The sequence below is a fragment of the Ranitomeya imitator genome, chromosome 1, assembly GCF_032444005.1.
Source record: "Ranitomeya imitator isolate aRanImi1 chromosome 1, aRanImi1.pri, whole genome shotgun sequence".
Taxonomy (NCBI): Eukaryota; Metazoa; Chordata; class Amphibia; order Anura; family Dendrobatidae; genus Ranitomeya; species Ranitomeya imitator.
The window spans coordinates 361,361,832-361,433,920 of record NC_091282.1 but is presented as its reverse complement, the minus strand read 5'-3'; the positions used below and the strand labels follow the sequence as shown (position 1 = coordinate 361,433,920).

Below are 72,089 nucleotides of genomic sequence, written 5' to 3'. Positions count from 1 at the left end.
ACCTCCTCACCTGTCCTTTTGCTGCGCAGGTCACGCTCCCTAGCCCCACAGCTAGCTCTCATAGGTCACAGCCCCCTCTTAGTCACCCACCACCCCAGCAGCGCAGGCCTCCAGCAAGTCATAACCTGACCCCCAACATCCCTCATGCAGACGTAACTGCAGTGCCTGCACGGTGGGCCGTGGGGTCAGGCCGTATAGCCATCAACACGATCGCAGAGCACACTTACTGGTCCAACTCGACCAACCAGTGCGCTCTCCAACCATTACAGTATGAATCAAACACGCGCATGGTCGCACACACTAAGACGCCAATAATAAAAGGTGTTCCACCAACACCCCCAGACACTCAAATTGATGCCCATTTTGATGCGCCCTCCCCAATCCACTCAAGCGCACCCCATGAGGCTTGTCTCGGCGCTTTAGCGCCAACGCCGTCATCACGCCACACATCCCCAGTTAAGGCTCGCAGCCAGCACATCCCCCCGTTATTCCAGATATGAATGCCCCAACACATTCTCCAACCCTGACAGTCGCTGGCTCATATGCCGAAGACCGTCCCCGAGGATCCATCAACAGGGCTGGAGCTACACCATCAGCGGTAACTGCTCAGGTACACGACGAGCCATCGCCGTCACGTGCCCCAGCCTCAGCTGCCGGCAGGGGATACCCACCCTCATGTCCCCGGGATACCGGCCAACATCAATGATGCGCCACCACATCGGAAGATGGAAGAGTCACTCTCGCCCCGGCACACGGCGGTCTACAACCACGTGCAGTGGCATTGGCTACTGGCCAGGGGACTACATCTCCACCTCCCTGGGCTTCCCGCCAACAAATTGTCGCTACGACGGGAGTCGGAGTCCCTCCACCAACGGGAGACACTCGGCCTGCGTCAGACAGCGGTAAGAGCTCTCGCCCCGGCACACGGCTGTCTACAACCACATGCGGCCACATTGGCTACTGGCCAGGGAACCACATCTCCATCTCCCTGGGCTTCCTGCCAACAAGTTGTCGCTACGAAGGGAATCGGAGACACTCCACCAACGGGAGACACTCGGCCTGCGTCAGACAGCGGTAAGAGCTCTCGCCCCGGCACACGGCTGTCTACAACCATGTGCGGCAGCATTGGCTACCGGCCAGGGAACCACATCTCCACCTCCCTGGGCTTCCCGCCAACAAGTTGTCGCTACGACAGGAGTCGGAGTCCCTCCACCAACGGGAGACACTCGGCCTGCATCAGACAGCGGTAAGAGCTCTGAATTCGGCGAGCACCACGCAATACACATCACAGGGGAAGGAGAATCAGCATCCACTATCAGGGCGCTGGTCCACCGGCTGACTTGCCCTGTTTTGATATCGGGAGCTGGGGTTCCTCCACCACCCGGGAGACACTCAGCCTGCGTTTGACAGCGGCGAGTGTTTTGATATCAGCAAGTCATCGTGCTCCACCACTGACTGACAGTCAGAGTGAATCTTCACCCGGGGCTACCAGCCAGTCCAACCAACAAGAGCCAGATTTCATCCCTCAACCGAAGGGTCTACAAATGAGCTACACAGGAGTCGTAGTTCCTCCATCGTCGGATGTCACTCCTCCTGTGACACACAATCGGTGTGCGTGGTATAATCAATAATGAATTAATGCGAACGAGGCAGTTACTTGAATCAATGCTGAAAAAGGCAGTTACTACAACAATGATGAATCAATGATAAATCAATGCCGAACAAGGCTTTCACTGCAAAGGAGAAGAACTACACTGGAGCAGGAGTTCCTCCATCAACGGGACTCACTCTGCCAGAATCAGATAGCGGTGAGTGTTTTCATACAAGGGTCCCTGAGGTGGACTTGGAGAACAGTGGAATATGGGTTCACAATGCGGACAATGAATACAGGTCCCTAGGGATGAGGTCAGAGGCCAGGAAAATGAGATTATTAATGGGCTTGACATATATCTAACCAGAAAATAGCAATCGTCAATTAAACTCCAGCTTTACATACGGTTTCTTCAACAAATACTAGAAATATCCAGTAGCCTAAAATCTAACGATTTCCTCTAAATGTTACATCAACAGATCCAACAATAGGCCGAACTAGGTGGAACGTGAGCCCCCCGCCCCCCCCCCCCCCCCCGTTTTGCCATTCAAAATTATTAAGAATCTCGCCTTTATGCATAATTAAAAATGGATGAATAAAATAAAATCACTTAAAATATCAACTAACCCCTTAAGGTGAATTGGCTGACGATGCACGTCCCCCCCAAAGACGAACTTTCCATGACATTTGGGTCTTTCAGCAAGGCGGTGAAATTATTAAACAAAGCTGGGCTCTGTGCCTCGCTGGAAAGCCTGACATAGTCGGCATTCCGCCTAGTACCCGTGCACCCCTAACGCTTCCACCTGTTAGATTGCAAGGTGGATCAGCACTATAAATTTGATATCTGCCTACTGAGTTCCATTTTGTGTCTCGGTGAAGTTGAAAAAGTCAACCCCCAACACATGCAGTCCTTACTGGGTTTGCTGACATTTGCCACGTAACGACGGTCGCCAGCGCCTCCTCTCACTGATTATCACTAGCAACAAAGAGCATCGCCCAGACGTGCCGTACAGACTTGCTAGTCTAAAAAACATTCCTACAACCCTACAATGGTTTCCTTCAAATCTACAATGCTCATACCTGCATCAAAGAGACGTCAAGCAGGGACCTCGTGTTAGGGGGAAGCAATCTACAAAAACCAACAGCACCAAGGCAGCTAGCCATAATTATGGACCACAGCTAGCTAGCAATCATATGTTCAGTGGAGCAATGGGGTACTCTGTCGAAAAACACAGACATTCAATTTTAATGAAAAATCTAGGAACTTAAAACACCTTAACCAATATGTCTTCTGCATCCCCACCTTTATTCGCTCTTTGACGCCAGCTAGCTCAACTATGCTTCAATAATAACAACCGGTGTCGAGCCATAGTAATGTCGAACGTAGACGATAATCTCGTTAACTCAAATTTTACCTTCCATATAGCAAAACCATTGGGTGTCCAGTTTCCAGTTTGTTTCATCCCTAGGGGACGCAGCGCAAATCACCGATGCCCTTAATCCGCGCTTCGGTTACAGCAGTTACCTGTCTGGTACATGGTTAGCCTTGAGAAGAGAGTTGCTCTCTAACTCAAGGTAGGCCAGTCGATAAGTGTGAGATACGAGGCGTGCATAGAATATTTGAATCAACTCAGGGAAAGAGGTGGATCGGGTACATCGGCGCAATGTTATTTATCGGGAATAGCCCCTTTTATTTCAATTTAACGGGCCGGGTGGACGTTATGAAATCCCCTTTTTATCAAACAAGCCCTAAAAGGCCGGAGAAGGTTTCAACCAGTCTGGAATGCCTTCGCACTATATCATTGAGACTATTGCATATCACAATCTCCTCACCAGTAGCACGTCGCAACATCGGTCGATCCCCATATCAGCAGCCCTCGCTATCGCTTCATTTTCAGCACACTGCGCATTAGTGATTTGTTGCAGCGGAATAATAATAAAAAAAAAATAAAAATAAAAAAAAGCATCTGGAGGTGGTTTAATCAACGAGGAATTAGTCATTTGCAGCAACGCTTCGTGCATTTGCGTTCTCAAACCCAAAATGTGATCCCGCCGGTAGAGGCACATAGGTCCCAATTAACTCATCAGATGGATCAATATGCCCGCAAAAAAAATATTCAAGTGCTACGCAGTAATAATAAATACAAGCAGATTTGTCTCTCACAGGGAGGTTCCCTCTTATCAGATATCAATTTCAAGCAAACTTATAAACAGTGCCAAAAAAAAAATCGCCAATCCAAAAGGAACACGACACATTCTTTCCTAATAAAAAGCAGCCGCCACTAAAACTATCTCAGACCGAAGTGCAGACAATGGGCCACCGTAAATCCTCATGTTTTGCCAGATATATGACCTGATTTGCTTGAGTAACACATCTTGTCTCTTACAGGCATCTCTAAACCCGCAGTTTGGGCATTAAGCCATTCTTATGTCTACTGGGGGAGCAAAAGAGCCGTACTCCGGAGGTGATGACCGGAGAAAGCGGAAAGGTGCTGAGCTCCGTATAGTGATGTCAGCAGACAATGTTTTATCTGCTTATTACCGGATATGGTATTGGCAAAAGCCACTGAGAATTCAAGAAGAAGGACGGGCAAAATTTACAAAAGGGAAAGATAGCATTGTTGTTCGACACAACGAGCTGGAAGGATATAATTCATCTCTGCTGAGACCGGATGGCATTCACCTCTCGGACATTGGTCTCTACATATTCATGTCAGGTTTGCAGGATGGAGTTGAACAGGCCCTAATGATGTTGGGTGGGGTCGGAGTCCTGTGTAGGTCATACACATGATCCTCCGTGGCGGTAGTGTAGAGGGGGTAAAGGTTTGTAACCGCTCATCAGCTTGCTCGCCTGGCGGTCACTGCTGGGGCCTTCCGCGATGAGTCCGTTATGACTTGTAATTGCCCTTCTTTGCTTATCAAATGAATAAACTGTGACCGACCTGTTCAACCCATTCAGGCTTGTCTGCGTTTCATTACGGGATTGGTGGGAAGGGGGGAAGGCACTATTTACGACACACATCTCTGCAGTCTACCTGTGTTTTGATACAGAGCTCCAAAGCCTCCTTTTGATTCCACTCTTATTCAACTGTTTCCTTTTCTTTCATGATGAACAATGAAAAACAGTATTGTGGTAAGCCGTATGTTAGGAGTCGAGTTTCCTCTGCTGCACAGGAGGAATCTCGATCCGTGTCTGCTGCGGTCTCCCATTCTGCATCGGCCGCAGTGGGGTCTGCTCAGCGGAGGCGTCGCTCCCAGCGTCTTGCTGGGACTGAGAGAGGGTTACTACTGCCTTTTCTGGCTCTCCTGTTGTACCCTGCACTGATCTGCGGCGAGCAGGCTTCTCTGGGACTAAGTCCTTATTTTCACACACTGAGCATGCCCAGGGCAAGATCTCCCGTTGGAGATTAAGGGTCACATGCTCAGGTACTGCAGCACATTCCATTGGTCCTCCAGGAAGGTCCTGAAAGGGCAAAACTTCGGTAGCAGCTTCCTGTGCTGCAACTATATTAACTGCGCATGACCGCACGGCCATGCGCTAGTATTGTCTTGTAAATATGTGTGTGTGTTGTGAGTGAAAGTCGCTCTTTAAATAACCCTCCCTATTGGATGACTGTTCGCGGAAGGTGTATGTTTGCTATCTAGCACCCGACTTATCGACTTATCCAACAGCACGTAACACACATTACAGCTACCAGTTGCTGTGTCCGCCAGTACGGCGCCGTGCGCTTGCTCTGCGCTTTCCTGACCCAAGCCTGGGTGGTTAGTGGCGTCCGTCAGTGCGGCACCGCACGCACTCTTGTGCCTTTATATTATTATTTATGTTCCTCTGACACCCCAGTTGCGGTGTCGAGCGCATGGGGCCTTCTGAACTCAAATCCTCAGTCTTGGGTTTGAGATTAGTGACTCCTTGCTTGCGCTCTATGTGTGGTACCGCGGTCCTGTGACGCAACAGGGTCGCTTCCTTCACACAGGGTGAAGTTAACCCATGTGTGTATTCTTATAGTACCGCCATATAGTCCGTCTTTACTAGCAGCAGGGTTTTTACCTGCACGGTGGACCTCGGACTGCGAACGCACCTAGTTTCATATCATCTTATACTTGGTGCGTTCCGACAGTCCTTAACACCGTATTAACCAGAAAAATCAATGTAAACACTTTTATGCCCAAAAATGTCAAAAAGGTATTTTAGGAGTAATACCTTTATTGGCTAATCAGAAAAATTTAATTTCAGAGCACAGAGGCTGCTTAATCAGGTTGGCTTACAAATAAATGATTGAAGCTGCACCGGCCCACCCACATGACTGAAAGTCCCGAGGCTGCAGGGAGGAATAAAGTTCATTTTTTCTGGTCCACGGAGATCTTTGTGGGGGCACTGAGCAGCTTCAGAAAGCTATTAACCGGCAGATTAGCCCAATATCTGCAGGATAATAGCATATTTTTACATGACAGGTTCCCTCTAAAGGCAAACTATCAACAAGTTGTTGCTATATAATTTGAGAGCAGCATAATGCAGAAACAGACTCTGATTCCAGTGATGTATCACTCACTTGGCTGCCTGCTGTTGTTTTGATAAAATCACTGTTTTATCGGCATGAGATTATGACTAGTGGACTGGTAAACCTGCTGCTTTGTACTTTTCCAAATTCATGAGTTCTGTATAACCCTAACTCTCTACTTTCTGCCTATGCACAGTGTATAGAGACAGCTGCCAATCAGTAGGGTGGGCAGCATTATACAGTGCTAAACCATCAAAATACAGGTACATCTGCAGCAGACAAAACAGTGATTATATCAAAACTGCAGCCAGCAGCCCTGTAATTGCTAAATCTCTGTATCTTGATCTTTGTCCCATTTTTCTTAATATTCTAGTGCTAACCAGGTGCCATGCTACACTCCATATTTCCTTTACTTGCCAGATGTGTCTGTCATAGCTGCAGCCAATCACTGTCAACAGTGCTACAACCAATCAGAGATCTCAGTGGGTCTGTCTGAGGTGATGGCACGAGACACTAGAAGTTGCTACCGTAAGCTCACGGATTGTGATGTGAGGTCATCTCTGCAGACAGTAACAGACACCGGGGGCGCTATAACTAAGAATCAGCAATGGACCCGAGGATGGAGACTAAAGTACAGATTATTTTATTATCAAACTGCAGCTAGTGAACAGAGGTTTTCTGAAACCTGAACATCTCTTGAAGATTCTAAGCTCCATTAATTGGTGTCTGCAGCCAGCATGTTAATGCACGGTAACGCAGATATTGATAACTCAGGGATGCTAGAGTCCCAGGCCCAGTCCCATCCAAATCCTGATCAGAAATGATCAATAGTGGGCAGGGTTGATGTAAGCTCCACTTTTTTGGCAACTGGAGGCATGCAAATATGACGGGACTGCTTTTTTTAAAAAAATGGACAAATCAAATGTGGCACAATTAGCAATTATAGTCAAACTAGATGGTGGCCCGATTCTAACGCATCGGGTAATCTAGAATATGCATGCCCACGTAGTATATTGCACAGCCCACGTAGTATATTGCCCAGCCACGTTGTATATTACCCAGCCACGTAGTATGTTGCCCAGCCACGTAGTATAGTGCCCAGCCACGTAGTATATTGCTCAGTCACGTAGTATATTGCCCAGCCATGTAGTATATTGCCCAGCCACGTAGAATATTGCCCAGCCACATAGTATATTGCCCCGCCACGTAGTATATTGCCCAGCCACATAGTATATTGCCCAGCCACATAGTATATTGCCCAGTGACGTAGTATACAGCACAGTGCCACGTAGTATATTGCACAGCGACATAGTATATTGCCTAGCTATGTAGTATATTGCCCACTGACGTAGTATATTGCCCAGTGACGTAGTATATTGCCCAGTCACGTAGTATGCAGCACAGAGCCACGTAGTATATTGCCCAGTTACGTAGTATATTGCCCAGCCACGTAGTATATTGCCCAGTCACATAGCATATTGCCCAGCTATGTAGTATATTGCCCCGCCACGTAGTATATTGCCCAGTCACATAGTATATTGCCCAGCTACGTAGTATATTGCCCAGTCACGTAGTGTAAAGCACAGAGCCACGTAGTATATTGCACAGCGATGTAGAATACTGCACAGACATGTAGTATATTGCCCAGATACGTAGTATATTGCCCAGTCACATAGTATATTGCCCAGTCACGTAGTATATTGCCCAGTCACGTAGTATATTGCCCAGTCATGTAGTATACAGCACAGAGCCACGTAGTATATTGCACAGCGATGTAGTATATTGCCCAGCCACGTAGTATATTGCCCAGTCACGTAGTATATTGCACAGCTACGTAGTATATTACCCAGTCACGTAGTATATTGCCCAGTCACGTAGTATAATGCCCAGCCACGTAGTATATTGCCCAGCCACGTAGTATATTGCCCAGCCACGTAGTATATTGCTCAGTCACGTAGTATATTGCCCAGCCACGTAGTATATTGCCCAGCCATGTAGTATATTGCCCAGTCACGTAGTATATTGCCCAGTCATGTATTATATTGCCCAGCTACGTAGTATATTGTCCAATCACATAGTATATTGCCCAGTCACGTAGTATATTGCCCAGCCACATAGTATATTGCCCAGCCACGTAGTATATTGCCCAGTCACATAGTATATTGCCCAGCCACGTAGTATATTGCACAGCCACGTAGTATATTGCCCAGCCACGTAGTATATTGCTCAGTCACGTAGTATATTGCCCAGCCACGTAGTATATTGCCCAGCCATGTAGTATATTGCCCAGTCACGTAGTATATTGCCCAGTCATGTATTATATTGCCCAGCTACGTAGTATATTGTCCAGTCACGTAGTATATTGCCCAGCCACATAGTATATTGCCCAGCCACGTAGTATATTGCCCAGCCACGTAGTATATTGCCCAGTCACGTAGTATATTGCCCAGCCACGTAGTATATTGCCCAGCCACGTAGAATATTGCCCAGCCACATAGTATATTGCCCAGTGACGTAGTATATTGCCCAGTCATGTATTATATTGCCCAGCTACGTAGTATATTGTCCAGTCACATAGTATATTGCCCAGTCACGTAGTATATTGCCCAGCCACATAGTATATTGCCCAGCCACGTAGTATATTGCCCAGCCACGTAGTATATTGCCCAGCCACGTAGTATATTGCCCAGCCACGTAGTATATTGCCCAGTCACGTAGTATATTGCCCAGCCACGTAGTATATTGCCCAGCCACGTAGTATATTGCCCAGCCACATAGTATATTGCCCAGTGACGTAGTATACAGCACAGTGCCACGTAGTATATTGCACAGAGACGTAGTATATTGCCTAGCTATGTAGTATATTGCCCAGTGACGTAGTATATTGCCCACTGACGTAGTATATTGCCCAGTCACTTAGTATACAGCACAGAGCCACGTAGTATATTGCCCAGTTACGTAGTATATTGCCCAGCCACGTAGTATATTGCCCAGTCACATAGTATATTGCCCAGCTATGTAGTATATTGCCCCGCCACGTAGTATATTGCCCAGTCACATAGTATATTGCCCAGTTACGTAGTATATTGCCCAGTCACGTAGTGTACAGCACAGAGCCACGTAGTATATTGCACAGCGATGTAGTATACAGCACAGACATGTAGTATATTGCCCAGATACGTAGTATATTGCCCCGCCACGTAGTATATTGCCCAGTCACATAGTATATTGCCCAGTCACGTAGTATATTGCCCAGCCACGTAGTATATTGCCCAGCCACGTAGTATATTGCCCAGCCACGTAGTATATTGCCCAGCCATGTAGTATATTGCTCAGTCACGTAGTATATTGCCCAGCCACGTAGTATATTGCCCAGCCATGTAGTATATTGCCCAGTCACGTAGTATATTGCCCAGTCATGTATTATATTGCCCAGCTACGTAGTATATTGTCCAGTCACGTAGTATATTGCCCAGCCACGTAGAATATTGCCCAGCCACATAGTATATTGCCCAGTGACGTAGTATATTGCCCAGTCATGTATTATATTGCCCAGCTACGTAGTATATTGTCCAGTCACATAGTATATTGCCCAGTCACGTAGTATATTGCCCAGCCACATAGTATATTGCCCAGCCACGTAGTATATTGCCCAGCCACGTAGTATATTGCCCAGTCACGTAGTATATTGCCCAGCCACGTAGTATATTGCCCAGCCACGTAGAATATTGCCCAGCCACATAGTATATTGCCCAGTGACGTAGTATATTGCCCAGTCATGTATTATATTGCCCAGCTACGTAGTATATTGTCCAGTCACATAGTATATTGCCCAGTCACGTAGTATATTGCCCAGCCACATAGTATATTGCCCAGCCACGTAGTATATTGCCCAGCCACGTAGTATATTGCCCAGCCACGTAGTATATTGCCCAGCCACGTAGTATATTGCCCAGTCACGTAGTATATTGCCCAGCCACGTAGTATATTGCCCAGCCACGTAGTATATTGCCCAGCCACATAGTATATTGCCCAGTGACGTAGTATACAGCACAGTGCCACGTAGTATATTGCACAGAGACGTAGTATATTGCCTAGCTATGTAGTATATTGCCCAGTGACGTAGTATATTGCCCACTGACGTAGTATATTGCCCAGTCACTTAGTATACAGCACAGAGCCACGTAGTATATTGCCCAGTTACGTAGTATATTGCCCAGCCACGTAGTATATTGCCCAGTCACATAGTATATTGCCCAGCTATGTAGTATATTGCCCCGCCACGTAGTATATTGCCCAGTCACATAGTATATTGCCCAGTTACGTAGTATATTGCCCAGTCACGTAGTGTACAGCACAGAGCCACGTAGTATATTGCACAGCGATGTAGTATACAGCACAGACATGTAGTATATTGCCCAGATACGTAGTATATTGCCCCGCCACGTAGTATATTGCCCAGTCACATAGTATATTGCCCAGTCACGTAGTATATTGCCCAGCCACGTAGTATATTGCCCAGTCACGTAGTATATTGCACAGCTATGTAGCATATTGCCCAGTCACGTAGTATATTGCCCAGTCACGTAGTATAATGCCCAGCCACGTAGTATATTGCCCAGCCACGTAGTATATTGCCCAGCCATGTAGTATATTGCTCAGTCACGTAGTATATTGCCCAGCCACGTAGTATATTGCCCAGCCATGTAGTATATTGCCCAGTCACGTAGTATATTGCCCAGTCATGTATTATATTGCCCAGCTACGTAGTATATTGTCCAGTCACGTAGTATATTGCACAGCTACGTAGTATATTGCCCAGTCACGTAGTATATTGCCCAGTCACGTAGTATAATGCCCAGCCACGTAGTATATTGCCCAGCCACGTAGTATATTGCCCAGCCACGTAGTATATTGCTCAGTCACGTAGTATATTGCCCAGCCACGTAGTATATTGCCCAGCCATGTAGTATATTGCCCAGCCACGTAGTATATTGCCCAGTCACGTAGTATATTGCCCAGCCACGTAGTATATTGCCCAGCCACGTAGAATATTGCCCAGCCACATAGTATATTGCCCAGTGACGTAGTATATTGCCCAGTCATGTATTATATTGCCCAGCTACGTAGTATATTGTCCAGTCACATAGTATATTGCCCAGTCACGTAGTATATTGCCCAGCCACATAGTATATTGCCCAGCCACGTAGTATATTGCCCAGCCACGTAGTATATTGCCCAGCCACGTAGTATATTGCCCAGCCACGTAGTATATTGCCCAGTCACGTAGTATATTGCCCAGCCACGTAGTATATTGCCCAGCCACGTAGTATATTGCCCAGCCACATAGTATATTGCCCAGTGACGTAGTATACAGCACAGTGCCACGTAGTATATTGCACAGAGACGTAGTATATTGCCTAGCTATGTAGTATATTGCCCAGTGACGTAGTATATTGCCCACTGACGTAGTATATTGCCCAGTCACTTAGTATACAGCACAGAGCCACGTAGTATATTGCCCAGTTACGTAGTATATTGCCCAGCCACGTAGTATATTGCCCAGTCACATAGTATATTGCCCAGCTATGTAGTATATTGCCCCGCCACGTAGTATATTGCCCAGTCACATAGTATATTGCCCAGTTACGTAGTATATTGCCCAGTCACGTAGTGTACAGCACAGAGCCACGTAGTATATTGCACAGCGATGTAGTATACAGCACAGACATGTAGTATATTGCCCAGATACGTAGTATATTGCCCCGCCACGTAGTATATTGCCCAGTCACATAGTATATTGCCCAGTCACGTAGTATATTGCCCAGCCACGTAGTATATTGCCCAGTCACGTAGTATATTGCACAGCTATGTAGCATATTGCCCAGTCACGTAGTATATTGCCCAGTCACGTAGTATAATGCCCAGCCACGTAGTATATTGCCCAGCCACGTAGTATATTGCCCAGCCATGTAGTATATTGCTCAGTCACGTAGTATATTGCCCAGCCACGTAGTATATTGCCCAGCCATGTAGTATATTGCCCAGTCACGTAGTATATTGCCCAGTCATGTATTATATTGCCCAGCTACGTAGTATATTGTCCAGTCACGTAGTATATTGCACAGCTACGTAGTATATTGCCCAGTCACGTAGTATATTGCCCAGTCACGTAGTATAATGCCCAGCCACGTAGTATATTGCCCAGCCACGTAGTATATTGCCCAGCCACGTAGTATATTGCTCAGTCACGTAGTATATTGCCCAGCCACGTAGTATATTGCCCAGCCATGTAGTATATTGCCCAGTCACGTAGTATATTGCCCAGTCATGTATTATATTGCCCAGCTATGTAGTATATTGTCCAGTCACGTAGTATATTGCCCAGTCACGTAGTATATTGCCCAGCCACATAGTATATTGCCCAGTCACGTAGTATATTGCCCAGCCACGTAGTATATTGCCCAGTCACGTAGTATATTGCCCAGCCACGTAGTATATTGCCCAGCCACGTAGAATATTGCCCAGCCACATAGTATATTGCCCAGCCACGTAGTATATTGCCCAGCCACGTAGTATATTGCCCAGCCACGTAGTATATTGCCCAGTGACGTAGTATACAGCACAGTGCCACGTAGTATATTGCACAGAGACGTAGTATATTGCCTAGCTATGTAGTATATTGCCCAGTGACGTAGTATATTGCCCACTGACGTAGTATATTGCCCAGTCACGTAGTATACAGCACAGAGCCACGTAGTATATTGCCCAGTTACGTAGTATATTGCCCAGCCACGTAGTATATTGTCCAGTCACATAGTATATTGCCCAGCTATGTAGTATATTGCCCCGCCACGTAGTATATTGCCCAGTCACATAGTATATTGCCCAGTTACGTAGTATATTGCCCAGTCACGTAGTGTACAGCACAGAGCCACGTAGTATATTGCACAGCGACGTAGTATACAGCACAGACATGTAGTATATTGCCCAGATACGCAGTATATTGCCTAGTCACATAGTATATTGCCCAGTCACGTAGTATATTGCCCAGTCACGTAGTATATTGCCCAGTCACGTAGTATACAGCACAAAGCCACGTAGTATATTGCACAGCGATGTAGTATATTGCCCAGCCACGTAGTATATTGCCCAGTCACATAGTATATTGCACAGCTACATAGTATATTGCCCAGTCACGTAGTATATTGCCCAGCTACATAGTATATTGCCCAGTCACGTAGTATACAGCACAGAGCCTCGTAGTATATTGCACAGCGCCATAGTATACAGCACAGAGCCACGTAGTATATTGGCCAGCTACGTAGTATAATGCCCATCCACGTATGTCACAGGTTAAAAAACAAACAAACATATACTCACCTTCCGAGGGCCATTTGTAGTTTGATCACATGACCATGACTTCATGGCAGGTCCTTGTCGCACAGGACCTGTGATGACGTCGCGGTCACATGACTGTGACGTCATGGCAGGTCGTTCTTGCGACGGGCCTGTGATGATGTCGCGGTCACATGACTATGATGTCATGGCAGGTCCTCCTCGTGCAGGCGCGCAGGGCCTGTGATGACGTCGCGGTCACATGACCGCGATGTCCTGGCAGGTCCTCCTCGCGCAGGCGCGCAGGACCTGTGATGACGTCGCGGTCACATGACTGTGACATCATGGCAGGTCCTTCTCCCATACCACCGGAACCTGCCGCTTGCATGGAGCGGTCACTGGACCGTAGCCAGGAGCGGGAAAGGCGGCGGAAGGTGAGTATATAATGATTTTTTATTTTTTTTATTATTTTTAACATTAGATGTTTTTACTATTGACGTTGCATAGGCAGCATCAATAGTAAAAACTTGGTCACACAGGGTTAATAGCGGCGGTCCGTTACCGCTGGCATTAACCCTGTGTGAGCGGTGACTGCAGGGAGTATGGAGCGGGTGTCGGGCGCTGACTGCAGGGGAAAGACTAATCGGACTGTGGCCATCGCTGACTAGATTGTGGCCCGATTCTAACGCATCGGGTATTCTAGAATATGCATGTCCCCGTATTATATGGACAATGATGATTCCAGAATTCGCGGCAGACTGTGCCCGTCACTGATTGGTCGAGGCAACGTTTATGACACCATCGTCGCCATGGCAACCATTATGACATCTACGTCGATACTGTGCCCGTCGCTGATTGGTCGAGGCGAATTTGCGGCAGACTGTGCCCGTCGCTGATTGGTCGAGGCAACCTTTATGACATCATCATCGCCATGCTGTGCCCGTCGCTGATTGGTCGAGGCCTGGCGGCCTCGACCAATCAGAGACACGGGATTTCCAGGACAGACAGACAGAAAAACCCTTAAACAATTATATATATAGATGACTGATAGCATTAACTTCATATTCTTAATTTTTACCATGAACACAATATATTCCAATAAAATGGATAGTGTAATCAATATACGCATAATTCTGATTTTAATGTCCCCATGGAATCACTTTACTTCCATCATTTATTCTGTGGTAGATATTGCTTGTAAAACAATTAGAGCATGTAGGGTCTTATCCTATGACACAAGCAAAATTAAAAAAACTGGGAATTGCTCACCTGGTTCAGTTGTGTGGCCACAGCAGTAGACCCTGGAGATCAGCTGCAGCAGACCCTCAACTGAATGCCATTAGATGGGTAAAATCTGTGCTTCTGATGATACCAGTGTCTTGAATCAATCAATGTGGTTTGTCCTGATGAAGAAGTGGTATACGTAGAAATGAGTTGACAAATAAATCGTTATCAAAAGTCTTTGATCCTGGGATCCATCTGTGAATACCTTTGATCCAAGATATCAGTATCGTCAGTAGGGCCAATTTAAACCCCGCAACTCCTCTTTCTCATCTTTTAGTCTGTGGCAGTGGGCAGTGTATTGCCAGCTCAGCTTTCTGGGCCCTTCCTAGACAGTACCCAAGTCATCTTAATGAAAAGATGACTTGCATACCTAGAGTATGTTCACAATGGTTATATAGGTCGTATACATAGTGGATGTGTTAAATTTCTTTATGTGTGTCATGCATCAATGTCTACTTGATACAGAGGACGTTTGCTTCTGAAATGTTATGGTTTCCTTATACATAGTAAGGAAATGTGAACATAGAAACAAAAAGGATTGGAACTAGTGATGAACGAACGTGGTCGCCACTATTCATTACTCGCCCGAGTATCGGGGTACTCGGGGTACCTGCTGAGCAGCGAGCATTTCCGGGATTATTTGGTGGCAATTGCAGTCTCCACCCAGCAGTTTTGGCGGACTTTAGAGACCCAATCACGGTGCAGGGATTGTCTGCCAGGCCATGAAACGCTGCAGCCATCTTTGTTGTGGTTGTGTAGTGATTGGCTGGGCCGTACAGCATCATCCCGAATATAAGAGACCTGGTGCCGCCCTGCTCGCCGTATTCAGATTCAGCGAGAGTAGGGAGAGCTGCAGCCGAGATAGGGTCAGAATCGTGGTTTTAGAGTTAGTGTAGGTCTGCAACTCTTACATCCACAACTCCTGAGAAACCAACAGTCATTTTTAGAGCTAATTTGTGGGTCCCGATATTGCAGCGCTAGGTAGGCAGGGCACAGCATATCCACATCAGTGCAAGGCCTGCAGGCACTGTATGTGCGTCCATTGGTCCCACTGCATCCTTCCCAAAGCTCTATAACTGCCTGCTGCTGCAGCTTATTTACTGTCTATATACCTTTTTTTTTTCAACAAATCCCCCCCCCCCAAAAAAAAAATACAGTCTGTTCTGTCAGACTGAGGCCTGTTAAAAAGTGATAGTTTATCCCTGAAGATGGCTGGACCATCATTGTAAATACATCATTGTAAATACACACCTGTACTTTGTATCTCCCCCCACATCATTGTAGATTGTAAGCTCTCACGAGCAGGGTCGTCTTATTTTGTCTTATTTTGCTTTATTACTGTATTGTTAACATTGTTACCTATGACTGTGGTGTTTGAAACTGTTAAACTGTAAAGCGCTGCGGAATATGTTGGTGCTATATAAATAAAGATTATTATTATTATTATTTTAAATTCACCGAAAAAGGCCTCATATATCTCTGTGCTCCAAGGTTAGTCTCTTAGGATTCCAACTTTCTACCTGCTGCCCAAGATCCACAAGAATGCCCTTGACCCACCCAGGCGTCCTATAGTGTCAGGGATTGGCAGTTAATGCGATCCAATATGTCAATTCATTGATTTCTACTTGAAACCTTTAGTGGAAACCCTTCCTTCTTATGTACGTGACACCACGAACGCTCTGGCTAGGGTCGATGGCATTCTTGTGGATCAGGATACATTACTTGTGACGGTCGATGTAGAGAGCTTATATACATGCATTGACCATCGGCATGGTATCGAGGCTGTCCGCCTCTTCCTGGGCGCGTCCGACCGGGTTGGCCCTTTTTGTGAATTTATCCTCGAGCTGCTGCACTATATCCTTACCCACAATTTTTTTGTTTTCAAAGATTTATTTTATTTACAGATGCGTGGCACAGCCATGGGCGTGGCCTGTGCGCCCTCGTATGCAAATCTCTTCCTGGGCTCATGGGAGAGATTCCTGTTTGGCGACGAGGGCCCGCAGGCCGCTTCGCATGTGCTGTGCTGGCATCGTTATATAGATGATGTTTTTTCTTGTGGGATGGGATGGTGCAGCAGCTCGAGGAATTTATGAGGACACTGAATCAGAATGCTCTTAATATTCGCTTAACATACACATTCGACACCAAGAGGGTCAATTTTTTGGATGTCACGTTTGAGGTCGACCAAAGTGGCCGCATCCAAACGTAAGCCAACTTCCGTTAATGCACTGATTCACGCGTCCTCCGCTCACAATCCGTCCACTATTAGGGCTGTCCCAGTCGGTCAGTTCCTGAGGATGAGGCAGATTTGCTCGTCCGACAGCAAATTTGAAAGCCAAGCTGCTGACCTTAAGTCACGGTTCTCTGCACGTGGATATTCCAACAGATGCATTAAGCAGGGGTATCAAAGTGCGAGAGTTACTCCACGTAGGGACTTACTACAGCCCTCCAAGCCTAGAAAAGGGATGCAATATAGTGTACCAATAAGGGTCATATCGACTTACAACCATGAATGGGAGGAAATGTGCCACATCTTGAAAAAGCATTGGCCTATTCTAAGTTCGGAGTCTTCTTTAGGAGAATCGTTAGGGACAGGTCCCTCTATGACAGCAAAGAGGTCAAAGAATTTAAAAGACCTCTTGGCTAGGAGCCATTATGTTCCATCCAGAGACAGTCCATTTGGAACTGGAGGGCCTATTGTCGGATCTGTACCTTGCGGCCACTGCCTGGCTTGCACGAATGTCCTGCGCTGTAACACGTTTAGCTCATCCGACGGTAAAACCAAATTTGATATTAGACACCGCATCTCGTGCGGGAGCACAAATGTCATCTATTATGCCACGTGTGGCTGTTCGAAAATCTTCGAAACATTGCATCATTTAGAGATCCACAATGAACTTCTGGAGTGAGTTTGCCGCACTGAAAGTAAAGGGGCCAAATAATATTGCACGCCCCACTTTCCAGTTTTTGAATTTCCACAAAAATTTAAAATAACCAAGAGTTGAGGTCAGGGGAAGATGGTGGCCACACCATGAGTTTATCTCCTTTTAGCCCATAGAAGCCAATGACTCAGAGGTATTCTTTGCAGCATGAAATAGTGCATTGTCATGCATGAAGATGATTTTCTCCAGAAGGCACGTTTCTGCTTTTTATACCATGGAAGAAAGTTGTCAGTCAGAAACTCTATATACTTTGCAGAGGTCATTTTCACACCTTCAGGAACCTTAAAGGGCCCTACCAGCTGTTTCCCCATGATTCCGGCCCAAAACATGACTCCTCCAACTCCTTGCTGATGTCGCAGTCTTGTTGGGACATGGTGGCCATCCACTAACCATGCACTACTCCATCCATCTGGACCATATAGGGTTGCTCGACACTCATCAGTAAACAAGCCTGTTTGAAAATTAGTCTTCATGTATGTCTGGGCCCACTGCAACCATTTCTGCTTGTGAACACTGTTTAGGGTTATCCGAATAGTAGGTTTATGCACCACAGCAAGCCTTTGAAGGATCCTATACCTTGAGGTTCGAGGGACTCCAAAGGCACCAGCAGCTTCTAATAACTGTTTGCTGCTTTGTAATAGTATTTTGGCAGCTACTCTCTTAATCCAAAGAATTTGTCAGGCAGAAACCTTCTTCATTATGCCTTTATCTGCATGAACTCTGTCTGTGCTCTGTTTCAGTCAAGAATCTCTTCCACAGTATGATGATCACTCTTAATTTTTCGTGAAATATCTAATGTTTTCATACCTTGTCCAAGGCATTGCACTATTTAACGCTTTTCAGCAGCAGAGATCATTTTTATTTCCTATATTGCTTGAAATATGTCAAACATGGTGGAGGTAATGTGATGGTCTGGGGTTGCTTTGGGAGATTTGTACAAGATGAAATGGATTTTGAATAAGGAAGGCTATCACTCTATTTTGCAATGCCATGCCATACCCTGTGGACAGCACTTGATTGGAGCCAATTTCATCCAACAACAGGACAGAGACCCAAAGCACACCTCCAAATTATGCAAGAACTATTTAGTGAAGAAGCAGGCAGCTGGTATTCTATCTGTAATGGAGTGGCCAGCGCAGTCACCAGATCTCAACCCCATTGAGCTGTTGTGGGAGCAGCTTGACCGTATGGTACGCAAAAAGTGCCCATCAAGCAAAACCAACTTGTAGGAAGGGCTTCTGGAAGCATGGAGTGAAATATCTCCAGATTGCCTCAGCGAATTAACTGCTAGAATGCCTAAGGTCTGCAAAGCTGCAATTGCTGCAAAGGGAGCATTCTTTGACAAAAGCAAAGTTTGAAGGAGAAATTATTATTTCAATGTCTGGACTAGATTTTCAATTCATTCGGCAACTCATTTGATTAATAAAAGTATGGAAAACACAAAATTGTCTTGGTGACCCTAAACTTTTGAACGGTAGTGTATATACTGTGTATATATATATATATATATATATATATATATATATATATACACTGTATATATAAAACACAATACATTTTCTGTCAAGAGGACATATTTATTTTATTAAGATGTTTTATTCATGTTTTTATTGCTTATGTAATTTTTCCATCAAGATATCATGAAAGTACTCTGGGGAACATTAGGTCCTACAGAAGCATCAGCAGTACCAATGCTTAAGTTCTCTATGTAGCTATGAAAAGAGAAGACATAACCTTTAATAAATTGCTTCTATCTTCTCCCCAGTGTCCTCAGGGTGTCCTGCCAGTTGTGAACTAGACTTTCTCCCACTAGATTGCAGGATTATGGAGCTTTAATTCCAAGTTTTAAATTTATGTGTCTTTGTTGTTATCCGGTTAAAAGAACTAGAAAAATGTGGCTCTTCTCTGCCTAAAACAATGTCACGACTCACTTCTATTTACAAGTTGGGTATGATATTGTTACTGAATTCTACCCACTTTAATAGAAATAAATTGAAATGCCAAACAAAACCCATGGACAAATTTGGCACTGTATCTAGAAAAAAGCTGCCATTTTTTTTTAGTTAAGTTAAACCTTTTAAATCCGTGGAGTTATTTTGACTAAGCAAATCCCTATCTGACAATGAGAAGCTCATGTATTGAGTTTAGCGTAAATTGCTGACAAAAATTGTATTTAGTTGAATTTAGCGGCTTGTTTGTACAACTATTTGTGATATTACGGCCACCAGGAGATACATGAAATGCCTGGATACTGAAGTGTCTTTTGGGCTGAGGTAGAACTGACAGAGAAACATTTCCTGTACTGAGCTATATTTTGCCAGACAATTGAAGTTTATTCAGTACAGGAAATTGAACTGTAATACGTTGTAGGAGCACAGATAAATATCAGACAATATGGGAATTAAAGAACAATTTGGTCATGCTGCTACTTTTATCTAGCATGTTAGTTACAAACTTTTATTTAATGGCCCAGTATTGTAATCAATTAAGATTAGGGTACAAGTTTCAGCTTTTAGACTGGTGCTGAAATTCAGAAATCTAGAACATTTTTATTTTACACTAAAATTAAAAACTTAAAAAAAGCTAATAATTACAAAAGCTACTAGCATAAGCAAATATGAGTATATGTATAAAATGGCATAGGCATGGTTTCTGTACACTGAAAATGTTAGAAATTTGACAGACTGCGTTAATTGGCATAGCTGCTGGACCCACTATTGTCCCAGAACAATGCAAGTTCGCTTCCACATTTCAAAGTGGTTATATGTAAAAATGGTCTGTTCTCTGAAACAAGTGAAGTATATGGCAAATGTCAAAGCTGAAGAAACATTTTACTTATCTCTATTAGTATAAAATATGGTTGGGTTCTTTCTTGTTCTGCAGCCATTAGAAAAGATATTGCTTGGTATAAGGGAATATTAAAAGTATATGCTGTACAAGTGTGTCTTTCCGTGTTACTCTTGTTATTATCAAGTTTCCTCTTTTGCTCTTCCCTTCCTGTTTTGTTTCACCGGCGACGAAGCTGCCAGCAGGAGATTCCTTTGTAACAATTCAGCTTCTCCTGAATCTCCCTTGCTCCTGGCTGCACTCCCAGATGTGTAAAGAGGGAAGGGACTGTGACCAAAACCCCAAAGAAATATCACATCATCCTAGAATAACGTAACGGTGTGCGAGATACCAAGCACAGAGGTAATGCCGCAAATGTTTTAATCCATTTAAGTCGTTTCGGTATATATGGAAAACCGATGGAAGTTTGGCTTATAGTTATAATTACAGTGTTATTTTTTGAAAAATATATATAATTCTTGTTTACTTTTCTTCCAACCTATATTTCTTCCACGTACAAGACTTCAAAAAAGGACTGAATATTTTAAGCAACCCCAAAGATGTTTTGACTAGTCTGGACACTGCCTACGCCATGCATAACGTGTTCCCAATATTCTTCCATCTATGGTTTTGCTTTCTATCAGAGCTCAATTTGTGTGAAGGTAAGTTGATGAATACACTTCACTGTAAATTTTATTTATCTATATAATGACTAAAAGTACACCAATGCAAACATTGTGATCCACACTTTGGTCCATATTTTGGGTATCATATAAGTCATTCACTAGTAGGTTTCTTATCTAGAGTGTTCTATATCTATATTGTAGATCTTGCATGATTCCACGCCAACTCTAAGGCTCTTACAGTATCATTGGGACTATGCAAAACAGCTAAGAAGGCCATAACTTTGAATTTGTTTATGGGCCCAAAGCCTACTAAGCACTACAATATCATAGTATTTATACTCTCAGTTTAGGTTTAATACATTGTAAAACATATTCAGGCTCATACTGTAGCAGACTTATCGCTGTAGTCATACAATGCAATAAATTTCAGCATTATGAATAGCGTGTTTTCCCTTTTTAAGTGATTAACCAATGCATCTTGCACCTTTGTAGGTCACAGTTTTCTTTTCGTCTTCTGTTTCTATGCAACAATTAACTGTGATTGTTTGAGCTATACCCACAGCACAAAATATTAGTTTTCTTATGCCAGGCCGTTCTGAGAAAAAGTTTCCAAAAATATATATTTTTTTTCAGCTATTCTTCACAGGCCAAGTATCATGATATCAGCCAGATACGCCACATACCTAACTGGGGAATCAGTGTTTCTAGAATGTCAAATCACCTTGGACTTTACAATACATGGATACAAGTTCTTCAAAAATAATGTAGAAGTTCGTGGCGGGACGGAAGCAAGCACTGTGAACAAATATAGGATAAGGACAGCAAAAAGAAGTGATAGTGGGTCCTACACCTGTCTCTATTGGATATCGGATGCCAGAGGAAGGCAAGAATCAGACATCAGCCTACCTGTGTCTCTGTCGATAATAGGTAAGAAGTTATGGTGTCATAGCTATGCTTTGCTACGACAACTCAGAAATAGTCATTTTTGTGGTTGGGCAAGAAAAAACTGTGGTGCTGGTTAGCTCACTTCTTCAGTAAGATGTCTGGAAAAATATTAAAACAAAAGAAATCTTGCATAAACCCCCCCCACCCCCCCCTTTAATTGATCCCATAATTGCTTAGGCAATATGAAGTCAAGTCGATCTCTAGGATCTCCATATAATAATGATCCTGTTGTTTTGCTGGGTGGTTATGTAGAGGGTGATACATCCTCAGGAGTCTAATTCCTGTATTTTGGGATTATTCTTTTATTAATACTTATTTTTTTATTATTTTCTACATACAGGTACATTAGAATAATTTTTTTTTCATGTTACAGCAGTAACCAATTTAAAAAAATATATATATACAAATGCAGAAAAAAAGCAAAACTAGAAACAATGAAATATAATATACAGTATAGATAGGGGGAAGTTTCAGTATCTTCCAACTTAATGTGTTTGTCTAATCTGAAAAATTTAACAGTGAATATTACAAAATAGAGGGCTATAAACTCATTTTTTCTATATATTTTCAATATTATATTGCTCACAGGAAATAGTTAATATTACTGTAAATAGCCCTAAATATTATCCTTGACTTGCATTTATAACTACTACAGTATATCTACAAGTGTTCAGCAGGACAATACACCTTGATACAAAGAAATCTTCTAAAAAAAACCTATTCTTTAATTCTGCCATCTTCAAGTAATCAGCTATCTATCCAGTTCATCCTATTACAGAAATTACCGCTGTTTAAAGGTCTTATTCAACTATCGGGACATTTTCTTTTACTTAAATGCATTCATTTGGGGCCTCAAATAATTTTTGCAATTGTGTTTCATTAAAAATTTGGAACTGTTTAACTTTTTCTGTTACATACAAGTTTAATGTAGTCTTTGGTATTTATATCAGCTGAAACCAGCTCAGAAAATACAAATAGAGATTATAAACTCTCCAGTGACAATGAGCTCAATGATGTATTCTCAGATAAAGCAACCCTCCACCCTGGAACATTAAAGTGGCTATTAGTGATGAGCGAGTCTGCTCGTTACTCGGGTTTTCCGAGCATGCTCGGGTGATTTCTGAGTATTTTGGCATGCTCGGAGAATATGTTTGAGTCGCCGCAGCTGCATGATTTGTGGCAGCTAGACAGCCTGAATACATGTGAGTATTCCCTAACAAATAGGCAACCCCCACATGTATTCTAGCTGTCAAGCTGCCACAAATCATGCAGCTGCGATGACTCTTAACATAATCTCCAAGCACGCCCAATATTTGGAGACCACCTGAGCATGCTCGGAAAACCCAAGTAACGAGCACACTCACTCATCAATAGTGGCTATACATTTATTAGTCTGGCTATACCATTACTCACTCTGTTTGCCTTGTGCTGTCTCCTCCTCTCAGATTCATGTCTCATTTGTCCTACTTCCAAGATGGTTGCTGCAGTAGCTTGAGGAGCACAGTGATAAATATAATCTGGGATTGCGTTAAGTGAGAGAAGGATTTGCAAAAGCCTCCATCCACAGAAGGTCTGTGTTTAGTTCTCTGAGATGTTTGGAACAAACTTCCTGATGAGTTCCTTCATAAACTGTGTGCAAGTGTAGCTAGAAGAATTGACGTTGTTTTGAAGGCAAAGGGTGGTGGCAAAGATCTGAGGAGTCCCCTGACCATGAACCCAAAATTTCAATGTTTTAAACACTGTATTACTTAGTTATTACTTTTGCTTTGCGACATTGTGCCCCATCATGCTGGAAAAAGCATTGCTCATCACCAAATTGCTTCTGGATCATTAATAGAAGTTGCTCTCGGAGGTTGTTTAGATGTCATTCTTTATTCATAGTAGTATTCTTAGGAAAAATTGTGAGTGAGCCCACTACTGTTAGGTGTCGAGTTCCCGCCGCTTCACAGGGGGAATCTCGAACCACCTCCGCTGCGGTCTCCCATTCTTCTCCAGCCGCAGTGGAGTCTGCTCAGCGGAGATGTCAGTCCCAGCGTCTGGCTCGGGCAAACGCTCTGTGCTTGGTTGCTGCTGCTCTTCCAGGCTCAGCTATTGTAGCCAGTACTGGTCAGCGGCGAGCAGACGTCTCTGGGACTAAGTCCTGCTTTTCCTCTTCTGAGCATATCCAAAGGAAGACTTCTCATTGGAGGTCGGGGGTCACACGCTCAGGTCGTATAGCAACTCCCATTGGTCCTCTAGGAAGTTCCTTGTCTGCTGCAGCTATAAAAGGTTTGCATGGCCACACGGCCATGCGCTAGTATTAGCTTATGTTATGAGCTTTGCTATTTGGTGGTCATGTCTGTTTGTGGTTAGGTTCGGCTGAAATAAGCCCCTAGAATACCGACACCTCCTGTGAGGAGTTTTGTGTGTTTGAATTCAGGGCAGGCATATAGCCACTAGAATTCCAGCTCCAGAGAGAGGAGTTATTTGTGTGCTAAGCTGACTGCATGACCACTAATTGCTTTCTGCTCTGTTAGTTAGCTGTGATCCTCTGTGAGGTTAACAGGGCACAGTGTTTTCCTATCTAGGTGACTCTGTGAAGTAACAGAGTTCGCTTATACTGCCATATAGTGCTGCCAATTGCTAGCAGCAGGTTCCTCTCCTGCACGGTGGACCCCAGGCTGCGAACACACCTTTAATAACATATATATATATATATATATATATATTTGGGGCGTTATACCAGCTCTAACAACTACCTTGTGTAAAACACATTTCCACAGATAAATGGGCTCAGTATGCTTCACTATTGGCATATTGGCATGATATTTGACTCATGGTAGTACTCACATTTTGTTTTCTGGACAATCATTCTTCCAGGTGACCCAAACAGCCTGAAGCAGATTTCAGCATTGGGGTTCTGAGGTTCAAATTCCACCAAGAACAATATCTGTAAGGAGTTTGTATGTTGTCCCTGTGTTGACATGGGTTTCCCTTTGGTACTCCGGCTTCCCCAACACTCCAAAGACATACTGTTAGAGAATTTAGATTGTGAGTCCAGATGGAAACAGTGTTGATAATGTCTTCAAAATGCTGTGGAATTAATTATGCTACATAATTGAGTAAAGTGAATGAACAAAATAACAAATCAAAGAAATTAACTTTTCAAGAAGTGCAGGGATTGAACTACAGAGCACTTACGTAAAAATATTTGGGACATCTAAAAGAATGATGGCCTGGAGAATAAAAGGTGAGCACTGCCTTGAGTCCTGTGTCATGTCAACAGTTACACATCCTGAAACCATTCATTTGTGGAGTTGGGTTTTCCAACATGATGTCACAATATAAAAAGATAACCGAGTGGCTCAGTGAAAGAGGCATTGAAATGTTGAGACCATGGCTAGGAAATTCCCCAGATTGCAGTCTATTTGAGAACCTGTGGCTAATTCAGAAAAGAACATGTGGAAAACAAAAACACAGAAAGTGTGATAATCACCATACACTTATTAGACAAAAATGGGTTGCTATTAGTGATGAGCAAACGTGTTTGGTTAACACCTTATCCGAGCATCTGGGAGTGCTCATATATTATATTCGAGTCCCTGTGGCTGCATGATTTGTGGCATCCTCAACACATATGGGGATTCCCTAACAAACAGGCATTCCCAGCAAAAAAAATCCTAAGTTTTGTTAACAAAAAAAAGGCACCATTTTCTGAGACACGTAACATCTCCATATTTCAGGATCTGTGGCTAGATTAGGGCTTTGTTTTGCGCTCTGAGATGACATTTTTATCGATACCATTTTAGGATAGATACGATGTTTTGATGTTTTGAAATGTTGTGGCAACAAAAAAAAATGTAATTCCTTTTTTTTTTTAATTTTTCTCATTACGCCATCTACTGATCTGACTAATCATTTTTATATTTTGATAGACCTGGCGTTTCTGAATGTGGCGATACCAAATATGTGTATTTTAGATTTTTTTAATTGTTTTATTTTGAATGGGGCAAAGCAGGGTGATTTGAACTTTTATATTTTTTAATTTTTAAAAAAATCTTTTTTGTTCATTTTTTATTTGCTTTTGTTGCGATCTTCTGATCACTTTTGCAGCTCAGCTCTGTGTAGCAGAAATGCTCATCTGCTATGAATGCTGGCCACTGGGTGGCACTCATAGCAGATCGGCTATGACAACCAGAGGGGTCTCCAGCAGACCACGGGTTGTCATACAAACCCATCGGTGACCCACAGTCATATCACACTCGCTGTGTGTCAGGCAGTGCAGCGGCAGCAACTGAGACCGGAGCAGGGAGGGAGCAGCACGGCGTGGGAACGTTGAGAGGTGAGGAGTGTTTTTTTTTGTAACTAACAGTAATTACTGGACTATGGGGCCATTCTTGGGGGGAGGGGGGCTGTTCTGTATACTACATGTCTGTGCTATATACTACGTGGCTGTTCTATATACTACATGGCTGTGTTATATACTACGTGGGCCGTGTTATATACTACGTGGGCTGTTATATGCTACGTGGGCTATGTTATTTACTACATGGCTGTTCTATATACTACGTGGGCCGTGTTATATACTACATGGGCTGTTATATTCTACGTGGGCTGTGCTATATACTACATAGCTGTTCTATATACTACGTGGGCTGTGTTATATAATATGTGGCTGTGCTATATACTATATGGGCTGTTATATGCTACGTGGGCTGTGCTATGTACTACATGGCTGTGTTATATGCTACGTGGCTGTGCTATATACTACGTGGGCTGTGTTATATACTACATGGCTGTGTTTATATGCACTCATAAATCGTGGTATGTGTTAAAGGGGGGGCCATTGAGACTCTTTCGCTCGGGGCCCTCAAAAACCTGGAGCTGGCCCTGATCCTATCTTTGTACTCCACTTTTTTGCACTCAGCACTTTATTTTACTTAAAAGACTATTGCTCGTTATTTCATATATGTGCACTTTAAAAGTAGAATTTACTGTGCAGGTGTCTACAAACTTTGTATTTTATTATTATTATTATACATTTTTATAGCGCCATTTATTCCATGGCGCTTTACATGTGAATACGGGGCAAATATAGACAATTACATTAAACATGAGCAGATAACAAGGCACACGAGTACATAAGGAGGGAGGACCCTGCCCGCGAGGGCTCACAGTCTGCAGGGGGTGGGTGAGGATACACTAGGAGAGGGAATCTTGGATGCAATATATTCTATTTTATAATTTTTGGACACTATCCATCTACTTTGGCTCCAGTGTTTTGCTTGTTTTATTTTCTGTATGGTCTGTATTCATCTCCAAACACTCTTTAGGCATTCTTTTGTTAAACTGTATGTTCTAATAAAAATTATTCATTTAATATTCAAACCAAGTTTGGAGGACTGTTTTCTGCTCTGCATAGGTGTTTGTCAGTATCAAGGTCCTCCGTGATTATCATTTAGGGCATTTTTTGTTCTTATAGCATTGTGTCGTTTGAGATTTTCAGACTTTCCTTTGCTCTTTTTAGATCAGCCATCTACACCATCTCTATCAGTGAAGCCACAGCAAACTCTATATTTTGAAGGAGAAACTGTGACTTTGGAATGTGAACATCCAGTTGTAAATTCCCAAATTTCCTATCATTTTTACAAAGATTCAACCAAAGTTCATAGTTACCTGGACTCAACAAAGTCGGAATATCACATTTCTAGCTTAAGTACCAAGGACTCTGGGACCTATAATTGTGAATACTTGGTATTAGGTCATCAGAGGACAATCCCATCTGGCAAAAGCATGCAACAAACAATTGCTGTAACAGGTATGACATTACAATAGTGAAGAAAATACCGTCCTATTAGGTAACTAGTATTGTGAGTATTTTTAACATGCATCTAAAAGAATATTTGTGGCATATTTATTAGTCACAGTAGATGGACCCCAAAGATCCCCAATCTAGCGTCCAAGACAATCATCCTCAGTTGAAATCAATGGAGTATGTAAAATAGAGTTTGAGTAATGTTGTCATTCTAAATTCTATTTTAGCATCAATTTAGGTCTTGTTCGTTCATATGGCTGTATTTTAGCTACATTTTGTGCAAAAATGACATAAAGGGGCATAAGTCATTTACTATAATTCTAACTTTTGTTGCTTGAGGTACCCTTTCAAAATTGTGGAGACTTTAGAATCATCTTGTAATTAGGAACAAAATATAATTTCGATTGTTACAAAGCGTGATTTTTGAAAACCCAAACATACGAATGTTATTTATTGTTAATTTTGTTAATTTCTTCACCATTGTTTTTAGCATTTAAAAAACTGTAAATGCACCACGTATTATACTGTTATTGTGGTTTTTCATTGAAACGTTTTAAGCACATTTCCTAAATTGTTTCTTGGATAAAATTGACAACAAGATTTGTGGCAAAGCCCAGGTAAAAGTGTTTGTTTTTTTAACAGGGTTTTCTTTTCACGATTTTTATGCAGATTTGAGATTCACAATCTTTATTTTCGTTCTGCTTTTTGCCTTATTTATTTTTCTGAACATTTTTTGTTAGTTTGAAAAAATCTCATTAGCCAAATTTTTCCATGCAAATAATATTAATTTCTATTCATGCAATGCCTTTATTAGTGTGGCAATTTTTCCTGTATAGACTGTAAAGCAACAGAAAATGTAGTAGGTCTGCAGTATGGCCGATGTTTCAATATACTTATTTGGAGTGGTGGGTTGTTTTTATGAAAATCGGACCATTGGTGATAGAAAATTGACAAGGAAACTTTTTATTTTTTTATTTTTAGGTTTGTGTATGGGTAAGGTGAGCACTTTTTTTAAATTTTCTATAGGTAAATAATACTTTTGAAACAAAGTATTATTCATTTTACAGCTTTATCTACCTCCCCATTGTTGAAGTTCTTGCCTTCTTACATAACATTTATCAATGGAGAAAATCTGACCATGGAATGTGAAGCACCGACTCCAGTTCATGTTACCATCCATCGTTTCTACAAGGATGGAGAAGAGCTGAAAGGGCCATCGTCACACAGAGGAATCTACATGTTGCAGAATGTCACGAAAGAGGATCAAGCTGAGTATACTTGTATGTACTGGAGTCCAAAGAGTGACAGAGAGATTCCATCCAATCAGAGTCCTATAAACGAGCTTTACATAATAGGTGAGATGACAATTATCCTGTTAACTGCTATACATTTTGCCAAGCACAGTTTAACCATAGGCATACAGTGCCTTGCGAAAGTACTCGAACTCAGTGAGGTTTGACGGAGATCGTTTGTGAACAGCAGTTTTCAGCTTTTTCCAAAGATTCTTGATTGGATTGAGGTCTGGACTTTGACTTGGCCAATCTAACACCTGGATACGTTTATTTGTGAACCATTCCATTGTAGATTTTGCTTTATGTTTGGGATCATTGTCTGATTGGAAGACAAATCTCCGTCCCAGTCTCAGGTCTTTTGCAGACGCCAACAGGTTTTCTTCAAGAATCGTCCTGTATTTGGCTCAATCCATCTTCCCATCAATTTTAACCATCTTCCCTCTCCCTGTTGAAGAAAAGCAGGCCCAAACCATGATGCTGCCGCCACCATGTTTGACAGTGGGGATGGTGGGTTCAGGGTAATCAGCTGTGTTGCCTTAACGCCAAACATATCATTTGGCATTGTTGCCAAAAAGTTCGATTTTGGTTTCATCTGACCAGAGCACCTTCTTCCACTTGTTTGGTGTGTCTCCCAGATGGCTTGTGGCAAACTTTAAGCAACACTTTTTATGGATATCTTTGAGAAATGGCTTTCTTCTTGCCACTTTTCCATAAAGGCCAGATTTGTGCAGTGCATGACTAACTGTTGTCCTATGAACAGACTGTCCCACCTCAGCTGTAGATCTCTGCAGTTCATCCAGAGTGATCATGGGCATCTTGGCTGCATCTCTGATCAGTCTTCTCCTTGTTTGAGATGAAAGTTTAGAGGGACGGCAGGGTCTTGGTAGATTTGCTGTGGTATGATACTCCTTTCAATATGATCGCTTGCACAGTGCTCTTTAGGATGTTTAAAGTTTTGGAAATCATTTTGTATCAAAATCCGGCTTTAAACTTCTCCAAAACAGTATCACGGACCTGCCTGTTGGGTTCCTTGGACTTCATGATGCTCTCTGTGCTTCAAAGAGAACCTTGAGAGTATCACAGAGCAGGTGCATTTATACGGAGACTTGATTACACACAGGTGGATTATATTTATCATCACTAGGCATTTAGGACAACATTGGATCAGTCAGAGATCCACAATGAACTTCTGGAGTGAGTTTGCTGCATTGAAAGTAAAGGGGCCGAATAATATTGCACGCCCAACTTTTCAGTTTTTGAATTTCCACAAAAATTTAAAATAACCAATAAATTTAGCTCAACTTCACAATTGTGTTCCACTTGTTGTTGATTCTTCACCAAAGATTTACATTTGGTATCTTTATGTTTGAAGCATGATATGTGGGAAAAGGTTGAAAAGTTCCAGGGAGCCGAATACTTTCGCTAGGCACTGTATATTTAGAAGTGTAAGTTTATCTTTAAGTATTGTTTCATAGATTTGTCTGGTTTTTGGTTAATAAACGTTTAGCTCAGTATAAATAAGCAGTTCTACAATTTTATAACATATTTTGCGCAGATTCAATATTTCAAGATATGTGCTTGCAGTCAGTAAATTAGATTACTTTTTTATTTTTAAATAGGACCTTTCACCAGTTTTAGCATTTTAAACTTTCCACATTGTGTAATAGTGGCTGCAGAGCTAAATAAAATGTGTAATTGTTTTGTTCGTTAATCACTCTTTTCAATTGCAGATGTATTAACTTGTAAAGTTTAGCTTCTAATTTAATCTTCAACTAGCAGGGTGTTAGTAGTGATTTGTATAGGAGTAGTTAAGCTTCCCCTGTATGATGATTGTTGTGAATTCTGTGGCTGAATTCACTCCTGTGGTCACAAGTGGTACTGCAGCTTCTGAGCTTCCTCCCTCAGGTGTTCTGGTGAGCTCGTTAACTGCTTCATTACTTAACTCCGCCTGATGCTGCTATCCTTGCTCCTTGTCAATGTTTCAGTGTTGGATCTGAGCTTCTCCTGATTGTTCCTGTGACCTGCTGCTCTGTATAGCTAAGTGCTTTTTGCTTTTTTGTTGCTTTTTTTTCTGTCCAGCTTGTCTTTTGTTTTGCTGGAAGCTCTGAGACGCAAAGGGTGCACCGCCGTGCCGTTAGTTCGGCACGGTGGTTTTTTTTGCCCCCTTTGCGTGGTTTTGCTTTAGGGTTTTTGTAGACTGCAAAGTTCGCTTTACTGTCCTCGCTCTGTCCTAGAATATCGGGCCCCACTTTGCCGAATCTATTTCATCCCTACGTTTTGTCTTTTCATCTTACTCACAGTCATTATATGTGGGGGGCTGCCTTTTCCTTTGGGGAATTTAGGAAATGGTCAGTACTCACTCAGTGGAATGAATCTGCGCTGGCAGCTTTGTTCAGAAAGGGTCTCTCTGAGGCTCTTAAGGATGTCATGGTGGGATTTCCTATGCCTGCTGGTTTGAATGAGTCTTTGTCTTCGGCCATTCAGATCGGTCGACGCTTGCGCGAGCGTAAATCTGTGCACCATTTGGCGGTACTGCCTGAGGTTAAACCTGAGCCTATGCAGTGCGATAGGACTATGACTAGAGTTGAACGGCAGGAATACAGACGTCTGAATGGTCTGTGTTTCTACTGTGGTGATTCCACTCATGCTATTTCTGATTGTCCTAAGCGCACTAAGCGGTCCGCTAGGTCTGCCGTCATTGGTACTGTACAGTCCAAATTCCTTCTGTCCATTACCTTGATATGCTCTTTGTCGTCGTTTTCTGTCATGGCGTTTGTGGATTCGGGCGCTGCCCTGAATCTGATGGATTTGGATTATGCTAAACGTTGTGGGTTTTTCTTGGAGCCTTTGCGGTGTCCTATTCCATTGAGAGGAATTGATGCTACACCTTTGGCCAAGAATAAACCTCAATACTGGGCCCAGCTGACCATGTGCATGGCTCCTGCACATCAGGAAGTTATTCGCTTTCTGGTGTTGCATAATCTGCATGATGTGGTCGTGTTGGGGTTGCCATGGCTACAAACCCATAATCCAGTATTGGATTGGAATTCCATGTCGGTATCCAGCTGGGGTTGTCAGGGGGTACATGGTGATGTTCTATTTTTGTCGATTTCGTCATCCACCCCTTCTGAGGTCCCAGAGTTCTTGTCTGATTATCAGGATGTATTTGAAGAGCCCAAGTCCGATGCTCTACCTCCGCATAGGGATTGTGATTGTGCTATCAATTTGATTCCTGGTAGTAAATTCCCTAAAGGTCGATTATTTAATTTATCCGTGCCCGAACACGCCGCTATGCGCAGTTATGAGAAGGAATCCCTGGAGAAGGGACATATTCGCCCATCGTCATCACCACTGGGAGCAGGGTTCTTCTTTGTAGCCAAGAAGGATGGTTCGCTGAGACCGTGTATTGATTACCGCCTTCTTAATAAGATCACTGTTAAATTTCAGTATCCCTTGCCATTGTTATCTGACTTGTTTGCTCGGATTAAGGGGGCTAGTTGGTTCACTAAGATAGATCTTCGTGGTGCGTATAATCTGGTGAGAATCAGGCAAGGAGATGAATGGAAAACTGCATTCAATACGCCCGAGGGTCATTTTGAGTATCTAGTGATGCCGTTCGGACTTGCCAATGCTCCATCTGTGTTTCAGTCTTTTATGCATGACATCTTCCGTGAGAAACTGGATAAATTCCTGATTGTTTACTTGGATGACATTTTGATCTTCTCAGATGATTGGGAGTCTCATGTGAAGCAGGTCAGAATGGTTTTTCAGGTCCTGCGTGCTAACTCTTTGTTTGTGAAGGGATCAAAGTGTCTCTTCGGTGTGCAGAAAGTTTCATTTTTGGGGTTCATCTTTACCCCTTCTACTATCGAGATGGATCCAGTTAAGGTCCAAGCCATCCAGGATTGGATTCAGCCGACATCTCTGAAAAGTCTGCAAAAGTTCCTGGGCTTTGCTAATTTTTATCGTCGCTTCATCTGTAATTTTTCTAGCATTGCCAAACCATTGACCGATTTGACCAAGAAGGGTGCTGATTTGGTTAATTGGTCTTCTGCTGCTGTGGAAGCTTTTCAGGAGTTGAAGCGTCGTTTTTGTTCTGCCCCTGTGTTGTGTCAGCCAGATGTTTCTCTTCCGTTCCAGGTCGAGGTTGATGCTTCTGAGATTGGAGCAGGGGCGGTTTTGTCACAGAGAGGTTCTGATTGCTCAGTGATGAAACCATGTGCTTTCTTTTCCAGGAAGTTTTCGCCCGCTGAGCGTAATTATGATGTGGGCAATTGAGAGTTGCTGGCCATGAAGTGGGCATTCGAGGAGTGGCGTCATTGGCTTGAAGGAGCTAAGCATCGCGTGGTGGTATTGACTGATCATAAGAACTTGACTTATCTCGAGTCTGCCAAGCGCTTGAATCCTAGACAGGCCCGTTGGTCGTTATTTTTTGCCCGCTTCGACTTTGTGATTTCGTACCTTCCGGGCTCTAAAAATGTGAAGGCGGATGCTCTGTCTAGGAGTTTTGTGCCCGACTCTCCGGGTTTATCTGAGCCAGCGGGTATCCTCAAGGAAGGAGTCATTGTGTCTGCCATCTCCCCTGATTTGCGGCGGGTGCTGCAAAAATTTCAGGCGAATAAACCTGATCGTTGTCCAGCAGAGAAACTGTTCGTCCCTGATAGGTGGACTAATAAACTTATCTCTGAACTTCATTGTTCGGTGTTGGCTGGTCATCCTGGAATCTTTGGTACCAGAGAGTTAGTGGCTAGATCCTTCTGGGGGCCATCTCTGTCACGGGATGTACGTACTTTTGTGCAGTCCTGTGGGATTTGTGCTAGGGCTAAGCCCTGCTGTTCTCGTGCCAGTGGGTTGCTTTTGCCCTTGCCGGTCCCAAAGAGGCCTTGGACACATATTTCGATGGATTTCATTTCTGACCTTCCCGTTTCTCAAAAGATGTCAGTCATTTGGGTGGTCTGTGATCGCTTTTCTAAAATGGTCCATCTGGTGCCCTTGGCTAAATTGCCTTCCTCCTCTGATTTGGTACCTTTGTTCTTTCAGCATGTGGTTCGGTTGCATGGCATTCCTGAGAATATTGTTTCTGACAGAGGTTCCCAGTTTGTTTCAAGGTTTTGGCGAGCCTTTTGTGGTAGGATGGGCATTGACCTATCCTTTTCCTCGGCTTTCCATCCTCAGACTAATGGCCAGACCGAACGAACCAATCAGACCTTGGAAACATATCTGAGATGTTTTGTTTCTGCAGACCAGGATGATTGGGTGTCCTTTTTGCCGTTGGCTGAGTTCGCCCTTAATAATCGGGCCAGCTCGGCTACCTTGGTTTCTCCATTTTTTTGCAATTCTGGGTTCCATCCTCGTTTCTCTTCAGGACAGGTTGAGTCTTCGGACTGTCCTGGTGTGGATTCTGTGGTGGATAGGTTGCAGCAGATCTGGACTCAGGTAGTGGACAATTTGATCTTGTCCCAGGAGAAAGCTCAACTTTTCGCTAATTGCAGACGCCGGGTGGGTCCCCGACTTCGTGTTGGGGATCTGGTTTGGTTATCTTCTCGTCATATTCCTATGAAGGTTTCCTCTCCTAAATTTAAACCTCGTTTTATTGGTCCGTATAGGATTTCTGAGGTTCTCAATCCTGTGTCTTTTCGTTTGACCCTCCCAGACTCCTTTTCCATACATAATGTATTCCATAGGTCGTTGTTGCGGAGATACGTGGCACCTATGGTTCCATCTGTTGAGCCTCCTGCCCCGGTTTTGGTGGAGGGGGAATTGGAGTATATTGTGGAGAAGATTTTGGATTCTCGTGTTTCTAGACGGAAACTCCAGTATCTGGTTAAATGGAAGGGTTATGCTCAGGAAGATAATTCCTGGGTTTTTGCCTCTGATGTTCATGCTTCCGATCTTGTTCGTGCCTTTCATGTGGCTCATCCTGGTCGGCCTGGGGGCTCTGGTGAGGGTTCGGTGACCCCTCCTCAAGGGGGGGGTACTGTTGTGAATTCTGTGGCTGAATTCACTCCTGTGGTCACAAGTGGTATTGCAGCTTCTGAGCTTCCTCCCTCAGGTGTTCTGGTGAGCTCGTTAACTGCTTCATTACTTAACTCCGCCTGATGCTGCTATCCTTGCTCCTTGTCAATGTTTCAGTGTTTCAAGAAAAGCACATCCAGCCCATGAATGGCAGCGCTTCCCAGGACTCACATTCAAAGATGATATTTCATATTTTTTTATTTCATAACTTTTATCCCAGTCTCAGAAACTTTCTGAGACTGGGATAAAAGTTATGAAATAAAAAAATATGAAATATCATCTTTGAATGTGAGTCCTGGGAAGCGCTGCCATTCATGGGCTGGATGTGCTTTTCTTGAACTACTCATCCTGTGTGAGCCTTACTCTGGCTCTCTCACTTGGATCCACCCGAGGCAAGCTGCAAGCCCTGTATATTGAAAAGTATCTCAGAGGGAATTTGGAGGATACACGATCTAAAGCCATTTTAGTCTTTTATCAGGTGAGTGCATAAAATTGTGCACCCTTTAAAGACTATAATATTGTGTTTACGCACTTAGGGCGCCGCGATTTGTCTGTTCTTCTCTCCCAAACAGGGTTTTTTTGTATAATGTTTCAGTGTTGGATCTGAGCTTCTCCTGATTGTTCCTGTGACCTGCTGCTCTGTATAGCTAAGTGCTTTTTGCTTTTTTGTTGCTTTTTTTTCTGTCCAGCTTGTCTTTTGTTTTGCTGGAAGCTCTGAGACGCAAAGCGTGTACCGCCGTGCCGTTAGTTCGGCACGGTGGGTATTTTTTGCCCACTTTGCGTGGTTTTGCTTTAGGGTTTTTGTAGACTGCAAAGTTCGCTTTACTGTCCTCGCTCTGTCCTAGAATATCGGGCCCCACTTTGCTGAATCTATTTCATCCCTACGTTTTGTCTTTTCATCTTACTCACAGTCATTATATGTGGGGGGCTGCCTTTTCCTTTGGGGAATTTCTCTGGGGCAAGTCAGGCCTATTTTTCTATCTTCAGGCTAGCTAGTTTCTTAGGCTGTGCCGAGTTGCCTAGGTAGTTGTTAGGCGCAATCCACAGCCGCTTTTAGTTGTGTTTAGGATAGGATCAGGTGTGCAGTCTACAGAGTTTCCACGTCTCAGAGCTCGTTCTTGTATTTTTGGGTATTTGTCAGATCACTGTGTGCGCTCTGATCGCTAAGCACACTGTGTTTCTGGATTGCCTTCATAACACCTGTCATTAGCAAACATAACAGATGATGACCAATCAGAAGCAGAAGGCATCAAACAGGAAGAAAAAAAATGAACATGCCCTTAGGGAATCTTAGAACAGGCTTTCTCTGTGTGACATATGTAATGACGAACAGCCATCCACTCCACTGTGATCTGTACAGTCACTATATAGAATAGAGAAGAGCTATGTGTCATTACAAAGATATCTTGTAGCTTTCATCTCACTGCTGTCAGTGTGGGATCCAGAGAGAGTACTGCAGAATTAGGTGTCAATATAAACATATCTTGCAGCTTTCATCTCACAGCAATCATTACAAACACCTCAGCATCTGCAGCTCTCATTCCATGGCACTATCCTCTCAGCTCTACTTTCCCTCTCACACACTGACTGCTCTGTGATGAAAGTTACAAGAGTTGATTGTAATTTCACAGAGGTCTGCTCTATTCTGTACAGTAGATGGGTCTTAGCTTCTATGGAGGTGAGGATATTCTTTTATTTTTCCTGCATGACAATTCCTGCTTATCATCATGCATGGAAAAATAAACTGTCACTAGAGACAAATATATATAACTACAAACATTTGGTTGAAGAGGCAATAAAAATCTAAGCTAATATCGAATATCTCTGCAACCGAGATGAGAAGTTAAAAAACAAAAACTATGTTTTAATCAGCTTTTTAACCAGTGTTCCATTATGTAGTGCAAAAACTCATTATAGGTCTTCTTTAAAACTGAAGTGGTCAACACTATAGATGAGCAAACTTGTACGGAAAATGTTTGCCAAATTGGGCACAAACATTGCACATTCGGATTTGTGTTCGGATTCCCAAGCATTTTTCTCAAAATCAGTACAATTTGCCCAAACTTCAGTAAATGATCAAGTTTCCACTAATGCTTTTATTTGGATGCTGTATGATAAGCAGGGGGAATTTGTTTGATGAAAGGAGGGGGTGGGGATAAGTCAGTGCAGCGGAGGACTGTTTTTCTTTTTTTTTTCTTTTACATAACTTAATGTGTGGAGATAAGGGCAGCCAATCAGGGTGCAGAAATGATCCACAACATCCAAACACAAGGACTTTTGTCATTGGCTGCTGAAGTCACATGTTGCTCTCCATATAAAATGCGGACTTATTGTTTTTACACGATTTTGTCAGTGTACAGTGCAGAGAAGTTCTTTAAATCATTTGTGCTAATAGTGTGGGGCAGAGATCAAGCCACATTGCAGAATTTTAATCATTTATGCTAATGGTGTGGGCCAGCCAGGACTCCACATTTCAGAATCTAAAACCTTTCTGCTAAGAGTGTTGGCCATACACCAGGCCACATTTCAGGATCTAAATTGTTTGTGCTAATAGTGTGGGCCTGCTATGAGTCCATATTTAAGAATTTAAATCCTTTATTTTAAAGGTGTTGGCCATACACCAGGCAACATTTCAAAATCTAAATCATTTGTGCTAATAATGTGGACCAGAGACCAAGCCACATTTCAGAATCTAAAGTGTTTGTATTAATAAGCCACATTTCAGCATCTAAATTGTTTGCGCTAATATTGTGGGCAAGAGACCAGGCCACATTTCAGAAACTCAATCGTTGTGCTAATATTGTGGGCCTGACACCAGGACACATTTCAGAATCTAAGTAATTTATGCTAATAGGGTGGTCCAGCCAGGAGTCCACAATTCAGAATCCAAATCCTTTCTGTTAGTGGTGTGGGTCATACACCAGCCCACATTTCAGAATGTAAATCATTTGTGCTAATAGTGTAGGCCTGACACCAGGCCACATTTTATAATCTAAATCCTTTCTGCTATTAGGGTAGGCCATACACCAGGCCACATTTTAGAATCTATATCGTTTGTTCTAATGGTTTGGGCCAGATATCAGGGGAAGGTACATTCAACATGAGTGGGAAAAAGCGAGGTTGTGGTTGAAGGGGGAATAGGCTTGGTTTTCAAGATGTACATGGGTTAGGTGGTAATGTTACTGAAAGCTCTATTGATCAAACACCGTCTCATCCTATCCAAAGATAACTGACAATATCTGTTATTGGACGTGCTACTCTACTCCCTTTCTTTACCAGCATCACAGAGGTACGCCTTGTAGATGAGGGCAAGAAAGAGCATGTGCTCCAGTGGATGACAAGCGCTGCATCAAGTTGCCTCTCCTCCCCTTCCTCCACCTTAAAATCACACACAGTACAATCCTCAGAGATGGAACCCCAACTAACTTTGGTTCCCCCATATCACAACTCTCCAACTAACTTTGGTTCCCCCATATCACAACTCTCCAACTGCTCAACTGACTGTGTGGAACCACAGATGGGCCATTCTGCAGAGCTGTTCACACATTCTATACCATGGGCATCAGAGGTCTGCTCCAAAGATTCATAGTATCAAGAGCAGGAAAGCATCTGCACCAATGTCCTTACATTTTTTCAGTTGGATGGATGGAGTTGACCCTGATGAAATTCAGCACGGTGGCTCAGTGGATAGCACTGCAGCCTTGCAGCGCTGGAGTCCTGGGTTCTAATCCCACCTTGGACAACATCTGCAAGGAGTTTGTATGTTCTCCCCGTGTTTGCGTGGGTTTCCTCCAGGTACTCCGGTTTCCTCCCACATTCCAAAGACATACTTTAGATTGTCTTAGATTATCCCTTCCACATCCTCCTCTGCTTTCACCTCTTCCTCTGGGATCACCACCTCCTCACACAGAAACTTCAAAGTATGCTCCAGCATATAGATGACTGGAATAGTAATGCAGCTGACTGCATCATCAGTGCTATCCATCTTAGTAGCCATTTTGAAACTGTGCAGAAAGGTGCAGAGGTCCTTCATCTGTGCCCACTCTGCAACATGATTTGAACCACATCTGTATTGTGTTGACCCAGGCTATGTTCAAGGACATACAGCACCAGGGCTCGTGGCTCCTGCCACAGTCACTGAAACATATGCAGGGTGGAATTCCACCATGTCGGCACATTGCATATCAAACAGTTAACAGGTAGGCCGGAAGACCTCTGTAGCGATGCAAGTCAATGACATGAGGATTGCGAATGTGAGCACACAGCAACTGTGTTTTCTGCAGCAATGCTTTCAGGCTTGGACAATGATGGAGAAAAATAGCTGTACCACCAAGTTGAAGATGTTATCCATGCAAGGCACATGTTTGAATTTGCCCCAGCATATGGCAGCAACCAGTTAAGCAGCATTATCACACATGACCTTCACTGGCTCCAGGTTCAGTGGAGACAGCCATTGCTAAAACTTGGCCTGGATAGCTATCCATGACTCTTGAGCTGTGTGACAGCGATCTCCAAGGCATATCAATTTACACACTGAAGGATTGCGGTGAGCCATGGCTGAGCAGTACAGAGGTAAGGGGATTCTCTTTGCACTGTTGGATCACGTGTCTCATTAAGGGACAGGTTGAGCGCGCAGGAGGAGGCCCTAAAGAAGGTGGAGAAGGCAGAAGCAGTGGATGAAGTGTTAGATACAGAGGTATGTCCCACAAGCTTTGAAGATTCCAAGACTTGTGGAGCAGCCCCTTTCCCACCTATGCCACAGCCACCAGAGCCACCCCGTGCTCAGTCAGCAAGATGTAACACCCTGGACATGTTTGTTCATCCAGGTGTCAGTGGTGAAATGCACCCTGCAGACATAGATTTTTCATGGAATGGGTGATGTTGTCTGCAACATGCTGGTATATGGTAGACACAGCTTTCTTATATAAGTAATTATAACTGGGCAACTGGTACTGGGGGACTGTGACGGGCATCAGCTTTCAGAAATCGTCTGCACCCACTAGGCAGGAAGGCAGCATTTCCTTGTCCAACAGATTGGAGATGGTGGAGTTCAAGCTCTTACCTTTGGCATGTGTAGAAGGAAAAATTATTTGATGTGCCCACAACTGTGGGACCGAGGGCTGGCTGCTGTGCTGAGAAAGGGTTGAGTAGGGTGAACACGACAAACTGCTAGACTGTGAATGAGGTGCAGGAGATGTTATGGTAGATTGAAAAAATTGTGTTTTGTTCAGTGAAATAAAAACAGCAGGCGACTTCCTGTGACCTGCAGACCTGGGACCATTGCTGAGGATGCATTGCTTTTCATGGTTGCATCACTCTGTGTCTGTGCAGCACACTGCAAAGTAACCTTCTCATCTTCCTCCTCCAACTGCTCAGCTGAGCTGCTCAGGTGGATGCCCTGTTCTACCTCTCTTTGCCCAGAGAGTCACCTCCTCCTTTTCCTGCCCTTACAGCACAGTTTAGTCTGCTTGCTTCTCAGGTATCTTTATTTCTTTATTCTTTATTTTTTTTATATAGCGCTAACATATTCCACAGCGCTTTACAGTTTTGCACACATTATCATCACTGTCCCCTATGGGGCTCACAATCTAAATTCCCTATCAGTATGTCTTTGGAATGTGGGAGGAAACCGGAGTACCTGGAGGAAACCCACGCAAACACGGGGAGAACATACAAACTCCTTGCAGATGTTGTCCAAGGTGGGATTAGAACCCAGGACTCCAGCGCTGCAAGGCTGCAGTGCTATCCACTGAGCCACCGTGCTGAATTTCATCAGGGTCAACTCCATCCATCCAACTGAAAAAATGTAAGGACATTGGTGCAGATGCTTTCCTGCTCTTGATACTATGAATCTTTGGAGCAGACCTCTGATGCCCATGGTATAGAATGTGTGAACAGCTCTGCAGAATGGCCCATCTGTGGTTCCACACAGTCAGTTGAGCAGTTGGAGAGTTGTGATATGGGGGAACCAAAGTTAGTTGGAGAGTTGTGATATGGGGGAACCAAAGTTAGTTGGGGTTCCATCTCTGAGGATTGTACTGTGTGTGATTTTAAGGTGGAGGAAGGGGAGGAGAGGCAACTTGATGCAGCGCTTGTCATCCACTGGAGCACATGCTCTTTCTTGCCCTCATCTACAAGGCGTACCTCTGTGATGCTGGTAAAGAAAGGGAGTAGAGTAGCACGTCCAATAACAGATATTGTCAGTTATCTTTGGATAGGATGAGACGGTGTTTGATCAATAGAGCTTTCAGTAACATTACCACCTAACCCATGTACATCTTGAAAACGACTCATACAGGGAAAATTGAATTACTGTTTCTCCATAGAGGTTAGAAGGATTCACCTAGTTAGTTTTAATCATGTGATGTCAAAAATCTAATGAATTTGAAATGAATTAGCTGAGTAGAAAGACAAAATGAGCAGTTGTAAGTACACAGTGCTAAATAATATGATAATTGCAATATATTAAGAGTACAAGAATTTTCACTGGAGTGCTTATTTAATCCCTTTCTGCCATTGGGCGGAATAGTGCATCCGATGGCAGTATCCCCCGCTTTGATGTGGGCTCCGGCGGTGAGCCCGTATCAAAGCCTAGACATGTCCGTTGTTTTGAACAGCTGACATGTGCCCGCAGTAGGCGCGGACGTAATCACGATCCGCCCATGCCTATTAACTAGTTAAATGCTGCTGTCAAACTCTGACAGCTGCATTTAACAAGCGCTTCCACCAATCTGGCCGAAAATGCACGCACCGGTGACCCCGAACAGGGGTCATCGGTTGTTAGGGCTTGCGGAACGCACCGAGTAAAAATAGATGTTTATTATAAATGGTGCGTTCGCAGTCTGGGGTCCACCGTGCAGGAGGAACCTGCTCCTAGTGAATGGTGGCACTGTTTGGCGGTATAGACTAGCTCTGTTACCTCACAGAGCAGCCACGAGAGGAAAGCATTGCGCCCTGTTAGCCTTACAGGAACACAAGCTTACTGCCGAACTGATAGCACCGGAGGTGCCGGTATTCTAGGGGCTTATTTCAGCCGGGTCCCTGAATCACGTTCACACAATCTCCTCGCCGGAGGTGCCAGCATTCTAGGGGCTTATTTCAGCCGGGTCCCTGAACGAATACATGCATAACCACACTGGTGCAAAGCACATATTAGAACTGATACTAGTGCATGGCCGTGCGGCCATGCGAGCCTTAAATAGTTACAGCACGTTTAGGACCTTTCAAGAAAAGGACCAATGGAGTTGCTGCAGTGCCTGAGCAGTGACCCCAGATCTCCACTGAGAGATCTTGCCCTGGGCATGCTCAGAGTGCAAAGCAGGACTTAGTCCTAGCACCTACAAGGACCTTCCAAGAAGGACCAATGACCTAGCTGCAGTATCTGATCATGTGACCCTCGATCTCCACTGAGAGATCTTACTCTGGGCATGCTCAGAACGTGAAAAGCAGGACTTAGTCCCAGAAGCGTCTGCTCGCCGCTGCCCAGCACTGACTTCAATGGCAGAAGCAGGAAATGCAGCAGTAACTCTTAGCACAGAGTCAGATTGAGCAAGAAGCTGGGATCGACGTCTCCGCTGAGCAGGCTCCACTGCGGCAGGAGAAGAATGGGAGACTGCAGTGGAGATGGCTCAAGATTCCCCCTGTGCAGAGGCAGGAACTCGACCCCTAACATCGATGCATCGGCATGACAACCAGAGGTCTCCTTGAGACCTCTATCTTTATTGATGCCAGATTGCTATGAGCGCCACCCTGTGGTCGGCACTCATAGCAATGCTGTAATTCTACTACATAGGGGCAATCTGAGCATCTCCTCTATATAGCAGAGACAATTGAGTTGTGGCAGCTTCTATCCTCCTATGAAGACTATTGAAGCCTGCCAAAATAAAATGTTTTTAAAAATATGAAAAAAATAAAAGTTTAAAATCACCCCCCTTTTTCCCCATTCAAAATAAAACAATACAAACACAGGACAGACAAAGAAAAAGGAAGAAATACTCAGGTTTAGGCTCTGCTGCTAAGATCAACTGCAGCAGAGAAATCAGCACCAGGAATCTGAACTCCCACAGCAGCAACACTACCGACACAGGAGAGCTCTTCACCCCTAGCTGGCCTGCATAGAAGAACTCTATTACGGGTGATCAGTTGATGGGTCATTTGACTATTTAAAGGAAGGTGGGAGTAATTAGCAACCAACATGTAAATGCTTGCCCAGACCCTGATACATCATTCATGGCCCATGGCTTATTACTGCTGTGCCATTATTACATTTCTACTGTGGGTAAAATAATGCCATTTTTTCTGCCACTAATTTTTTGAAATGTTTGGCCTCCAAGTTGGGTCTACTTCATGTGTGTTGCCTGAATTTGGCAGGTATCTCAGTGCTGATCAATGTTTAAGCGGCAAATGCATGTCCAAGCTCTGTCTCAGGCCCTGTCCCATGCATACATGTTGCGCAATTTTAGTATTTGTACTCTGTGTTAATTGATGCCACTTTTCATGGTGTCTGCCCCTAATTTGAGCTGTGTTGGCAGCTTTTTGGCTCACTTGATGGTGTTGTCTATGCGTTTGGTTTAGCCTCCAATTGAATTCAAAGGGGTTCAGATATATTTGACAAACTGTTCGGTGAACTGTTCGGCGAACATTGGGACGTTCGCCAATCCGAACCGAGTCTTGAAAGGTTCGCACACCTCTAGTCAACACCTTCTAAACTGTCAAATTGCCTATCATAAAAAAATATATATATATTTTCCTCCTGGGCTAGCGCTGTCTACAATATTGGCACTATGGCTCCACACTGTGCCAACATCACAGGAATAGTGCATTTTGGGGGGTAAAAATATGTATTTTTTATTTTAGTAAATAAATTAAATTAGCTGTTAAGAAGGGTTGCCCAACAGTAATAAAAAACCTTACATTTAAAAAGCAATAATGCAATCCACTGACTGCAAACATGTTTTGAAATATTTAATACACACAAAATATATTAAGAAATTGTAAAAAACATTATTTACAAAGAGATTAAGGTTTGTTACCCTAAAACCAGACATTCTGATTAAAAACTGTTTATAGAAAAATATATAAAACCGATAATGGTTACATTTTATAGTAATACATGATTAATATGTATTCTTATATTTCTTTTTCTGCTTTCTTTGACAGAACCTTTACGCCCTCCGTTGCTCTTAGCAGATCCTCCTAGTGGTAGGATTCGGGATGGAGGCAATGTAACACTATACTGTGTAGCTCCTGAAGAATATGAGAGAACTAAATTCCATTTTCTCAATGCCACAGATGAAATAATAAGTGTATCATCTTACAAAAATCAGAAAACAGCAGCAGTAACCATCAATATAAGGAAATCCAATAGCACTTCAGCTACCAAATACGTCTGCCAATACACAGCAGATATTAAAGGACGCTTATTGCTATCACCAAAGAGTCCTCAAATTGATATTATTGTGGTAGCAAGTAAGTAACTTAATAACAGATTTTTAGCATAATTATTACTAAGGAGGAAGAACAAGCAACAATAATTAATTGTGTATTTTTATTTAAGTGCTTTAACCTTCTTTTTGATCCCCAGCAGGATCTTTTTGGTGGTTGATCGCTCTTGGAGTAGGTGCTGGGATAGCTGTATTGCTAATATTTCTTGGTTTAATCTACTGGGTGCTGCTGGGCAAGAAAGGTAATATTTATCCATTAACAGTATATACTTTTAGAAGGGCTTCTTTATTTTCAAAAGGATTCAGATAAAATGGTTCCTTGGGTAGGGATATTCATACTCCTTTAAAATCCATAGTTAAAAGTGTATTTTTATCTGTGGGGTACCAAGAACTCTAGATTGTGCAATAACTGCCAATTTTATTGAATAATGTAGTATTTTATGTTTACCACATAAGTTGGTAAAAATTACATCAGAGGCTTGATTGAAGATGTTTCTGTGCACACCATTTTATGTATAATATATACAGTTGTGCTCAAAAATTTACATACCAAGGCAGATTTTTTGCTTTCTTGGCCTTTTTTCCAGAAAATATGAATAATATACGGTATTAAGAAATGGGGTATGTGAACTTTTGATCAGGGATATTTGGATGTTTTGGGTTGTAATTATGATTGAAAAAGAGAAAACACAGTAGTTTGACAACAAATGACTTCACTCAACCACTAACCATGAGTGGAGAAAAAGTTTTGGTGTTATCATTCATATTCTCTGAAAAATATGTACATTGCTCAAAAAAATAGAGAACACAATGAGCACAAAGTAACTTCAAGTCAATCACACTTCTGTGAGATCAACCTGTCCAGTTATGAAGCAACACCCACTGCTAATCAATTTCTCCTGCTGTTGTGCAAATCGAACAGACAAAATGTATAGATGATTAAGGGTATGTGCACACGTCCGGAATGCATGCAGATTTTCCTGAGATAAACCTGAGGTTTTCTGCAGGAATTCTCCATGCGTTTTTTTTTTTGCGGATTTTGCACGTTTTTTGTGCGTTTTTTTGCGGATTTTATGCGTTTTTTTTCCGGACACTCCAAAGCAATGGGAAATCCGCAAAAAATTCGCAAAAATAATGAACATGATGCTTCTTTTTCCGGAATGCATTTTTTTTGCGGAATATAACGCATCATGTGCACAAAAATGCAGATTGCATTCTAAATGATAGGGTGCATGTGTATGCGTTTTTTATGCGCTTTTATAGCGTTTTTATCGCGAAAAAACGCAAAAATTCCTGAACGTGTGCACATACCCTAAATCCTACAAAGAACAAGTGATACTCTCCAAAGAGACTTAAATATAGTACAAAACATGTCTTTATTGTATAAACTCACTCACAGAAATACATACGGGTGTATAACCTTGTGCAGGCATGTACTACGGAGGACAGAGAATGAACTTCAATCCAATATTGCAGCCAGCATGCAGCCAGCGGGTAAGGAAAGGGTGAATCAAACACCCGAAAACCCCGCCCCTATGGCTGAAGATTGTTCCCTCCAAATTCAGGTGACAGAGTCCCTTTAATCTAGGTGGTGAAAAAAAATTCCACACTTTGCTAAAATAAAAGCGAAATAAAAGAATTGTGCAATTTTTCGTTACCCATAGCGTCTCCATTTTTCATGATCTGCAGTTGGGTGAGGACTTATTTTTTGTGGACCAAGCTGAAGTTTTAAATCCATTTTGGTGCAGATACATTCTTTTGATCGCCCACTATTGCATTTTAATGCAATGTCGCGGCAACCAAAAAAACATAATTCTGGCTTTTTGACCTTTTTCTCGCTACGCCGTTTAGCGATCAAGTTAATTTTTGTATTGTTTTATTTTGAATGGGGAAAAAGGGGGGTGATTTTAAACTTTTATTTTTTTCATATTTTTAAAAACATTTTATTTTATTTTGGCAGGCTTCAATAGTCTTCATAGGAGGATAGAAGCTGCCACAACTCAATTGTCTCTGCTATATAGAGGAGATGCTCAGATTGCCCCTATGTAGTAGAATTACAGCATTGGCTGGTGATTCCATAATTTTTGCCAGGGGTTGTATAATATTCATTATGTAAAATAGGAGGGGGCAGGTCAAAGAGGGATCAGTGACCTGTCATAAGCCATACTGATGAATACCTAATCATAGCACCACATAGAGACCCCCACAGGCCGCCCCGGAGCACGAGCATTAGCTCAAAACTGAAAATACAAATTACATAACAACCACAAGATGGATTTCATCAACCCAGGTATAATTTTAATTAGAACAATGGGGCCAACCTGACACTGTGTGTAGTTCTATTGTGCACAATCCTGCTGACAGGTTCCCTTTAAAAAGGGGATTGATAAATGCAAGGACAAGAGACGTCCTGTTTCTACAAAGAGCAAAGAGAGAGAAGAATGAGCAGGGTAAAAGGGCAAAATGAGCAATTGTAATTACAAAATACTACATAATATGATGATTGCAATATAGTTGGAGGATAAAACTTTGATGATAGAGCTTCTTTAAGTGGGAAATGTTTGATGAGAATGTAATAGTGGAAACCCACTAATGCATGAAGAAGATGGTTGAGGCCTCAGGTTAATTGCCACTTATGGTCATGTTTATTAATGAGAGAGAGTGGAACACATTCAGGATAATGCTTATGTTTTCCTTTTCTGTTACAGATAATAAGAAAGACAAAGAAGAGTCAAAACCTATTCACAATGTAAGCTAATTCCCATCTAAATACTTGATTTTTACATATAACATAAGTGACAAACTCAATTTTAGTGAGCTATATTATTTAAACAATATTTCTGCTTATTCCTGGACCGGTAGAACTAAAAGCATCTGCATAGAATTACTCTTCTAAATGAATGTTTGCTAAAGATAAGCAAAAATGGTTCAGGACAAATTGTACTCATCTTGAATCATACAAAAATTCTAAAGGTACCGTCACACTCAGCAACTTTACAACGAGAACGACAACGATCTGTGACGTTGCAGCGTCCTGGATAGCGATCTCGTTGTGTTTGACACGCAGCAGCGATCTGGATCCCGCTGTGCCATCGCTGATCGGAGCTAGAAGTCCAGAACTTTATTTCGTTGTCAGGTCGGCGTGTATCGTCATGTTTAACATCAAAAGCAACGACGCCAGCAACGTTTTACATGGAGCTAACAACCAGCGAGAACGATAAGTGAGTCGCCGTTATGTCACTGGATCGCTCCTGCATCGTTCTGGAGTTGCTGTGTTTGACGTCTCTACAGCGACCTAAACAGCGACGCTCCAGCGATCGGCTCGTTGTCTATATCGCTGCAGCGTCGCTGAGTGTGACGGTACCTTAATTCTCCCCAATCTGAAGTTTTGTGATTTTATTTGTAGAAGGGAAAGATATTAACAAAATGTAAAAAATAATACTTTGCTGCTCACCTGTCCCACCACTGAAGCCATATCCGGTTGTCTCCACTGGTCCTTCTGGCCTCTTCTTTACTTGTCCATGGCATGCAACATCATTCTCTTCCGTCTTTGTGGGAGAATATTCTTCTATTTTATGTATTTGGTTGTCATTTTTATCTTTATTATTACTATATTTACTGTATTATGCTATTTACTATTTTCTCTGTAGGGTGGATGCAAAGTCACGTCACTCTAAGAAAATGGCTTGAGGTGTGAAAGAAAAATGATGAGAAAAAGCTTCCTATAATTTAACACAGCGTGGTTTGCAATCCAACTTACCGACATGTGTGTGGTACACAACTGTTGTGGTTGTGGTTTACTGACTGTAAGCAAGCGATAACTTGGACTTGATAATATGTACAGGATCTCTACCTCCGATGAGAACAATGGACAGAAGTCGCTAATGTAATTTTATATATATACTAGATTGCAGCCTGATTCTAACGCATCAGGTATTCTACAGTAGAATATGTATGTATGTATGTATATAGCAGCAACATAGTATATAGCACAGGCCACGTAGTATATAGGAGCCAAGTAGTATAGAGCAGCCACGAAGTAAATAACACAGACATGAAGTTTATAACACAGCCCACAGAATGTATAGCAAAGGCCACGCAGTATATAACATAGCCCACGCAGTATATAACACAGCCCACGCAGTATATAACACTGCCCATGTAGTATATAGCAGCCACGCAGTATATAACACAGCCCACATAGTATATAGCAGTGTGGGCACCATATCCCTGTTAAAAAAATAATTAAAGTAAAAAATAGTTATATACTCACCCTCTGTCGTCCAGTGAAGCTGTCCCGATGCGCGAGCGGCTGCTGCCAGCTTCCGTTCCCAGAGATGCATTGCAAAATTAGCCAGATGACTTAGCAGTCTCGCGAGACCGCTAAGTCTTCTAGGTAATTTTGCAATGTATCTCTGGGAACGGAAGCTGGCGGCAGCCGCATGCGCATCGGCGGACGACGGAAGGTGAGAATAGCAGGTTTTTTGTTTTTTATTATTTTTAACATTAGATTTTTTTTACTATTGATGCTGCATAGGCAGCATCAAAAGTAAAAAGTTGGTCACACAGGGTTAATAGCAGCGTTAATGGAGTGCGTTACACCGCGGCAAAACGCGGTCCGTTAACGCTGCCATTAACCCTGTGTGAATGCTGACTGGAGGGGAGTATGGAGCGGGAGCCGGGCACTGACTGGAGTAGGGAGGGACTAATTCTTGGCCGGGCTGTACCCTTCGCTGATAGGTCAGCGACGCGGGATTTCCGGGACAGACAGACAGACGGAAGTGGACCTTAGACAATTATATATATATATACAGTATATACACACATATAACATATTTTGTATTTCCTCAGGTTTCACAATATAAACTATATACTATCTTAAATATATTTATAGTCCTTGATGGGGGGTGTACTTATTTTATAAATGCATATTAGACTGACCTGATTTCAAAGTTTTTTAGAAGTTTTCTTATATTCAAATATAGAATTTTATGAGACCAGCTCTAGGTGATCTCATAAAATGCTTATTTGATTAACAGGATAACACAGTCATTTAAAGTAAGTACACCATCCTCTTCAAGACAAATATCGCGAGTGCATTATGTATGCAGTTTATATTATTAATATTCGGTGACAGATTTAGTTAAATGGTAGTTGTTTTGTTTGTTTTTTTCTCTTAAAATTTTTTTAGTAATGCTCTTTTATTGTATGATATATTGAAAATTAAAAGGACACACAAACTATGTTGTTTAACTGGAAGTGGATCCAAAATACCATAATTTAATATATTACCCATCATCGCAGAAAAAGTCAGTCTTTACTTGTAATATATTTTATTTATAATTGATCACATTTGTTATCTTATAGTATTGCTTATTGTTTAGTACATGAAATTAAATTTCATATTTATGTTTTGCTTTGTATGCTGTGTGTCTGGTGCAGAGTTATTCAGTGATTTCAGTGATCTAATTTGGATTTTCCAAGCTCACCATTCTCTTCAGATTTAGGAGATGTATTCAATAACACAAGCCCCAAAAGTTGTGTAAAATGTGAAGAACTCATGAATACAATAATTTGAAAATCCCTTCTAACCATATTTTGTTCACAATAGAACATAGAACACAAATCAGAAGTTGATATTTAAAGATTTATCCATTTCACTTGAAAAATCAACTCATGTGGAACTTAATGCCAGCAACACATCTCAAAAAAAGTTAGGAGAGGGTTAGCAAAAGGCTGGAAAGGTAAATGGAACTACCGTAATGAAAAACAGCTGCATAAACATTTTTAAGTCACATGATTCTGTAGAAAAGAGAATATTAGAGAGGCAGAATCTCTCAGAAGCCAAGATTGTCACAGAGGTGACCAGTCAGTAAATGACTGCATCTAAAAACTGCAGAAAATTAACCCGTTCACAACATGCGCCGTACTTGTACGGCGCATGTCGTGTCCCTCCCTTTGATGTGGGCTCCGGCGCTGAGCCCACATCTTTCCCGGTACATGTCAGCTGCTTTGAACAGCTGACGTGCTTCTAACAGCCGCGCGTGGAATCCCGATTCACCTGCATTGTTAACCCATTAAATGCAGCTGTCAATCTCTGATAGCAGCATTTAATTTGATTGCGCCAAAAGCGAGTTACTAATCCTGCCCATAGGATGCCTCCTTAAATACCATTACTTTAATACAATGTTATGCAGGTTATCTATTGTGATGTATGTTTATCAGTGGATCTGATGCTATTATGGTCTATGACTTTGACTTCTATTTATATTATATAATTGGTCTTACCTGCCCTCCGCACTGCATGGCTGTTTTTGTTTGCCCACTTTTTATCTCATCTGCCTTTACTTGTTCATTTGACCAATAAAGTTATTGTCTTTTGTGCCTATAGAATACATGATTGTGTTCTTTTGGTATGTCCCCCTCGTTGTAGTCTCCCATGGAGACTATTGAAGAAAGTGAAAAGTAAAAAAAGGGTTTTAAAAATATTTGGAAAAATTACAAAAATATAAAAGTTCAAATCACCCCCTTTTCGCCCCATTCAAAATAAAACAATTAAATGAAAAATATACATATATTTGGTATCAGCTAATTTTTCAAGCTATAAAATGAATTAATCCGATAGGAAAATGGTGTTGCGATAAAAAAAAACAAAATGCCAGAATTACCTTATTTTGGTCACGGCAACATTTCTTTAAAATGCAATGATAAGTGATAAAAAGATCATATACACATCAAATTGATATCATTAAAAACGTAAGTTTGGTACACCAAAAATAAGCCCTCAGCCAACCCAAGATCACGAAAAATGGAGGCGCTACAGGTTTTTTTTTTTAAACAAACGTTATTGTTTTTTTAACTATTTGAATAACCTATACATGTTTGGTATCTACGAACTCATAATAACCTGGAAAATTATAATGGCAGGTCAGTTTTGGCATTTGGTGAACATGGTAAAAAAAATCCAAAAAACAGTTGTGGAATTGCACATTGTTTTTGCAATTTCACCGCACTTAGAATTTTTTTTACAATTTTCGAGTACATTACATGTACAAAAAATGCCCTAAATTGTAAACACGGAGGACCGTGACACTAACAAACACCTATGCTAATCCATGTTTATTGTCCTAACAAACACCTAAGCAGAGCACAAAAAGTCCTCAAAGCATAATTTGCATATAAAATCATAATTTTTATTGAAACATACAATTAAAAAATATATATTTAAAAAAAATGTTTGGAGATGTAAACAGACTAGTAATGAGCAAGCTTTCTCCGAAGTGCTCGCCTGAGCATCTCGGTGCTCGCGATGCTCGGCGAGCTGCGAGCATTTCCAGGGTTGCTGGGCGGGAATTCGGGTCCCCGTCCTGCATGTTTTGTGCTCTTTAGAGCACCAATCAACATGCAGGGATTGTCTGTCACACACTGTAATACCACAGCCATGTTGGTTGTGGCATTAGAGTGATTGGCTGGCTGCACAGCATCATCAGGTCTATATCAGAACTGGTGCCATCCCGCTCATCACAGTCAGCTCCAGACTTGGGCAGTGTAGGGATAGTTGCTGCAGAGATAGAGACAGATTTGGTGGTGTAAGTTAGTGTAGGTATACCATATTGAATACACAAATCCATCTAAACCAACAGTCCTTCTGAGGACTAATTACGGTGCATATAGGTATCAGTGCTAGGTAGGCTAGGCAGTAGTGATGAGCGAGAAAGCTTGGAAGTGCTTGGTGCTCGCCCGAGCATCTCGCTGCTCGCGATGCTCGGTGAAGGGCAAGCATTTCCGTGATTCCTCAGCAGGAGTTTGGGTCCCCGCTGTACACAAATCCATCTAAACAGTCCTTCTGAGGACTAAATGCGGTGTATATAGGTATCAGTGCTAGGTAGGCTAGGCAGGCATTGTATGTGGCATACTTCATTGCATACAGCAAGAGGGTCCATTCCATTATTGTTTGCTGCTGCCTATTATAGATATTTACCGTGTATACATAGCCCCAGGTATCAGTGGCCAGGAATAATTGTTTTTGCATCTTAATCCTGAGCACATGTTTTTTTTTTTTTGCTCCATTTGCTTGTTGGCAGTGCAGAATACAGCCAGATCCTTTCCATATTACAGCGTGAAAATCCAGCTATTTTAAACAGGGGTTTGGCCGTCCCTGTGATCATATCTGAGTGCACAGACAATTCTGCCATTTCTGGGCTGCTGTAAAATTTTGTTGGAGTGTCTTATACAAGTTATTGACACCAGTTTGCTGAAAAAAAAAATAGTTACCTAAAGGCCAGGTATTTTAAATAGGGGTTTGACCATCACAGAGGTCACATGTGAGTGAGCAAACAATTTTGCCACTTCTGAGTTACTGCAAAATTTTGTTGGAGTGTCTTATACAAGTTAAAGACACCAAACAAAAAAAGGGTTTCAGCAACAGACATCCAAAATTTGGATTTGGATGTATGTTGCTGGAACCCTTTTTTTCTTTGATTATCACAGCCGCTTTGTCTGAGCACCATCCTGGAGTCAACACCCAAAGCCACAGAAATTCATCTAAGGGTTCCTTTCCAACAATACTTGTAATCCTCATATCTTAGGTTGAAAACATGTCAGAATCACAGCACACCCATCATTCCTCTTATTTTAAAATTGGCTTTCTAATTATACCAAATTCGTCCTAGCTGTTCCACACAGTTCCATAGAAATTCACACTTTGTACTTTTGGAGTTTAACTGCTCGCTCTTACAGTGTTTGACAGATCTACTGATGGAAGTTAGCAATATATGCTCCTTATTTTCCTAGCCCAAATCGGTGGCCCAATATCTTATTATAATAGAACAAAGAACCTCATGTCTTTTGAGAGAGACTAGACCAGTTTCAGCTGGTACTGGAGGGAGATTTGTGTGGCTACAGGCGCAATGAAAATTCTTGAGGTGGGGGCCATGAAGGATTTGGGATCCACACACACACATCTCAGCAAGCAGAAACACAGAGAGAAGGGGGGTCAGAGCCCTCAGTATGTGTGCTAACAGGTAAAACTAAAAATCATATTATACATTATCATCACGGCCCTGTAGATAACTATTTTTTTTTCAACAAACTGGGGTCATTAATTTTTATAAGACACGCCAACAAAATTTTACACACAGAAGCACAGAAATGGCAGAATTTTCAGCGCACTCAGATGTGAATCCTGTGACGGCCAGACCCCTGTTTAAAATACCTGGCCTGTAGGACACTGTTTCTTCTTCAGCAAACTGGTGTCAATAATTTAGGAAAAAAAAAGTTGTTCAGCTCACCATTAGGGCTCCTTTCCACTTGCGAGGAAAACGGACGAGTGCAATCCGATAAAAAATCGGATTGCACTCGGACCAATGTTAGCCAATAGGTGTCTTTTCATTTGCGATTTTTTTCTCAGCCGAAATCGGACTAAGAAACAAATCGCATCATGCTGCGTATTGCTGTGATTCTCGGACGAGACTCGCCAATGCAAGTCAATGGGTGCGACAAAAAAAACGCACAGCACTCGCACCATGCGAGTGCTGTCCGATTTTTACGCACCGTGTCCTTTGAAAAGCCGGCAATTCAGCGCGGTGTACAGTAAAATCACACTGACAGGCTAGATTAGAGTAGATATATACACATAGCCCTCTGCTGGATGTCCTCATATGAACTCGAACCTGGGAACTTTTCAGAATATTTTCCCACACTCGAGTTCATATGAGGACATCCAGCAGAGGGCGCATCACCGCAACTCGAGGTAACTACAGGTCATTCACCTACATTCGATTCATTCGCCGGTGTTTTACAGGCAGGGTGCATTAGCAGGCTTCTGCTTGTAAAATTAGTTAACCCCTTCAGATGGATTTACATCGCGGGACGTGACAGAACGACGGAAGGTATGGGATATTGTTGATTTATTATTTTTCCTTTTTTACAGAACGAGGGTCTTCAGGTAAATTACCAGTATAATAAAATATTACAACAACCTGTGTATTTATTTCATTAAAAGACTTTGTAATAATGTGTGTGTGTTTTTTTAACCATTTCATACTATTAGATTAATAATGGATAGGTGTCATAATTGATGCCTTTCCATTATTAATCTTCCTTAATGTCACCTTACAATAGCAAGGTGACATTAACCCTTAATTACCCCACAGTGTGGCCAAGTGCCAGAATAGGCGCATCTGTCAGATGTGCCTTTTCTGGGGTGGCTGGGGCAGATGTTTTTAGCCAGGGGGGGCCAATAACCATGGTCCCTCTCTAGGCTATTAATATTTGCCCTCAGTCACTGGCTTTACCACTCTGGCGGAGAAAATTGCGCGGGAGCCCACGCCAATTTTTTCCGCGATTTAACCCTTAAATTTATTAGCTAGAGTGCCCAAATTTTGCACATACACACTACTAACATTATTAGTGTGGAATATGCAAAAAAAAGGGATATGAGATCGTTTACTGTATGTAAACCATGTCTCGTATCATGTCGGGTTTGTGAAGGAGATAGGAAAAACCAGCAATTGAATTACCGGCTTTTCTGCTATCTAGCGCTGCATTAAATATAAATATATATATATATATATATATAGGTGTCTCCCTGACATATACATATATATATATATATATATATATATATATATATATATATATATACCTATTCTATGTGTATATACAGTATCTACTCTAATCTAACCTGTTAGTGTGATTTTACTGTACACTGCGCTGAATTACCGGCTTTTCAAAGGACAACGGTGCGTTAAAATCGGACAGCAATGCGGATGTCATACGGATGTTGCTATAAAAAAATCGCACGACACTCACATGACACTCGCATGACAATCGCATACGTTACATCTGTATTTTCGGTCCGTAAATTGGACTGTTTTTTTCCTGGCAACTGTACATCTGAGGAGAGGTGAGGGTGATGGTAACGCAAACCCCTTTAGTGATGTCACAAGCCTGCAGTTATAAGTTGCTGCACTCGACCCAGCCTTCATTCATCCCTGGGACCTCACCACAGAAAGACTATCTCATGAATTGGGATATTTGGGGCTCCGCCTACCAGCATGATTTGCCGGAAATGATCTAAGCAAATGTGAGTTTATCTTCCTTTAATCCATTTTTATTTTATAATTGCTTTGTACATACTTTGTCTCGTATTGTAACATCTTTATATGCCTTTTATAAACACTGCTTAATCTTTTATGGAGTAAAATATATCAAATACTAGCTTTGTTCTCCTACTCTAAAACCTACCCTAAGTCTTCTGAAGTTAATTACGCTACTAAATTGGGTTGGCTCGAACCCCTCCCTGTGAGAAATCTGAGCTGGTGGCAGTGAAGTGTGTGCTGGGCTAGGTGGGTACCACTGGCAGCGACGGAACGTTGTTTTAGAAGCTGTTGTCTGGCTGTGGCCTGAGCATTTATAATTCCCTCACTGCAGCGTGCCTGCTAGCCAGTCCACAGTGAAGAGGCCCGTTCGGTCACTAATTATCCCAGGTGTAGTTCCCTGACTGACCTGAGGGTAAGGGAGTGCAGGTTCCAAAGCGGAATTGGAAAAGCGGGATATACATAAATCCCTGCAGTTTGTGATATTGTAGCAGCAGTGAAATAACTAAAATAAGCCCCTGCGGTAAATTGATAGGTGAATAGCCTTGTTTGTGTTTTCATCACATTGTAGCAGTGGAGGGATAACCAAGATAAGACCCCCTGTACATGTGATAGCTGTGTGCTGGCCAAAGGTTTTCCCCGATCCGTGACATATTGTTGGCAGCACGGTGCGAATTGTGACAAGGGCATTTATTTTAAACAGGGGTTTGGCCATCACAGTGATCACATCTGAGTGCGCAGACAATCCTGCCATTTCTGGGCTACTGTAAAATTTTGTTGGAGTGTCTTATATTAGTTATTGACACCAGTTTGCTGAAAAAATAGTTACCTACAGGCCAGGTATTTTAAACAGGCGTTTGGAAGTCACAGGGTTCACATCTGAGTGCGCAGACAATTCAGCCATTTCTGGGCTACTGTAAAAAAAAAATTTTGCTTAAAAAAAAATGTTACCTACAGGCCAGCTATTTTAAACTCAGCCATCTGTAGTGACCATGCAAAATATTGGCACGGCGTGTGGCAAGGGACGGGGAAGTGGACGTGATGCTAATGGTGCATGCAGAGACCGAGGCCGTGGACATGCTGAAATTGTGCCACAACAAACATCCACATCTTCTGGCCCAACCTTGCTGTTCCAATTACTAGGGGACTGCAGCAGCACACCACTATTGAACCCAGAGCAGTGCCAAAAGGTTGTTGGATGGATAGCGGATAATGCTTCCAATCACTTTGGCACTACCACCACCCTATCTTCCATACAGTCAAATCTGAGTAGCCATGAGTCTGAACCGCATATTCCTCACCCTGATCCTCCTTCCTCCCACCATGCCGAGTGCCCGGAGACAACTGATCCCACACTTGGACACTCTGAAGAGCTGTACACTTTTCCATTTATAGATTCGGAACTCTCGCCCAATCCGCTTGAAGCGGGGCAAGAGGAGATGCATGTAGCGATGCCCGAACAGTTGAACAGCCAAGGTCACACTAAGGTGACGGTGGGAACGGGTCACAAGAGGTGGATGATGATGAGACACAATTGCCAGAAAGTCAGGAGGAGGACCAGGGTGTAGAAGTGGAAGACAAGGTGGTGGATGATATAGTAACTGACCCAATATGGCAAGAGGACATGCAGAGCGAGGACAGCAGCACACATGGGGAGGGAGGCATAGCACCCCAACAGGCAGGAAGACGCAGTGTGGTGGCTGCATACAGAAGGCGGGAAACCGTTTCCCGTAACACCAACACGAATTTGCCAGTCCAACTGTTAGGTCTTCCCGAGTCTGCTGGTTTCTTAAAGACTCTGCCGATAACCCCAAAAAGGCCATTTGAACCTCCTGCCATGCCAGCATCAGCAGGGGTAGCAAAACTACCAGTTTGACCTCCACTATCATTATTAGGCACATGGCAGCAAATCACCTGACTTTGTGGGCTGAACCCCAGGATCCACGAACAGTGTCTGCGGGTGACACCACTGCTTCTTCTGCTGTTGTGCGTGAAAGCCAATCCCCTCTCGATGATGCATGTGAAGAAGCCTCCTGCCTTGCACCTGTGCACGCTCAACTAGCACCATCATCAAGTACGTCCATGTCCTTGTCCCAGCGCAGCGTTCAGTTGCCCGTACCCCAGTCTTTGGAAAGCAAGCACAAATACACAGCCAATTCCCCACAGGCCACATTAATAAATTCACACAGTTCTCATCTGCTTGCGCTCGAAATGTTGCCTTTTAGGCTCGTGGATATGGAAGCTTTCTACATCCTGATGGCGACGGCAGTCCCTCGGTATTCCCCAGCTGCCACTATTTCTCCCAGTGTGCCATCCCCGCATTACACAAGAACGTATCCCACAACATTATCCGTGCCCTCAACAATGCAGTTACTGGTAAAGTCCACCTAACCACGGAAACATGGACAAGTGCTTGTGGGCTGGGATGGTACATCTCGCTGATGGCACACTGGGTTTCCATAGTGGAAGCCATGACCCAGTCAGACAGGGAAGGAACACGTCCTCTCGACGCTGAGGATTGCGGGCCCTACGTCAGTCAGGGTTTCCCCCACAGTCTACAGCTCCAGTATCTCCTCCTCCTCTTCTTCAACCTCCGTCTCTGAAATGACCACTTCAGTCACAAGCTGGAAGTACTGCAGTACTTCCTTGGCCAAGCGGCAACAGGCTGTGCTGAAGCTAATATGCTTAGGTGACAAACCGCACAATGCTGAAGAGTTGCAGACAGCTCTGAAAGAGCAGGCAGATATGTGGCTGACACCGATGACCCTACAGCCAGGCATGCTCATATGTAACAATGGCCAGAACCTGGTGGTGACTTTGAGGTTAGGCGGGCTCACACACATACCATGCCTGGGCCATGTGCTTAACCTCGTTGTTCAACAGTTTCTCAAAAGTTACTCGGAGCTGCTAGATCAGCTTGTGAAAGTATGCCACCTGTGTGCCCATTTTAGAATGTCAGCTACAGCTTCCGCCTCCCTTGATGTGCTTCAGCAGTGTTTGCGGCTTCCGGCTTACCGACTGGTGAGTGATATCCCCACGTGTTGGAACTCTACATTGAAGATGTTGGAAAGGATTTGTGAGCAGAAGAGGCCAGTTGCTGACTACCATCATCAACAAGGCCATCGGTATTTAGTTCAGACTCCACACATAAGACCTCAGGAGTAGTGTTGTGAATTCTGTGGCAGAGCTCCCTCCTGTGGTCACAAGTGGTACTTCGGCTGGTTCTCTCTGTGAGCTTCCGTTGGTGGAGGAAAGTGGTACTGCAGCTTCTGAGTTTCCTTCCTCAGGTGATGTGGTGAAGTCGTTAGGTGCTGCTCTATTTAACTCCACCTAGTGCTTTGATCCTGGCCTCCAGTCAATGTTCTAGTATTGGACCTGTTTCCTCCTGGATCGTTCCTGTGGCCTGCTGCTCTGCATAGCTAAGTTCCTCTTTGCTATTTGTTTGCTGTTTTTTTTTTCTGTCTAACTTGTCAATTTGTTTTTTACTGCTTGCTGGAAGCTCTGGGACGCAGAGGGTGTACCTCCATGCCGTTAGTTCGGTACGGAGGGTCTTTTTGCCCCCTTTGTGTGGTTTTTGTAGGGTTTTGTGTTGACCGCAAAGTTACCTTTCCTATCCTCGCTCTGTTCAGAAAGTTGGGCCTCACTTTGCTAAATCTAGTTCATCTCTACGTTTGTCTTTTCATCTTAACTCACAGTCATTATATGTGGGGGCTGCCTTTTCCTTTGGGGTATTTCTCTGAGGCAAGGTAGGCTTATTTTCTATCTTCAGGCTAGCTAGTTTCTCAGGCCGTGCCGAGTTGCATAGGGAGCGTTAGGAGCAATCCACGGCTGCCTTTAGTGTGTTGGAGAGGATTAGGGATTGCGGTCAACAGAGTTCCCACGTCTCAGAGCTCGTTCTTGTTTTTTGGGTTATTGCCAGGTCTGTATGTGCGCTGACCTCTATGTCCATTGTGGTACTGAATTACCTTTCATAACAGTACTGGAGGTCAAAAGTACTAATGATTCTCAATAGAGGGAAAAAAGAAGTTCTGAGACCATTTTTTTTTCTCTGCACAGTGTTTTGCCTTTTTTTTCCCCTAGACATTTGGGTGGTTCAGGACACAGGTGTAGCAATGGACATTAAAAGTCTGTCTTCATGTGTGGATCAGCTCACGGCAAGAGTACAAGGTATTCAAGACTTTGTGGTTCAGAATTCTATGTTAGAACCGAGAATTCCTATTCCTGATTTGTTTTTTGGAGATAGAACTAAATTTCTGAGTTTCAAAAATAATTGTAAACTATTTCTAGCTTTGAAACCTCGCTCCTCTTGTGACCCAGTTCAACAAGTTAGGATCCTTATATCTTTTTTGCGTGGCGACCCTCAGGACTGGGCATTTTCTCTTGCGTCAGGAGATCCTGCATTAAGTAATATCGATGCATTTTTCCTGGCGCTCGGATTGCTGTACGATGAGCCTAATTCTGTGGATCAGGCAGAGAAGAATTTGCTGGCTCTGTGTCAGGGTCAGGATGAAATAGAGGTATATTGTCAGAAATTTAGAAAGTGGTCCGTACTCACTCAGTGGAATGAAGGTGCGCTCGCAGCTATTTTCAGAAAAGGTCTCTCTGAAGCCCTTAAGGATGTCATGGTGGGATTTCCTATGCCTGCTGGTCTGAATGAGTCTATGTCTTTGGCCATTCAGATCGGTCGACGCTTGCGCGAGCGTAAATCTGTGCACCATTTGGCGGTATTACCTGAGCTTAAACCTGAGCCTATGCAGTGCGATAGGACTTTGACCAGAGTTGAACGGCAAGAACACAGACGTCTGAATGGGCTGTGTTTCTACTGTGGTGATTCCACTCATGCTATCTCTGATTGTCTAAGCGCACTAAGCGGTTTGCTAGGTCTGCCACCATTGGTATGGTACAGTCAAAATTTCTTCTGTCTGTTACCTTGATCTGCTCTTTGTCATCGTATTCTGTCATGGCATTTGTGGACTCAGGCGCTGCTCTGAATTTGATGGACTTGGAGTATGCTAGGCGTTGTGGGTTTTTCTTGGAGCCCTTGCAGTGTCCTATTCCATTGAGAGGAATTGATGCTACGCCTTTGGCCAAGAATAAACCTCAGTACTGGACCCAGCTGACCATGTGCATGGCTCCTGCACATCAGGAGGTTATTCGCTTTCTGGTGTTGCATAATCTGCATGATGTGGTCGTGTTGGGGTTGCCATGGCTACAAGTCCATAATCCAGTATTAGATTGGAAATCCATGTCTGTGTCCAGCTGGGGTTGTCAGGAGGTACATGGTGATGTCCCATTTCTGACTATTTCGTCATCCACCCTTTCTGAGGTTCCTGAGTTCTTGTCTGATTACCGGGATTTATTTGATGAGCCCAAGTCCGATACCCTACCTCCGCATAGGGATTGTGATTGTGCTATCGATTTGATTCCTGGTAGTAAATTCCCAAAAGGTCGACTGTTTAATTTATCTGTGCCTGAGCACGCCGCTATGCGGAGTTATGTGAAGGAGTCTTTGGAGAAGGGGCATATTCGCCCGTCATCGTCGCCATTAGGAGCAGGGTTCTTTTTTGTAGCCAAGAAGGATGGTTCACTGAGATCTTGTATAGATTACCGCCTTCTAAATAAGATCACGGTTAAATTTCAGTACCCCTTGCCATTGTTATCTGATTTGTTTGCTCGGATTAAGGGGGCTAGTTGGTTCACCAAGATAGATCTTCGTGGTGCGTATAATCTTGTGCGTATTAAGCGAGGCGATGAGTGGAAAACTGCATTTAATACGCCCGAGGGCCATTTTGAGTATCTAGTAATGCCATTCGGACTTGCCAATGCTCCATCAGTGTTTCAGTCCTTTATGCATGACATCTTCCGAGAGTACCTGGATAAATTCCTGATTGTGTACTTAGATGACATTTTGATCTTCTCGGATGATTGGGAGTCTCATGTGAAGCAGGTCAGAACGGTGTTTCAGGTCCTGCGTGCTAATTCTTTGTTTGAGAAGGGATCAAAGTGTCTCTTTGGTGTTCAGAAGGTTTCATTTTTGGGGTTCATCTTTCCCCTTCTACTATCGAGATGGACCCTGTTAAGGTCCAAGCCATCCATAATTGGACTCAGCCGACATCTCTGAAAAGTCTGCAAAAGTTCCTGGGCTTTGCTAATTTTTATCGTCGCTTCATCTGCAATTTTTCTAGTATTGCTAAACCATTGACCGATTTGACCAAGAAAGGTGCTGATTTGGTCAATTGGTCGTCTGCTGCGGTGGAAGCTTTTCAAGAGTTGAAGCGTCGTTTTTCTTCTGCCCCTGTGTTGTGTCAACCAGATGTTTCGCTTCCGTTCCAGGTCGAGGTTGATGCTTCTGAGATTGGAGCAGGGGCTGTTTTGTCACAGAGAAGTTCTGATTGCTCGATGATGAAACCATGCGCCTTCTTTTCCAGGAAGTTTTCGCCTGCTGAGCGAAATTATGATGTGGGCAATCGAGAGTTGCTGGCCATGAAGTGGGCATTCGAGGAGTGGCGTCATTGGCTTGAAGGAGCTAAGCATCGCGTGGTGGTCTTGACTGATCATAAGAACTTGACTTATCTCGAGTCCGCCAAGCGGTTGAATCCTAGACAAGCTCGTTGGTCGTTGTTTTTTGCCCGTTTTGACTCTGTGATTTCATAACTTCCGGGCTCTAAAAATGTGAAGGCGGATGCTCTGTCTAGGAGTTTTGCGCCCGACTCTCCGGGTGTATCTGAGCCGGCGGGTATCCTCAAAGAGGGAGTAATTGTGTCTGCCATCTCCCCTGATTTGCGGCTGGTGCTGCAAAAATTTCAGGCTAATAAACCTGATCGTTGCCCAGCGGAGAAACTGTTTGTCCCTGATAGGTGGACGAATAAAGTTATCTCTGAGGTTCATTGTTCGGTGTTGGCTGGTCATCCTGGAATCTTTGGTACCAGAGAGTTAGTGGCTAGATCCTTTTGGTGGCCATCTCTGTCGCGGGATGTGCGTACTTTTGTGCAGTCCTGTGGGATTTGTGCTCGGGCTAAGCCCTGCTGTTCTCGTGCCAGTGGGTTGCTTTTGCCCTTGCCGGTCCCGAAGAGGCCTTGGACACATATCTCTATGGATTTTATTTCAGATCTTCCCGTCTCTCAAAAGATGTCAGTCATTTGGGTGGTCTGTGATCGCTTCTCTAAGATGGTCCATTTGGTACCCTTGTCTAAATTGCCTTCCTCCTCTGATTTGGTGCCATTGTTTTTCCAGCATGTGGTTCGTTTACATGGCATTCCAGAGAATATCGTTTCTGACAGAGGTTCCCAGTTTGTTTCGAGGTTTTGGCGAGCCTTTTGTGGTAGGATGGGCATTGACTTGTCTTTTTCCTCGGCTTTCCATCCTCAGACTAATGGCCAGACCGAACGAACCAATCAGACCTTGGAAACATATCTGAGATGCTTTGTTTCTGCTGATCAGGATGACTGGGTGTCCTTTTTGCCTTTGGCTGAGTTCGCCCTTAATAATCGGGCCAGCTCGGCTACCTTGGTTTCACCGTTTTTCTGCAACTCTGGGTTCCATCCTCGTTTCTCTTCAGGGCAGGTTGAGTCTTCGGACTGTCCTGGTGTGGATACTGTGGTGGACAGGTTGCAGCAGATTTGGACTCATGTAGTGGACAATTTGACTTTGTCCCAGGAGAAGGCTCAACGTTTCGCTAATCGCAGACGCTGTGTGGGTCCCCGACTTCGGGTTGGGGACTTGGTTTGGTTATCTTCTCATCATATTCCTATGAAGGTTTCCTCTCCTAAGTTTAAACCTCGTTTTATTGGTCCGTATAGGATTTCTGAGGTTCTTAATCCTGTGTCTTTTCGTCTGACCCTTCCAGATTCTTTTTCCATACATAACGTATTCCATAGGTCATTGTTGCGGAGATACGTGGCACCTATGGTTCCATCTGTTGATCCTCCTGCCCCGGTTTTGGTGGAGGGGGAGTTGGAGTATATTGTGGAGAAGATTTTGGATTCTCGTGTTTCAAGGCGGAAACTCCAGTATCTGGTTAAGTGGAAGGGTTATGCTCAGGAAGATAATTCCTGGGTCTTTGCCTCTGATGTCCATGCTCCCGACCTTGTTCGTGCCTTTCATATGGCTCATCCTGGTCGTCCTGGGAGCTCTGGTGAGGGTTCAGTGACCCCTCCTCAAGGGGGGGTACTGTTGTGAATTCTGTGGCAGAGCTCCCTCCTGTGGTCACAAGTAGTACTTCGGCTGGTTCTCTCTGTGAGCTTCCGTTGGTGGAGGAAAGTGGTACTGCGGCTTCTGAGTTTCCTTCCTCAGGTGATGTGGTGAAGTCGTTAGGTGCTGCTCTATTTAACTCCACCTAGTGCTTTGATCCTGGCCTCCAGTCAATGTTCTAGTATTGGACCTGTTTCCTCCTGGATCGTTCCTGTGGCCTGCTGCTCTGCATAGCTAAGTTCCTCTTTGCTATTTGTTTGCTGTTTTTTTTTTCTGTCCAGCTTGTCAATTTGTTTTTTACTGCTTGCTGGAAGCTCTGGGACGCAGAGGGTGTACCTCCGTGCCGTTAGTTCGGTACGGAGGGTCTTTTTGCCCCCTTTGCGTGGTTTTTGTAGGGTTTTGTGTTGACCGCAAAGTTACCTTTCCTATCCTCGCTCTGTTCAGAAAGTTGGGCCTCACTTTGCTAAATCTAGTTCATCCCTACGTTTGTCTTTTCATCTTAACTCACAGTCATTATATGTGGGGGCTGCCTTTTCCTTTGGGGTATTTCTCTGAGGCAAGGTAGGCTTATTTTCTATCTTCAGGCTAGCTAGTTTCTCAGGCCGTGCCGAGTTGCATAGGGAGCGTTAGGCGCAATCCACGGCTGCCTTTAGTGTGTTGGAGAGGATTAGGGATTGCGGTCAACAGAGTTCCCACGTCTCAGAGCTCGTTCTTGTTTTTTGGGTTATTGCCAGGTCTCTGTATGTGCGCTGACCTCTATGTCCATTGTGGTACTGAATTACCTTTCATAACAGAGTAGACATGGATGTCAGACATATGTACTTTCCTCCAAAACTTTGAGGACTCCACGAAGATGGTGAGCGGCAATGACGCCATAATTAGCATCACCATCCCGATTCTGTGTGTTCTGAAACGCTCTCTGCTCACAATCAAAGAGCAAGGAAATATACAGGGTTATTACACACAGCCCAGCCTCATATCATCGCAAAGAGGAGGAGGAGGAAAAACAGGAGCAACTTTCATACGCTATAGACGGTACTACATGCACAACTGTCATACCGTCTGTTTAGCGTGGATGGCCTGAGGACAGGGAGGAAAAAGAGAAGGAGGAGGAGGAAAGCATGGTCAATCTTCCTCTTGGTGCGGACAAGGAAGTCTTGCCTGTTAGCAGTCTTGCATTCATGGCTGAGTTTATGTTACTCTGCCTTTCGCGTGACCCTCGGGTTCTCAAAATTCTGAGTGACAGTCATTACTGGTTTGTGACACTTATAGAGCCAAGCTACAAGGATAACTTTCTATCTTTTATTCCAGAGGCAGACAGGTCTACTAAAATGTTGTAGTACCAGAGGGCCCTGGAATTATTAAAAAAAATCCCATCTGAAAATGGTGGTGGCAGAGGTCACAGTGCATTGGAAAACCAAGGAATACAGGTGAGAGAGACACAATTCCAATCCAGCAGAGGCAGGGGACTATGGGCACATTTCTGGGAGACTTTTCTCAGACCCTCTCATCGCACTGGCCCTGAGGCGTAGGGTACTCTCACAAGGAGTGCAAAGTTTTGGAAGATGCTGAGGGAGCACCTTGCTGACTGTACCAATGTCCTCCATGATTCCTCTGTGCCTTATAATTATTGGGTATTCAAGCTGGACCCAAAAAAAAAGAAATGTCCAGCTTCACCGAGTCCGTAAAAAAGCGATTTCTTTATTAACAATCTTTAAACATGGAGGATACAGACTTCAGCACAACCATATGGGTAAGAATCTCAACGCGTTTCTGGAGACTAGGCTCCCTTAATCATGACATTCAAGCTGGACACATGGCATGATTTGGCTCTCTATGCCTTGGAGGTCCTGGCCTGCCCTGCCATTAGCATTTTGTCAGAGCAGGTATTTAGTGCCGCTGGTGGAATTATAACTGATAAGTGCATCCGTCTGTCAACTGAAAATATTGACAGGCTGACTCTTATAAAAATTAACAAGGATTGGGCCAGACTTCTCAACATCACTGAATGATAGCAACGTAACATAAACTCAAATCCAGTGTCTTTTTTAGTGAGGTCTATTCCAATGCATTTCTTCACACTCACACATGGGTATACGCTTCCTGAATTGGCCTATTTACTGTTGTCCTCCTCCATTTCCTCATCCTCTTTATCCACCACCACTATATCACCAGGGTGACAGTGGCCCATGATGCAACACCAACATTATTGTTTTAAAGGGTGTTTATGATACCAGTAAACAAAATTTTTAGACAGTATGTTGATGTATACCCCCCAGGGAAAAATGTTTGTCAGCCCACACACTTACTGCATGGGCATTGCAAGTATGGGAGACCCGCTCCTTTGTAATGGGAACAAATTTTTAGGAGGCCCACCTCCACATCTCTTCCAAGGGGTGTTGGGGTGCGTCCAAATTTGAGGCAGGCCTTGCATTCACTGCATAGGCAAACAGTATGGGTAAACCACTTCCTAATAATGGGAATTGTAGGGATTGGTCAGCTTCAACAATGCAATTCTCCACTGCCGGGTCTTCAGCCTCAACACTGACATTCTCCAATGCAAGTTCTTAAGGCTCAACACTGCAATGCTACACTGCCGGTTGTTCAGCCTCAACACTGACATTCTCAACTGCCAGGTCTGCAGCCTCAACACTGACATTTTCCAATGCAAGTTCTTCAGGCTCAACACTGAAATGCTCCACTTCCGGTTATTCATCCTCAACACTGCAATTCTCCACTGCAGGTTCTTCAGGCTCAACACTGAAATGCTCTACTGCCGGGTGTTCAACCTCAACACTGCAATGCTCCAATGCCAGGTTTTCAGTCTCAGCAATTACTTTCTCCAATGCAAGTTCATCAGGTTCAACACTGAAAAGCTGCACTGCTGGGTGTTCATCCTCAACACTGCACTGCTCCAATGCCAGGTCTTCAGCCTCAACACTGACATTCTCCAATGCAAGTTCTTCAGCCTCAACACTGCAATGCTCCATTGCAGTTTCTTCAGCTTCAATACTGAAATTCTCACTGCAGGTTTTTCAGCCTCAACACTGACATTCTCCACTGCTTGGTCTTAATCCTCAGCACTGCAATTCATTAATGCAGGTTTTTCAGGCTCAACACTGAAATGCTCCACTGCAGGTTGTTCAGCCGCAACACTGCAATGCTGCACTGCCGTATCTTCATCCTCAACACTGCAATTCTCCACTGCAATTTCTTCAGCCTCAACAATTACATTCTCCACTGCCAGATCTTAATCCTCAACACTGCAATTCTCCAATGCAGGGTCCTCAGGCTCAACACTGAAATGCTCCACTGCCGGGTGTTCAGCCTGAACACTGCAGTGCTCCAATGCTGGGTCTTCAGCCTCAACACTGACATTCTCCACTACTTTGTCTTCAGCCTCAACACTGACATTCTCCAATGCAAGTTCTTAAGGCTCAACACTGAAATGCTCCACTGAAGGGTGTTCAACCTCAACACTGCAACGCTCCAATGCTGGGTCTTCACCCTCAACATTGCAATTCTCCAATGCAGGTTCTTCAGGTTCAATACTGAAATGCTCCAATGCTGGGTGTTCAGCCTCAACACAACAATGCTCCAATACCAGGACTTCAGCCTCAACACTGAAATTCTTCAATGCAAGTTCTTCAGGCTCAACACCGCAATGCTCCAATCATCCTGAACACTGCAATTTTACAATGCAAGTTCTTCAGGCTCAAGAATAAAAAGCTCCACTGCCGGGTGTTCATCCTCAACACTGCAGTGCTCCCATGCCGTGTCTTCAGCCTTAACACTGACATTCTCCACTGCAGGGTCTTAATTCTCAAAATTGCAATTCTCCAATGCAGGTTCTAGAGGCTCAACACTGAAATGCTCCACCTCTGAGTGTTCAGCCTCAACACTGCAATGCTTCAAAGCCGGGTCTTCATCCTCAACACTGCAAGTTCTTCAGGCTCAACACTGAAATTAACTACATAGGTAAATAGTATGGGAGTACCAACTTCCTAAAAATGGGAACTTTGGTTTCATGTGGCTATCCTGTACGTGGCTTCAAATGGGTATTGGGGTGTGTCAAAATTTGATGCAGGGCAGGCCTTGCATGCAATTCATAAGCAAACAGTATGGGAGTACCAACTTCCTAATAATGGGAAAAATGCTTTCAGGTGGCCATCCAGTGTGCCTGTTCAAAGGGTTATTGGGGTGCGTGCAAATTTGGGGCTTTGCAGGCCTTGCATTTAATGCATAGGGAAACAGTATGGGAGTACCAAATTACTAATAATGGAAACAATGCAGCAAAAATTCTCGAGTTTCCCATAGACTTACGTTGGGCTCGGGTTGAGCACCTGAGAATTACAATATGGTTGACCCAAGCAACAAGTGTTAGCACCATGCCAGAGTCCTGCTCTGACAGGCAGGGTCTCCGTCGTGTCTCCTCACTCACTCGTGCTGCGGTCAGTTCTTCCCTTCCCCATGCTTCCAGCCGGTCCTTTAGCCATGACCTTAGGGCACGCACGCGTGCACTTCCACCCTTTTAAAGGGTCAGCGCGTGCACTTGCTATTTCCTCCCCAGCCAATAGCTGTGGGACATTATGTACATATTGCTTCCTCCCCACTGGGGAGGTGCCTGAGCAACTTTTCTGTTTTGCACTCTAAGTTGTGCAAAGTGTCGAGTTTCCACTAATGATTTTGTTTTGACTTTGTCTAGGATAGTGGTGCTGTATGATGAGCGGGGCGACATTTTTTTTTCATGAGGGGAGGGGATGTGTCTCAGTCAGAAGAGCGGCGGAGTGTATTTTTTATTCATTTTTTGTTCTTTCTGTAATAACTTAATGTGTGTACATCTCAGCAGCAAATCAGGGCACAGAAACAATCCACAAGCTCTTCTGTGATTGTCTACCAAAGTCACATGTCCGTCTCCATATAAAAAGTGAACAAGTTGTTTTGCTGGTGCCATTTTCTCTAAAGCGGCAAGTGAACTTGTCAGTTAGTGAGATATGATCCTGTCCTGTGTGAAATCAATCTTCCAGCACCTAACTAGATTGTGCTAAAACTGTGTTGCAGTCAGGAGGCCCTATTTACTAATCCATATTGTTTGGGCTAAAACTGTGTTGCAGTGAGGAACCAGGAGGCCCCATTTGCTCATTAGAATCGTTAGTCCTAATTTTGGAGTTCAGCCAGGAGGCCCTATTTGCTAATCCACATCATTTGGACTAAAACTGTGTTGAGGTGAGGAATCAGGAGGTCCCATTTGCTCATCGCTATCGTTCGGTCTTATGTTGGAGTTCAGCCAGGAGGCCCTATTGGCTAATCCAAATCATTTGGGCTAAGACTGTGTTGCAGTGAGGAATCAGGAGGCCTAATTTGCTCATCAAAATCATTAGGCCTAATATTGGAGTTCAGCATGGAGGCCCTATTTGCTAATGCAAATCATATGTGCTAAAACTGTTTTGCAGTCAGGAATCAGAAGGCACCATTTGCTCATCAAAATCGTTAGGCCTTATATTGGGGTTCAGCCAGTGTTAGGACTGGCGGAACGCACCAAGAAAGATGTAATAGATGCGTTCGCAGTCCGGGGTCCACCGTGCAGGTGAAAACCTGCTGCTAGTAAATGGCAGCGTAATATGGCGGTGGAAGCGAACCCGGTAAAGCCACAGGTCCGCAATACCGCACTAAAGAGTGCAAGCAAGGAGTCAGCGGACACAACCCCAAGACTCAGGATTGAAGTCCGATTAGACCACTTGCTGACACAACACCGCAACTGGGTGTGTTAGGTAACTATTATTATTAGAGCACCGAAGTGCGAACTGTGCCATGCTGGCAAACACCACTAAGCACCCAGACGTGGGTCAGGAAGCGCTCTACTGGCGTGTGGCGCCGCACTGGCGGACACAGCATTAGACGCTGATACGTGTGTGACACGTCGAGTAGTTAGTCGGGCGCTAGATAGCAGCCATACACCATACGCGAACAGTCATACAATAGGGTAGGGGTATTTAATGAACGACTTGCACTCACAACAAACACACGTATACAATTGTACACTAGCGCATGGCCGTGCTGTCATGCGCAGTTTATATAGTTTCAGCACAGGAAGTAGCTACAGAAGTTTTGCCCTTTCAGGACCTGCCAAGAGGACCAATGGGATGTGCTGCAGTGCCTGAGCATGTGACCCTCGATCTCCAACTGGAGATCTTGCCCTGGGCATGCTCAGTGTGTGCAAATAAGGACTTAGTCCCAGAGAAGCCCGCTCGCTGCTGCCCAGCACTGGCTTTAATGGCAAAAGCTGGAGAAGCAACAGCAAGCCTAAGCACCGAGTGAGACTGAGCCAGACGCAAGGACCGTCGTCTCTGCTGAGCAGGTCCACCTGGGCAGGAGAGGAATGGGAGACCGCAGCAGAAGCGGCTCGAGATTCCCCCTGTGCGGAAGCGGGAACTCGACCCCTAACATTACCCCCCCTCCTAGGGCCCCCCCCCCTCCTTGGGCCTCGCTACGTTCGAAGGTAACAATGAGCTGCGGAGCCCGAATGTGCTCAGCAGGCTCCCAGGATCTATCCTCAGGACCGTAACCCCTCCAGTCCACCAAATAAAATTTTTTGCCACGAACCACCTTGTACCCCAAGATAGCGTTCACCTCGTAATCGTCCGTAGACGAACCCGACGTCCCAGTAGATGACTCAGAAAACCGGGACATGTACGCGGGCTAAAGGAGGGACACATGAAAGGTGTCGGTGATACCTAGGCGTGGAGGAAGGGCCAGACGGTAAACCACAGGATTAACCTGTTCGAGGACCTTAAAAGGACCTAAGTAGCGAGGTGCAAACTTGGTAGACTCAACTCGCAGCCTGATGTTACGGGTGGAGAGCCACACCAAGTCGCCAGGAGCAAAGGTTGGAGCGGGGCGCCGATGTGCGTCGGCGGAGGACCTCATTCTCTCCTTGGAAGCCCGAATGGCATCCTGAGTGCAATCCCAAATGTCCCGTGCCTCCACAGCCCAGTCTGCCACCCTGGAATCGGCGGAAGACACGGGCATGAGCACAGGTACCCGCGGATGCTGACCATAGTTAAGGAGGAATGGGGTCTGTCCAGTGGAGTCAGCTACAGCATTGTTAAGAGCAAACTCCGCCCACAGTAGAAAAGATGCCCAGTCATCTTGCCTAGCAGAGACAAAATGTCGCAGATATGTGACCAAGGTCTGGTTGGCTCTCTCCACCAGCCCATTCGTCTCGGGATGATATGCTGAAGAGAGATTTAACTCGATACTGAGAAGATGACAAAGCTCTCTCCAGAACCAAGACGCAAACTGGGGACCCCGGTCACTGACAATTTTGTCTGGCATACCGTGAAGGCGGAAGATGTGTTTAATAAACAACGCTGCCAAGGCCCGTGCAGAAGGTAGCCGAGGAAGCGGCACCAAATGCACCATTTTAGAAAAATGGTCGGTGATTACTAGTGTTGAGCATTCCGATACCGCAAGTATCGGGTATCGGCCGATATTTGCGGTATCGGAATTCCGATACCGAATTCCGATACTTCCCGCGTATCGGATACCGGAATCGGAAGTTCCCAGAATTAAAATTGAACGCAGCAGCCAATGAGGAATGAATGAAAGTGTGGGCACATCCTGTTTAGCATGGTGGGCATGTAAGTACTGGCAAGGCTGGGATTGGCTGCTGAAATGATGTCACTCTGCACTATAAAAAAGCGCTGCCGCCATTTTGCGCTCACTCTGCTGTGATTTCAGTTAGGGACAGGACGCTGTGTTCTAACTGAGGGCCAGTTGAGCTTGCTAATTGCTTTATTTTCCTTTCCAAAGGCTAATTTAGCAAAACGCTGTGTGTTCTTCACTGTTCACCTTGCTCTTGCCTTGCAGCGCTGTTTTAACAGCGTTCTGCAAGGTCTCTGTGTGTGTGTGCAGCTCACTCTGTAGTCTGTGTGCAGCCATATACCCGGTTGTATTCAGCTCAGGGGGGGTTCACACTGCCTCACACAGTTGTTCTTTTTTGCTCTTAGTGCAGCCTGCTGCACATTTTTTCTCAAATTTCCTATTAGTGTTTTTCCACCAGTCTCCAGCTCTATTGTGGAAAAATACTACATAGGATAACCTAGAGGGGGGTTTTGGGGCCTTGCAGCGCCGTTTACGGCTGTCTGCACGGTCTCCGTGTGAGCCCAGCTCGCCCTGTAGTCTGTGTGCAGCCATAGCCGGTTG

At 43.7% G+C, this 72,089-nt stretch overlaps 1 protein-coding gene across 2 annotated transcripts; it reads left to right on the top strand.

The window, feature by feature from the left end:
- Positions 1-20,676: 20,676 nt before the first annotated feature.
- LOC138672781 (immunoglobulin superfamily member 1-like) lies at positions 20,677-50,982 on the top strand. Of its 2 annotated transcripts, none has more exons than XM_069761139.1 (9): positions 20,677-20,843; positions 21,002-21,142; positions 21,740-22,033; positions 27,558-27,848; positions 28,913-29,200; positions 44,312-44,620; positions 44,736-44,837; positions 47,304-47,344; positions 48,246-50,016. In XM_069761139.1, the coding sequence occupies exons 2-9, from the start codon at positions 21,073-21,075 to the stop codon at positions 48,270-48,272; spliced, it is 1,422 nt and encodes a 473-aa protein (XP_069617240.1). In that variant the 5' UTR covers positions 20,677-20,843; positions 21,002-21,072; the 3' UTR covers positions 48,273-50,016. The 2 variants fall into 2 exon arrangements, with proteins under 2 accessions (XP_069617240.1, XP_069617249.1); XM_069761148.1 differs by having other exon boundaries at positions 20,722-20,843; positions 44,739-44,837; positions 48,246-50,982.
- Positions 50,983-72,089: the final 21,107 nt, after the last annotated feature.

Excerpts from the sequence above, each read along its gene's own strand:
- LOC138672781 (XM_069761139.1), top strand. The coding sequence starts at position 21,073 with ATGCATAACGTGTTCCCAATATTCTTCCATCTATGGTTTTGCTTTCTA. Across the intron at positions 22,034-27,557 it reads TGTGTCTCTGTCGATAATAG|ATCAGCCATCTACACCATCT; the intron begins GTAAGAAGTTAT and ends TGCTCTTTTTAG. Across the intron at positions 47,345-48,245 it reads AGTCAAAACCTATTCACAAT|GGTGGATGCAAAGTCACGTC; the intron begins GTAAGCTAATTC and ends TTTTCTCTGTAG.